The sequence below is a fragment of the Netta rufina genome (assembly GCF_964035555.1).
Source record: "Netta rufina genome assembly, chromosome: 3".
NCBI lineage: Eukaryota > Metazoa > Chordata > Aves > Anseriformes > Anatidae > Netta > Netta rufina.
In genome coordinates this window covers 62,203,158-62,275,246 of record NC_140125.1, presented here as the reverse complement: position 1 = coordinate 62,275,246, position 72,089 = coordinate 62,203,158, and the positions used below count along the sequence as shown (strand labels likewise).

At 41.3% G+C, this 72,089-nt stretch overlaps 1 pseudogene across 1 annotated transcript; it reads right to left on the bottom strand.

The window, feature by feature from the left end:
* Window positions 1-13,226: 13,226 nt before the first annotated feature.
* On the bottom strand, window positions 13,227-35,726 carry LOC311208012 (hormonally up-regulated neu tumor-associated kinase-like; annotated as a pseudogene). The gene is made up of 9 exons: window positions 35,475-35,726; window positions 34,245-34,537; window positions 29,740-29,789; window positions 28,191-28,305; window positions 24,078-24,213; window positions 21,734-21,891; window positions 20,311-20,488; window positions 14,519-14,738; window positions 13,227-13,595 (listed from the first exon to the last, which is right to left on the bottom strand). The product of its transcript is annotated as a hormonally up-regulated neu tumor-associated kinase-like (transcript).
* Between the last annotated feature and the right edge of the window lie 36,363 nt (window positions 35,727-72,089).

Sequence of the window (72,089 nt, the reverse complement as noted above, 5' to 3'; positions counted from 1 at the left end):
TTCTAGGTTCCTTCCTTCATGGATATCAGGGAGAAGAAAGAAAACAGGAAAGCAAGAAAAAAGCTAAAAAAAAAGGAAAAGGGTGAAAACCCCAGATCTTTCAATTTGGAAGACGGGACTCATTTTTAGAAATGTTTTGAATAGAAAATGTTGGGAGCTCTTACCTTGATCACAGGATTGAGGCAATAATTGCTCTCCATGTATGTTAAAAATGTTTCTGGGGAAAAAAAGATTTCCCATTTTATGCTAGATATTCCTAGAAGCATTTTATGTTTTGATGTCTGTGCTCATTAAATAAATTTATGAGCCTGTGCTCCACATTGGCACACTGTCAAAGTTCATGTGGCTGGTACCATCTTTTGACTGCAGGCCCTGTCTTTCCCACTATCCACACAGTGGAGACATTGGTTTATTCCTGGGCTTTTCTTTTCAAATGAGCCAGCTTTGATGTAAGCTCCTTTCTTACACTGCTGAGCAGTTGATTGACTAGCATTAAAGTCAACAACCCTACCTCCTTTACATGGCTGAGCTTGATTCTAAATATTTCCAAAACAGATATATACGTAGAACATGTTTTTGGTGGGGATCATTCCCTGGAGTCTGTCTTGAGTACATTTTTATCTTTTGAACCTTCTAATCCATCTCTAAAACACAGAAGTAAGACTAAGAGGGAATTAGTAAATAACAATATGGATTTGTGCAAGAGTAGTGGGAATATCAAGTTCCTCTTTTGAAAATAAATGGGAATTCCAGCTTTTTAACAGGGAACAAATTTTTCTTGTTATAACGGGAAGGCTGAGCAAAAATATATATTAATATTAATATATGTATTTTAACATATTACACTATATATAATGTAATATATTAATATATGCATTAATTATCATTATATATCAATATATTATTATTATATAACAAAATAACATTTATTGAATCTACAGAAGAAGATGGAAATCCCTGACCTCTGGATTACAACTGCAGTGATTTCATTAGGTAGAGATATGAGGATGATATAGCAGAATACAGTGGTTTTCTGACATTAATTCCAAGTTTGCATGCCTCCTAAACAATGTTTATTTGTTTGTTTGTTTTTTATATGCAGTGCAATGTGTTTTTATTCATGTTGGAAGTATCTGACAGAAAACACCTTCAGGAAGTGTTTCTGAGGAAAGTACACATAAGAGTAGTGCATGGTTTGCTTTACTGGTTTAGACAAGTCAGGCTAAGTGACATAAAGTGACTAATTCAGTTGAATGAGACATCACTTGTCTTTTGCATTTTGATTTATAAATATCATAAATGAAAGAATTACCAAACAATAATAGCTGGCAAGCTCTCTTGCCAGCCAGCCCCAGATAGATCCCTAATTTTTTATTTTTTATTTTTTCCCTCCAGTGATTTGTCTAGTTTGTTCACAAAGATATTAGGAACAATAAGGCTTCTGTTGCTTTCCTTCAAATACTTCTCTCCAGTTAAGAAATCTTGTTGTTAGTCATTTCCCCTAGTATTCTCATTTTATACTTCATGTGGTATTTTAAGTTACACCTTTTTGTTCCAGCCTGGTTATTTATTCCTTTCGTTGGTGTTTACACTGTTCATGTACTTGAAGTGGTTAACATATGGCTGTTGGATGCTGTACAGACAATCAAACAGCATTCCTTTAATCTCTCCTCATAAATCAGCTCCTCCAGCTGTTCAGTCATTTTTACTGCTTTTTTTTTCCACATAGCCATCATTCCGTTCCTCTTTCTCTGATATTGGAGTGCCCAGAGCTCTGCAGAGATTCCTACATATAATCTCCTCAGAGGGAGGCTGAGTCATTTACTCTCTGGTACGGAGTCTGTGACCACATGCACAACTAGCTATGAATTCTGCTTTGGGTTGCTGTCTCACATCTGATAATTTGGTGCTTTCTTACACTTCTGTCATGCTGGTTAATTCTGAAACAGCATCCTGGACTGCTTGAAAACTTGATTTAATAAATTTATGGTATTTAGAAACTTTAGGAAAAATGCTGTCGATCAGTGCTCAGAGATTTGCGTAACAACTAACAACACATAAGGGCTGGATGGGATATTGCAATGTCAGGAAGAGATGTATAAGGAACAAATGTTATACTGTTACATAGGAAGTAGAGGTAATATTTGCATATATTGGAGGATAATTAGTAGTATTACTGGATCAGAAAAATAAGCTGGGAAGGATCTTAAGACATCACCTAGTGCATTATCCTGTCCAGAGGAAGGATCTATTGTAGCTATGTTGCTCATGATGGGATTCTTTTCTGTTATTAAGGGTGTCCACAAGGGAAGTTCTGCAGTTTCTACAGGAAGTCTATTACAGTATTTACAAACAATCCTGCTAGAAGGTTTTTCCTGTTTTCCAACCTGCATGATTTTGATTTTCAGGCTTCTCAGGAGTATTAAGAGTTGCCTTTTTTGCTACTTTAAATGACAACATTGATGAAATATGGAACTGGGACTTGGATGCACCTGTTCCTTGCAACAAAAAGAGGACATAAATGATGAAGGAAATATGGTAACTGTGTGGCCTGTCATTATTAATCTAGTTATCCAGTCACAAAATGTCTGAGCAGCTAACCATCAGTGGTCTTAAGAATGACTGTCTGGGAGGGAGATGATGACAAGAAGTACTATTAATTCAACAAGAAAGGCTTTATCCATGCCAGAGTCCCAGCTGCTGGCAAAGATGATTGCAGTAGTGCTGTGCTGATTTGCACCAGCTGAAGGTCTACAATCTCTGAGTTTGTTTGAAAAAAGACAGAACTGTGGTACAAAACATGCAACTCCTTGCATGTGTACCCACAGTTTCCTCTGAACTAACTAAAACTAACTAAACTTCACATGTAAAATACTATCAGTTCAGAAATGTCCTTTCAGTTAAAAATAGCAGTGCAAGAGGTAAAGCCTGCAGAGCTGCTCTGCTTTTTTTTTTTTTTTTTTTTTTTATGGCTAGAAATACATTGTAATTGACTAGTGGTTTTATTGATGCTTTGATCCCATGTTCTAGCTAATGTCAGGAAATACAGGAAGAGATCATGGAGCAAATGCTACCCAAGTCTAGAAAGTGTTTAGTGGTCTTGGAGATCATCCAGACTGGATATTCAAAGCAAAATATATCACATGTCTTGAATGTCTCAAAAGTATTTCAGTTCCCATTGTAGTATTAGGATTTACTGAAAATGTAGTGCAGACATCCACATGGGCCATGCTTGTCCAAAAAAGGACTTGGTCAACAAGTAAACACACTTTTAAAAGTAAATACTCAATTTCTCAATTTTGAGCTGTTGTTACTGAAGAAATCATGTGTTCAGATAATTGTGTGCCATACTTGGTGCTCATAAATGAACTAATTGTAATATCTTCTGTTACCAGGATGAGCCTGATAATGACAAGAAAATGTTTCCCCAGGTTAAGTATTAGGAAAACATATAAGAAATGCTTGATACCTCAGAAAAGGGTAACACAGGTAAGAGTAGTTCTTTGGATATGCATCTATCAAGACCATCAAATATGTCAAGAGTGTGCCCCAACATCCTCCGCAGTGTTGCCTACAAGGCAATACTGATCATAAGGTCTATCCCTAGTGTTGGTAGAAAAAAAAAAAGGTACTCTATTTACCAACTAAACTAAGATTATAAACCTTAATAGTCTGCTCAGACTGATATTTTCCTCAACCCTCTTCCCCCTCTTGGGGAAACAAATAGTGACATAAGGGACCTCAGAATCAATAAAATCAGACTCTGGGGAGAAAAGGGAAGAAAAAAAAACACACTTCAGAATCAAGAATTTGTCATTTAAAATGACCAGTATCTAATATGATACCTTCTTATGTAACCTGGGATCCAGTCACCTAAATGATGGATTTGCTGTTTTTTAAGATGACACCGAGAAAAACTGTATAGAGGATTATTTTGTACTACTCAACTTGCTTTAAGCCCACAGCTAAGAATGTGTATTTCTGTGTATTATGAATTGTGTATGTAAGTATATGAGTATACAATGTATATGAGTATATAATTATATATTATATTGTATGTGATTGTAATTGCTGATTCAACTGAATTTCAGCTTGCATCTCTTATGTCTTGTTTCATGCCTGTGCATCTCCAAGAAGAGGCTCTGTCTTCTGTGACTCCTCCCATAATGTAGCTACAGCCAGCAGTAAGGCCCCTCCAGCCTTCTCTTCGTTAGGCTGAACATACCCTGTTAATGGAGTCTCTTTTACATCCTTGTGCTTCGGCCTCCTGCCCATCTTGGTGGCCCTCCAACAGACTCACTCCAGCAAAGGCATACCTTTGCTAAATCCCAGTCACCTTCTTGCCCTTCATGAGAACAGAAATGGCTTCCTGGAGGATTTGCTCTGTAGTCTGCCCAGGGATTGAGGTGAGACCGAGTGACCTGTAGGTACCTGGATCATCCTATCTGCCCTTCCTGAAGACGGATGTGATACTTGCCTTTTTTTGGTCACCAGAGACATTACCTGACAGCAGTGACCTTTCAAAGATGATAGCTTCAGACTCAGATTCAGGTCCAGGTAAACCTTTGCTTTGTGATTTACTGTTGCCATTAACGACCTGCACTGGGCTGGATGCAGCCTGGCTCAGTGACACATTTACTCTGGCTGATAGCTGGCTTCAGTAGCCCAGCTGGGTAGTGTCAGCTCCTTCGGATATGGAGCAAAGTCCTTGATCAAACAACGAAATCAAAGTTTTCAGACTTTTATTCTTTGCTGTGCTCTGACTTGTATACTGGTTTTAATTACTTGTAGAGGGGTTCATGGCAGAGAAATGCAGCTCTATGATCAGCATGGTCACAAGTAGGTAGTCCGTGATGTGGACCGTGAGAAACCTTCTTGTTCTTCAGAGGTCACATTCTGCAGTTTTGTAGGACCTAACTTTTGACACGAAATGACATTAAATCTGATACAAATGGAAAAATTACTTTTGTCTAATGAACTATCACTAAAGCTGAGGAAGGAATGAAAGGGGTACAGAAGGCACCTGTGAAGTATTTAGAAATATTTAATGGAAGAGTCACCTGCATGAAGTTCTGCTGCTGCTGCTCTGCAATGCTTTTCTTTTAGGTGCAGCTGTACGCACAAGAGACAAAACTATGAGGGCAGATGTTGCCCCTACAGGTTCTTCCAATGCTCAGTGTCTCTTCAGTGTTAGACTTTGTTGTTGGTTGGCTGATTTGTCTCAGTTTTTATACATCAAGATTGCAGCGAAGGTCAAAATATGTGACTTAATCTAAGCAGAGAAAAACACGTTGGTAAAGCATTTTCCATCCTAAAACTCCTAAAAGGAGTAGTCTATATCATATATTTGAGGGGGTTTCATCATCACACTGAATGGTGTCAGAAGTATCTGTGAGAATGTAAAAATAAATCAGTGAAAAAGAAGAAATAGTTTATCTCGTGAACATCTCTGCCAGTGCAGTCCTTCCTATAATATGTGTTGTAATAACTATTCCAGGTGATTTTTTCCTGCCAACAGAGAGGTGTTTCCATGGAGTGTGCAATCACTGAGGGCCTGAGCAGCTCCCAGCAAGGGCTAGGGATGGATTCCAGGTGACTTTAATGCCTTTTCAATCCAGGTCTAAAGCCTACAGTTAGCCTAAGACTACAGTTAAATAAGACCTTCCTGTGCTTAAATGCCCAGAACCACTATAGCAGGCAGTGCCAGATTAGCAAGGCAGAAATGACTTTATAGATCTTTAGGCTGCTGTAAAACTACTATAAACGAATCTTGGCTACCTGTGAGCTCCAAGAGTATATCTGGTAGCAAAGCAGGAAGGCAGTATCGAAACTGCACCCTCTAGCTAGAGAAGGGAAGGTGGCATTAAGCTGCTATTGCTGCTTTGAATTACCAAAGTTCCCTTTCTATGGAGAACCATCAGGAGAGCGAGACTGATGGGTTTCTGGCTCTTTTGCACCGATGAGGTGGCAAAAAGCAGCTGGAGCAGACTTGAGAACCAAGCTGTACAGCTCATTTCATTTCGCACACTAATATATATATTTTTCCTGTTTCTGAGTTGTACAGAAAATGGCAAAACTTTCAATTGGCTTTAATTACACAAAATGTAACTAATCACTCATCATGCATTAATTAACAACAGATTTTTAAAGACACTTACTGACATTGAATGATTATGTAGGAGATGCATGTCGCTTATAAAATGGATAATCCTCAATCAGTATATTTCTTGCAATCATTCTGTAATTATTTGACACTATCTATATTTAGGTTTGGTAGCATAAATCATAAAATGCTAAATTATTATTTAAAACAATATTTTAAAAGTCAAATCTATGTAAGCTAATCCTATAGAAATATGTCTTCAATAATCAACTGGTATTTTTTTAAAAGTGCAATTAGAATCTTATTAAATCTAAATTAAAAGCTTATATGAAAAACAATTTAAAAATAGATATTGAAACCTAAGAATTCACACTCTTCAGTGTTTGCTCTTATTACAATGCCCACTTAAGAATTTCATAATTTTTTCCAGGTGGACAAAAACAAAAAGGGTTTAAATTTGTAGCTAGTTTCAGATTTTAAAGTAAACAGGCTATTTGAATGGAGGGACGTGGTTTGCCCTGTTATACCCATATGAGAACATTTAATTTTAAATACATCATAAAAATAAAACATTAACATTTCTAAGCAACTTTATGCCATTTGAAAGGAGATTTTATTTTCATTTCAGACACTGAACTTGATTTTTCCAACATGCAAATTCTAGGTCAATGATAGTCACAGGGAAGCAAAACCAAGGACATGGTGGGAAGACATTCATTTTTACAAAAAGAATTAAAGTGAAAAAATCTGCAGAAACCACAGGGTATTAGGGTATAAAGTACAGTGAGTGTGCTCAGTCACTGGAGTGATGCTGAGCTTGATGCCACTGGTTAAGCCTAAAGCCATGGTTTGCCCTCCTTGCTTTAATAGAAGGGCAAAAATCCCAGCTCTTAGTTATTGCTAAGCTAATTTTTGGTCACTGCTTGCAAACTGGGCTATTATGAGGTTCTCTTACTATGTCGTTATGTTTATACATTGATATCTGTGGTTGGCATTTCTTCTATCGTATCCACAGGGCAAAAGCAGAATTAGACATAGAAACAGAAAGACTCCTGCAGAGAAAGCAGCAAGAAAGGGCAGCTTATGAATTCTTTCTGAGATTGCGAAGAGTTATGTGATATATGATTTGTAGTCACAGGCTGTGCCTCTTGAGCTCAGATGTTCATTAGCTGATACTGTTCCATCCTGACATATCTAATGGGATAACATAATATCTATACGCCAGGCATGATTTTACTGACTTTCATTCACTGCTAAGTAATGTTGAGGCTTTCTGAAAAAAATTACCATCTTTACTATATACTCTGTGAGCACAGAAGTCTCTCAAATATCCATTGTTCTCTAAGAATTGTCTTCGGTAACTCAAGGAGTGCTTGCTTGATTTTCTGGAAGATAATGAACTCAATGGAAGAAAATCAGGCTTACTTGAGCAGGGCGTCCTTACAGCATTTCAGACAAGTTGCAGTAGTTTTTCTGAAATGTAAATTCTCTTCACAGCCGCAGGGTCGGGTCATTCACCTGCTTACCCCTGGTGAGAGCAGCTAAGTGACTGGAACACATTTTTCTTCTTCTAGAAGGTTGTCATAACAAAATGGCCAGAGCTGGTACTATATCATCAGGTACATAAGGTCTCCTCCTCTGCTGGGGGAACTCTTGCTTTCCTTACTGGACCTATTGAAATGTACTGTAGAAACTACTGATGTGAGTATCCATCAGCATTGAAAAGTGTTGCAGGAAGCACGGCCGAAAGCACGACAGACACACAGTAGAGTCAGATCATGCTCCATTTTATTGCCCGAATAGCCTAACTTTTATAGAGAACTTAACAGGGGTGGACAGTGTTTCACACAAGATTATTGGTCAAAAGCACTCAGACAAACAGCTACAAGAAAACAACCCCACCTGCAAGAAAACAACCCCCTTGTGATTAGCAGTCACATAGACCTTGTCCTTGAGGCCAGCTACTGGTAACAATATTTTCCTGAATTCCTCAATTGGGCGATGTGGGAACACTGTCATGGGAACTTCTCATAGTTGCCCTGGTAGCTTGGTTTGCTCAGCTACAGCAAGCCATGGGATTTTTGCTGTTTCAAGAAATCCCTCAACAGAAAAGACTTGTGTAACATAATTCCAAATGTTTTTCATTGCATGCTCTAACTGCTCCAATGGGTAGGCTTGACATTTAAATCCTTCTTTGGTCTGTATACCGGAATCCTCATTTTATGTTTTAAAGGACTTACATTATAAGAAAGGGTTTGTAAAAAGTGGCTTTTGGTCTTCTTGATGGCCTCAGAAGTCAGTTATAGTTGCTAAATGCAGATTTTGTGATTGAAGTACGTATTTATGTAGAAAGAGCTGATGTGGTTTAAGTACCTTTTTGATCCTCTTCTGAGGCTTTGGTGTATGTTTCAGGTAAGGGAATAAAAATCTTACCATTGTGCTCATGTGGAGACCAGCAAGGAACTCTGTTGGCTATAGCATTCATAAGATGAAATGCTTGCTCTGTTCTTGTTCCCCCGCTTGTGGAAACTCAAGGCCCAAAAGAGTGGATAAAGTCATCCTTAGGGCAGTGCAGGTGGGCCAATCTTGAAGAACCTGCTCAGGGAGCTATAAAACTGATTTGTTCTTCCTCTTTTCCAGAAGTTCATAGTCTCTATTGACTACAAAGAGACTTTAGGTAACCAGTTAAGTCAGTGTTGTTTTATAGAAAAATAAATGCATTTATATATTTTCAGGCTCAGTTCTATTATTGTACGCACTGACATTCTACTTTTAAAATGGCTTTTGTTTGGTGTGTATCTTCTGAATTTCTTAAACCTTTCATATGCCCTATGATTAAAACCCAGGGAAGTCAAAGGAGTTGATTCATTTCCAGATCAGGTGTTGTTGTTTTAACATTGTTTATAAGGAAGGAACAAAATGCTCCTGTTTCCCTCTTCTTATCCTCTTGCTGGCATAGACAACAGGTGAACATGAGCTGTTGATTTGCAGGGTTTTATTGTTCATAAGCTGTAATGTGAGACGGCTGTGAGAGAGTGGTCAGTCATTTCAATCTCTCTTCAGCATTTTACCCAGTGTGGGTGTGTCAGCATTACAAAGGCTATCTGATGTCAGAACAGATGAATTACTCAGGGATTTTTCAGAGGCTGAACAGAAAATCCTTTACTAGCTAAATTATCAGTATTGTTCATTTACGTATTTAAAGAATGATGAAATTAAAAGTGCAGTATGAATGCAGTAATTTTTTTTTTCATTTTTTTTTTCAACTGTAGATTTGCTTTTGCTTCCTGATATGTTTTTCTATGTGTATGTTTGTACTCCATCCATAGAATTTCCTGTGGTTTGAAATTCTTTTGCTGACATGAAAACAGTTGTGATTTGAAAAGCAGAACAGTGTTGAAACTGGTAATTCATAAAGCAGTTGAACTTATTAATATGGCTCAGAAACAGGATAGTAGTAAAAGGTGCCATTTCCTATGTGTAAATGGAAAACCTATGAAATGGAGGGCTGGGAATCTCTTGTGATTGCAATGACAGTGCATTCAAAAAGCAGGATCCACTCATAAGAACTCATTTGAAGGACCTAGAGGTCCAGCTTTGGTCCCTGCAGGGATTCTATGAGAAGTTTGTTTGTAAAAGGACTGCTGTAGGTGTAATGAAATAGCTAAATGTTCCCTTAGAAGCTGTCTCTTTGGGAGCCTGTTGTGTTTCCTCTGCCAGATTACAGAGAGTGTGAAAGCCTTGCTTCCTGTCTTCACCTTGCCCTGCATTCTATTAACACTGGCTTTTTATCAGAGTTGTAATAAGACTCTACTCCGTGTTAGGTATTTTCAATAACTCTTCCTGAAGTGGGATGCTATGGGACTCCTGGGCAAAGCATTCAGCTTCCCTCCTGTCCCTTCCCCCCCCCCCCTCCCCCCCCAATAAATTGCACTGGTCAAACACTGCTTGATATGACTCAGCGCATTTATGGCCAACTGCATCTTAATGGACATTTCTTTTTGCCAAGCAGCGATGCTTCCTTAGTTAGGAGCATGTTTTTTCTTTACATTGTTTTAAATAAAAGGGTGGATTCCAGAGTCCCTCATTTCTTTCTGCAGACATCGCATCCCTGAAGCGTAAATTTATCACCTGCTGAAGGGAAATGATTTTGTGGGAGCCACTTGTTAAAATATTGGCACCATCTCCCTGGCTGGGCCACCCATGCAGTCTGGCTGCCCGGAGGTGTTTCCATCGGCGAGCGCTCCATTATCAGCTGTAACGCACAGCGCTTCCTGCCCCTTCCAAACTCAACACATGATCGGGGACCAGCGTTTATGGCATTGACCCATTAACCACACTCATCCGTTCTCCTGTTCAGGAACGAAATGGCTTATATTTCAAAGTGTTAATGTACGTGGTGGTAGATGAGGGTTCCTGTTCAGATAGAGCTGCTCTGTACTAGTGGCAGATGTGTTTTTCAGTGCTGTTGGAACAGCTCAGGAGAAGGCCAGGTTGAAACTAGCCCTTGAATCCATGTATAGAAAGGAAAGGTAGAAAATCTTCTTTTTCTCTCCAAATGGTGTCTGTCTATAAAGCAATACTCAGCTGTGGAATGTTGAAGAAAGTTTTATTTATGCACTCTGACCTTTAGAGGGCCAAGCACAGCAAAAGGCATACTCTTAGTATTCCCTGCTTTTTACTAAATCAGTCCTAGAAATAAGAAACCATACTGCCTTGAGGATGGAAAGAATAAGGAAGTGGCAGGGACCCCACAAAAACACTTGCTTAACATGGGTCTTCTGGGCTTTATTTTAGGTAGGCACTGCAGTGAGGAGTGGGTGTTCTCCTGTGGCTGCATCTCCTTGGAACTCCCATGGGGGTGTGTAAAGGAGAAGCACAAACTCATCTTGTCCTCTCTCCGAAGGCTTTTGGAGGAGCTGGAAGATGGTGTTTGGAAAGTGGATTTTTGACTTAGTGGAAAAGTTAGAGTGTTCTGATGTTATTGTCATCTGGAATTAGGGGATAAAGACAAAATATTAAAAAGCGTGAAGGAAAGAAATTTTTCTTGGAAAAAAAGAATGATGCTGAGGAAAAATCTTTCAGACATTTATGGCCAAAATGAAGTAGTTCAGTATCGTGAAAGGAAACAGTAAATTGAAATGTCAACTTACAGTTGAAACCATTTGTTTTCAACTTTTTAAATAGAATATTTTCTATTTCAACATTTTAAATAGAATATTTAAACAAAAAAAACCTTTCTAAGGCAGATGCAAAGTTAAAAATATTCTTGAGACATAAACATCGTATAAATTCTAAGGAAATCAGATTTCCCAATAAAAACATTATCTGGGAATCAATCAGCTACCTGCAGGTTACGTATTTCATAGTCCCACAGTTACATGCACAGTAAATGTCCTCTGCACTGCTCGTTAGCTCAGGTCCACATAAGACAAGAGCTGGGTTTGTGCTTGCTCACCACGTGCCCCCATCCAGAGACCAAGGCTCCTTCCTTCCCCTTGGTGCTCTTTGTATAAGCCAGTGATTAGGAGGCACATAATTCCACAGACCACAGCTGCCTTCTCCCTCAGTTGAAAAAAAGAATCAGAAATAACTGAGCAAAATCTAAGCCATTAAACTGTAATGGACTTAGCAGTGCTTAAAATCTAAGGAGGCAATGAACTTGGATTTGTAAATCTACTCGGCTTATGAAGAAAAACAAGATGCCTATAACTTGTCAAAACATGTGTTTATTTAAGCAATAGCTATGTCATGAATTTAGTTGTAGGGATGACTATCCACATGATATCCAATTATCATCTAGTATTACTTAGAAACCCTTTGCGCATCTGTTACTTCTATGTGTGAGCTTACAAAAACTCCAGAGCAGCAAATATGAAGAGTCCCATTGTATCCTTACCTCCGTTGGAATAAATCAAGCTTAAATCTGTTGAAATTGAGGGATTTAAACTGATATAAAATTGATTTGAGTACAGAATCAGGCTCCAAGCTTAGTGCTATGAAAACATAACTAAGAAGTGTAAATCATTGAAACTGAAAGCAAATGTGTGTTTTCAATAGTACGGGACAAATGTTGCAAAAGCACACAGTTGCAGTCCTAATTAAGCTGTTAAATTTACATGGAAAATGTGTTGATTTGTTCCTTTCAGAGGAGTTAGGTTGCATGGTCTCCATTAATAAGAATACACACAGTTAAAAATAAATAAGTGAAGATCCGTGTCATGATTATTTTATTTATTAAGACAAAAAAAAATCTATTCTTCCATCGTTACTACTGTTTATTTACCTCTTGCATTATATTCACAGCTTAATGAAAATTGCCTGACCAGATTTATTTCTTGAGTGCCATGCTCAAGTACAAGTGAAACAAGTTTGGGATAATACAGGTGTTAATTCAAAGTAGTTAAAAACATATCTTCTGCCTGCAGTATCCACTTTTTCACCTATATACACTTGAGGCTGTTCTTATATAGTAGTGTCGATTCTTCTGCATCTTTGGTGTGCTCTGCAAAATTGGTAACCCAATGTGTGATAGGTATCAGAGGATATGCAGCTGAAATGTTATTATTCTTCTCTGTATTTGGAGATGTCTCATTTTGAGATTTGATTAATGTCTCCTACTTTTCTTTCTTTTTTTTTTTTTCTTTTTTTTTTTTCTTGTTTTGTTTCTGTCCCTCCTTGTTTCTTATCTGTCCCTTCCTCCTGTTTTGTCCTGATGCTCTGTGGGTGTTTTACTTATGTGAAATTTAACCTTAAAATCTCTCTCTCTCTCTTTTTTATTTTTTATTTATTTTATTTTTTTTTCCTGCCTGATTTAGTATGGTGGAGATAAAACTGGAAAATGTAGCTCTGTAGCTTTAGGTGTGTGTCTGAGTTGGATGAAGTTTCTCTTAGTTTTCTTGTTGAAAAAATGAGCTGGGTTTTCTTGAGACTGTCTCATACTTCCTACAGTAAGTGTTTGCTGTTGGGATGTGGGGAATGTTGGTGGTTTTGAACAATTGACCAGGGGGCAGGTATTTGCATGCTCCTGTGATCCCCCCAGCCTGGAAATCTTTCTAGCCATGGTTTCTCTCAGGGCAGCTTGGGAAAAGGGGAGATCTGGGGAAAGTCAGTCATTAGGAGGTTAATCTTCTTTATTATGGTGCCACTGGGTTGACATGGAAATATAGTTATCTATAGCCTTCAGAAGGTCCTTAAATCTCATGTCCTGCTGAGGCAAATGACTCCTGGTAATAATTCTGTTTTCCATTATGAATCGAGGAGGAAGTTTGCTTGTACATGTCATTGCATCTGAAGAGAGAGGTTGGTTATTTGTTACTGTGGATTGTGATTTCTCATGAAGACATGATTTTCTGGCTTCAGAAATGTCCTTGAAATCATTCAGATTCTTCTGGGATTCCAAAAGCAGTTGATATGTGGGTTTACATGGTGTACTTTCACTTGATGACTTAGGAGGTCCAAGGTGAACCAACTCTGTCTGCAAACTTGGAAACTAGGTAGAATATAGAATGTCAGACTGGCTTCTGCTGCAATCAAGAAAAATATCATGTTAATATCAAAACAGCTTCATCCTGTAATAAAAAGTCAGTGTGTTTGTAAACAGAGCACTTGAAAAGTCATAAGTAAGAATGGGTCTTGACATAAGACGTAATTTTGCACTGAGGATTTAAAGTAAACGTTGATCTGGAGGTAGGCAATTGGCATTTTTTGGATGAGGTGAACAGTCTCAAATGAACTCATCATGCATCTCAGCATAAAGCTGGATGGCTTAATTATATGTGGCTATTATTCATTTATGCTTCTGAGGCTATTTGTCACATTAATTTAACCATGTCACATAAGTGAATAGATGTGGTCATACAAAACTGGAGCAGAAATAGATCTAAATTCAGATCTGGAGTTTGATTATCCAGCATCATGCATCATGTATGTTTTTAGAGACTATGGAAAATGATGCCATCGGTGTGAGTGCAGCCCCTTCTTGAGGGTAGAAAAGGTGTGACTCTTATGCCATGTTCACATTCAGCCTGGGAATTTAAAGCACTTCCTTTCTTTCCTCATAAATGTCAATTTTTGGAAGCACCTGAGCAATACCAGCTACTAACCTGTGTAATGACTTGAAATTATTTGTGATCAGTACCTGCATAGCATAAACTGGATCAGGTACTTGCCTGCTAATTTTTCACCTGATCAACATGAAATTAATCACCAGATTTGGGGCTGGGAAAAAAACTGATTGAAATAACTTGTCATTTCAAAGCAAAATGAAAGGTTATTTCTGTAGCATTTTCAGGAAAAATTTTCCTTTTTTTTTTTTTTTTTTTTTTTTTTTTTTTTTTTTTCCCCTTATAGATATCCTAGGACATTTAGGACATTTTCAGACTAAGACAACAAGGCTATGTTGCAGAACAGTACCTTCTGTCAAGTTTACCTGGTTTTCCAATGTAATTGCAATCTCATCTTCTTGAGTAGTATCTGGCACTGACAGGGTTAGTACAGAAGGAAAAGCCTTATTGTCATAATTTCTGAGATTTTCCAGGGTGTACGTTTCAGCCTTTTGGGAAATCAGGATTTCTGACTCCTTATTCAAGTGTTTATCAGGATTAATACTGTGTTTTTCTATGTCATTTTCCCTCTGCAAAATTTTCAAACACCATTCAATCAGTATGGAACAAAAAACACCCTGAACTTCAAAGAAAATCACAGTATAACACATGCAAGGGGAAATCTTGTTTTAACACAAGTCTTACTTCCACACACCAGCTTTTTATCAGAGCATACCCCATGCCATAGGTTCTTTAAACTGAGCTGCTTGTGAACTGGCAGATCCTTCCTCCAACCATACAGGTCAGAGGAAGCAAGTCTTCATGTAAATCTGCTGGAGACTGGAATACCATCTTTGGAGAGTTCATAGCATCTCATTTGAGGCTTATGGCTCAATCCAGGTGGAAGGTTATTGTGGGACTGTCTCTCTGTGCTATGAGGGGAGGCAGTCAGCATGGTGCTGGACTGGTTCTGGAAAGGTTTTGCAGTGGGATTGCACCAAGACGACCTCCAAGGACAACCTGTCTAAAACACAGTACTGCAGTTTTTCCCTACTAAATGCACAGAATTCATCTATATAACTTGAGGTAGCTTATGCATTTGCTGGCCCATGACAAAGGCACTCCTCAAATATCTGGGAGAATCCCATTCCACGGGAGGCCTCCTGTCTGTTGGCAGCATCAATATTTCACACATTCAAAGTGCTACAGCCTTTTGCCTGCTCTGTGGCTGCTGGTACAGATGTGGCTTTACAGGGTAACCTATTACTTGCTGAGCAGATAAAAGTAGCATACAACATCATGGAGCAAGAACGATGCTGCAGCGTGCTGACAGGACCATGCTGCCTCATATGGACAAGAGCTCCAGGACTCCCTCCTGCTGGAGTGCCATCAGCCTTCCCCCTGCATGCAGCTGTGGGTATTTTCATCTGTAGGACACTTGTCTGTCCCATGATCCAAGTTTCCAGAGTCCCACCTCCCCACTGTGGCAACCCCGCAGACTGAGTTTCAGGGATCAAAACTTTGTGCAATAAATTTCTTGCTACACAAGGTCCCGTGTGAGCTATCTGCACCATGTGCTGCTTCTGCCAAGACCCTCTTCCCTTAGGGCTGGAACTCCCAAAAATGAAATTTCTGCAATGCATTGATTGTCCACACGGATATTCTAGTGCCAAGCTTGTTTTGTACATTCTCTGTAGCATCTCTGACAGATCCTCCCTGTTATATAGCTGATGCTTCAAGGATTGTCAGTAGTCAGTTTTGATCTTTTCACTGGCATCCACACCTAACACAATCTTCTTGCTTCCAGAATCAGAAAAATGTACAGCAAAGTACTCCCTGTGTGAAAGATACCTTTTTAATATAATGTGCCATTATAAAAAGCGGGTGTGATTTGTGAAGAAAAGGCACTTTTGAAAACTTGCATGTATATAGTGAGTTAGCAAAAATGTTTGGAAAAATTTGAAGGGCCCCAAACCTCAAGCTTGTGGGGTTACTCCATCCTTCCAACATATTTGCAGCACCCAATCACAATTAAGGAAATTATTTTAAAACTATTTATAAAAAGAAACACAATACGTTTAAGTTGACAACATATTGCTAAAACCACACTAGATCAGTTGGGAATTTGAGATGTCATAAGCATTTTAGGCTATGCAATCAAATAGTCTCCCAGGATTTTACACACTGCTAGTTAAGAAAACAAATTTTCATCTTACATTTTGCAAGCTGTCACCTTATATACAGTATATCAGAAAACTTGCCATGACTGCTTTTACTGCCAGACCTCTTAAGAGCTAATTGGTTAAGCACCTGGGCAGGAAGCTTTTTGGCAGAAATGCTATTTTCTGCAAGGGCTAGCTATAAAGTTCTGGATGGCAAATTGTAATCATTAAGGCTCCCTCTTCTGCAACAGAACACATAAAATGTAAATACATTGCTTGGAGAAATTACAATGCATAAAAGGACAGGCTGTGTTTTAAGTTTATCCGATGACTTATGGCCCAAATTTGAACATGGAAAGGATCTTATGCCTTTTTCAGGGTCAAGCTTTCAGCAGGCTTCTCTAATTGCACCCAGGAAAATGAGAATCCCATCTGTTTGCGTCTACCCAAACTATTATTTGCATGCACAAATGCTAGCTTGTGTATGCAAGGAGGAGTTGCAAATACAATGACTCATACTGTTTTTTTTCAAACACAGGTCTTGTTGTACATGAAAAATAATTTCCATGGGCTTTTTTCCAGTTACAGATTGAAAGTGCTGCTGAAAATTTGTCCCCAGGAAATTGTACGTTTCTTTGGTATTGTGTTAGAAATCACAGCCTAGACTGCTGCCTGGAATGAGTTGAATGCAGCAGTTTGTGAATACGTGTTTGAATTCCAAACATGTTTTGCTCTGATTGTATTGGTAGAGCTTTTTATTACGTGTTATTCATGAGCGCTGTCATGAATGCAAATACTTTTTCATTTGTGTTGATATTTGATATGTTTGTTTCTTTTGGGGCAGAATTTTCAGGAGAGGTGGATGCCAACTTTCTCTGCAATTTGCTGAGGGGAGGGAAACTTTCAGTTTGCTTGTGCTCCTCTGAAAATGTTAGATCTCTGTGAACATCTCTTTTCATTGGCAAACAAGAGCATACAACATCCTTTGCAGAAATCATTTCAATCAACGGCAGTTTGTTTTCAGACCACTTTGTTTTACCTGTGACTTTGTTAGTTGTTACTTCTTTCACTCAGACTTAAATTGGTGAGCATTTAGATGCAAAAGCTAATGTTTATGCTTTAATTTTATGCACACAAACTGTCTTGCTGAGCTTGGTCAGAGTTAAAGCAGATGCATACATTTGCAAGATCTGGGGAGCTGGAACAATGTTGTGTGATTTAATGACGGCTCACACATTGCTAGTAATAAATAGCAAATAGTTGGCACTATTCAGAAAAGAGAGAACATCGATCTATGCATTTTGAAATATCCTTGGCATAATTTGCAGTACAAGTATCAAGTACCCATGCTGTTGTAATTAAGCTCCAGTAACATTAACAGGGTCTCAACAAGAAGACGAAGAACAAGTGGGAAACTCCCTCCTTGCCCTCTGTTGACAATCCTCACACTTCTCCCTCCGTTTGAAACCGTGGCTGGGAGGTCAGAGGCAGGCACAGCAGCCTGCCAAAGAGGTGGTTGCGTTTGGCCTCACTCAGACCAAAGCAGCGAATCCTCCCTGGGGCCGATGCCCTGCCAGCTGCCCCCTGCCAGGGCTGCACCAGCGCAGCAGGGGCTGGCTGAGGGCACCCGTGGGCTGCTCTGGGCTCTGCCTCTGCCCCGAAATGCCGTGCCACCCGTGCGAGCTCTGCCTTTGCAGCCAGGGGATGCATTCTTTTCTTTTCCCTATGTACTCCATGTATGCTTTGGGCTAAGTTTTGCCTTTGTGTAAGCATATGTGTGAAGTAGCTTTTGCTGAAGAGTGGGCTAGAGAATACTGGATAAATAAGTGTCAAACAATAAAGCTCCACTTAATTTCTTAGCCAGCCTTTCCCAGTCTTCTCCCATTTTTTGCCCAAAGCCCAGCCTTTCTGGTCAATAGGAATGTTATTGGAGAAACAGGGAATGGGGTGGCAGCACTGGTAGTCATCATTTAAAAGAGCTCTTTGGGCAAATTGACTACACAGGTTAATTGTGTATAAGGCTTGCATTAAAAGCAACCAACAGGTGATCATTATTAACTATGAATATTTACAGAGCCTGACTACCAGCAAGGGAGAAATACTAATTTTCATAATACAGAAGAAAGTAAGTGGGATTAAAGGGATGAAAGCAAGAAACAAACAATGTAGAGTGTATATCTGGGGAAAAAAATAACTATTTGTTTTACAAAAACTCTTTGATAACAATTATCTCTAAATGGTACTAGTAGCAGGCTTTGAGTTTCTGAGCTTATCTGTAGCATTTACAAACTCAGTGATAACAAACAAGAGGTAACAAACATTTAATGACAGAGAAAGATGGTGTGAGTTGGTCTCTTCTAATTTTCATGATTCTCCTGTAACAGATATTAGAAGGTGTTTAACAGATTATTAGAAGTTGTTACTTATTATAGAGTCCAATCTGTCAGATTTCTGCTTGTAGGTCATGCCTGTATTCTAGGGTCTCAGCAACACCATCCCCTTAAAACCAAGTCATTTCCCTGCTAAGCCATCAAAGAGAGACTCTGTCTGCCTAAAGGCCAATTTCAGAAGTCCCCATAAGACAGAATGCGGAGTGTGTAACTCGTTCACATGGCAGACACATCCCTGTTAGGGTTTGAATGGTAACACAATGTTGAGCTGGTGACTTGGGTAGGTAATTTTGGGTCAATACTATCTGGGATTTTGACTGTTGACTGGAAAAATGTCAACAGAGAGAGAGAAAACCCAAGTCCTGCCTTTTTTAAATTTTCCTACTTTTCACTCTTGCTCTACCAAATGCTGCTTCTTGCCCTGAAGACTCCATCTCCAAGGGCTGTAAATCGGCTTGATATCCAGAGATTCAAGAGAGCTGGTCAACAGCCTCCACAATACTGCACTTTTTGAGTGACTTGTGATTTAGCGGACCTGATTTAAAACTCTAATATGAAAAAAGTCACATATGTGAAGGGGAGCCTCCACCCCTTCTGCATGCACACACTCCCCGACTCATATTTTTGAGTTACGGCTCTGCCTGCAAACACTGCGCAGGCTGCTGCGACCTTGGGGCTGTGTGCTGGGATGGAGATCTGGATCTGCTCAAGCTCATCTGAATAATTTCTGGAGGAGTCAACTGGACCTTCTCAAAATACAGCTTCTCCGGGGCGAAGGCTTTGAATGGGAGGCTAATCGCTGATGTGTGTTGTTTTGTAGCTGAAACTTTTCCCATTGCACTTGTGTGTTAGAAGCTGGAATTTGGCTTCCTGTCTGCTGAGTTTCTGCCTGAAGCAAAATTTTTATGACTGAGCTGTGAACCCCTGAGTGGAGACGGTTGTAAAAGAAAAGCTTACAGCCTTTTTAACTAATTGTGGCCTTACCGGCGATTACCATAAGTTTTTCAATTTATTTTTTAAAGTTTTGTTCCCTCCGATCTCACTCCATGTTCCTGAATGTGTCAGAGCTGGTGGAGTCTGAGTGTAAGAAGGTACACCTGTAAATATGCCCAAAAGATACCAGAAAAAGAAAAAAAAAGTAAAAAAAGTTACAACTCACAGTTCCCCACTCACCTCCCCAGACTTTGGATCAGGCCCTCACAAACCAGTCTGAAAGGGCAGGGATGGCAAGGTCATTGAGATGCTAATGCTCCTTTTCCCAAAGGAAAAATAATCTTTTATATAAAACAAGAATAATTCTCAATCTCATTACTACCAGCAGCCCGTTTTTTAATATTCATTATTCATTATATATACATATATATATGTATATGTATATATATATATATATTTGTTTCTGGAAAAAATATCTCAAAATAATCACCTCTGAGAATGTCAGAATGCAGGTTTTCACAGACTGCACCCAGACCTGCAATTTCTTTACTGTTTTGAGTAAGTGGTTTCTTCATTCCACAGACTGCCACCCTTTCATTTTGCTGCAAGTCTGTAGCAATGATCCTAATAAGAGGAATCCAGGGAGAAAGATGTGTGTTGTGCTTGTGATATCTTACCTCAGCTCTTTTTTGTCCTTTATGGTGCCTGAGCAGTTTCTTCATCAATAAACAATAAGAAGCCATGGCAGAAGACAGTGTGTTATTCATTAAAATGTTGATAACTTCTGAAAGACTAAATTCCATCATTTCTGTCATATACTTTAAAACAACAGGCTTCAATTCATTGAGGCAAAGTCTGAAGCATTAGGGAAAAGGACTTAAGGTGATGCATCCAGACACAATGTCAGGATTTACAGCAAGTAGGCAATGCACTCCTCATGATGTAGCTGGAGGCGGCTGGGAAGATTATACAGGCAAACTGTGACATGCTGTTGCACAAAAATATTCTGGCTATACTAACCTCACTTCTGGGCTGAGGCTCTGTTACTGCATTATTAAATACCCGATTGTTGATATAACTCATTACTCCAAAAGGACACCCACCAGGATTAAACTTAAAAAATAGAAAACAGCATTTTCTATTTTTAAGTAAGTGTGAGCATTTGGGTTCTCAGTACAGTATTCTCAAATGGATTAATGGTGAGAAATAGCATGTGCAGGTTACTATGAAGACAGGTAGAGCTCTAAAAGCAGGAAAACCTCAAAGGACAAAACAACAAGAACAAGATGACAACACCTAAGCCTAAGAAAAGTGCAGGATAATTTTTGGTTTTATAGAAATAAGATTGTGAAATTAAACTGGTTATGTTATAATGATAAATATTTTACTCACAGGCTGCTGTGGGCAGTAAAGTCTACTAGAGGCATTTTAGAAATACCACAGCAGTGGGTTCTATGTCTGCCAAGACATTTCTTTAGACTTTTGTGTCAATGGGCACAGATACATCTGAGCAGTCAGAGGGCAAAGGTAGGAACAGTGGGCAGTTCTCTGAGAAATGAACAATACTGCAGATAGATTTCCAATAGCCCTGTCTGTGCCTGATGGTAGATCACAGGAACCATGTGAGGAAAACCTGCTGTGCTTTCTGTAGACACTATTGCAGACAGTGAAGATTTCAAGCTTTTATAAAATTCATAAACAATACAGAGGCTTGCTAAGAAAAAAATGGAGACTAGTTAACACTAGTTAGAAAGATGGATGAGAATCAAAATCATCAGAATTAAAAGAACTTCAGTGTAAAATAAAAATAACATTCCCTCAGTTGGGAATGTGACACCTTGCTTTGCAGGAAAGGATTAAAAGCAAACTCTAGAAATCAGAGGCACCAGTGATGCATGTCAAGAGAAAAATCATTGATACCATAGATATAAGCAGTTCCATAAGGTTGTTTCCTTTTGTATGAAATTCATCTATGGTTAGAAAAGTTACTGTACCTTCTGAAATAAAATTCGGTCATTTTGGGACAGCCCGGAGCTGGTAACAAATATCTCAAAACAAACAAACCAAACCAAAATGCTAAAAGCCCCAACCCTGTCATACCCAAACACCAAATTACAACCCCTCATGTTTTGTTGCCTGTTCTCACTGGTAGCAGTTTCACTATTCACTATTTTGCTGGCAAAGCCTTCTTTCAACCATTTGTCTTTCATTGCTTCTTTTACTCCAGGCCTCTTAGTAGGGTCAGGCTCAAGTAAGAACTGCATGAAGTGTGTAGTATTTGGATGAAATGACATGATTTTTAGTAATCTCTGATTATTTGGGCAGGTTAAAATTTTTCTACTTCTTCAGAAATGTAACACTTTTCCTGCTTCTCCACATTGTAAGAACGTAAGATAAAATGCACTCTCAAGGACTACCTCCCAAATAAAACAGCTCCACTTCTCCTCTGCGACTACTGTGGGCCCATGTGGTGCCTCTGTGCCCCCAGGGACACCTGAACAACTTGGGTAGTATGAGCCAGACCATGCCAGGAAGCACGCTGTGAACAAATGGATGTTACTATGGACATAGGGCTCACACTTGTTTCCAAATTTGCTTGATTTACCCCAGTGAATGCAGCCTATGGCATCAATCACAATCATGACATTGTGCCCACTCAGTGTTTGGTCAAGGCTGTGAGATGGGGCACATGTCCTTTGCCAGCTGACTGCCCCAGATCTACCTCACTTGCACAAAGAAGCCAATCATATTGACAAAACTGTACCGAGGGAGGGAGATGCACCCCGGTGCCAGATGACATAGTGCACTTGGGCTTCCTGGAGCTGGGACAGCAAGCTCAAACATTCCCATATGTCAGTCGCTCAGTTCCAGTACTGCATAAAGTCCCTCTTTTTTTTTTTTTTTCTTCTTGGGAAAACTCTACTGAAATTTTCCACACTCCTTGGGGATGCTTTGAAATGAGCAAAATGGCAAGTGAGCATTAAACTGGGGGAGTAATGCTCCTTTCACTTGCAATCTCCTTTGGAAGAACTTAGATCAAAAGTATGCAAAACTTGTATACTACTGCTCTCTCACTAAGTTCCCAGTGGGCAAGGGAACAATGGAGTTATCCACAATCTTCCACTAACTGTGTGGGCTTTGTAGAAAAGCAGAGATAATGCATTTATTAGTAGAAGCTATAACAATAGGATAAATAAGAAAAAATCAGAAATATTATAATTGCATCTATGGAGAGCTTGTAGAAAAATGGAGCTGCTATCTGGTAGCCAATCTCCAAAGAAAGATAAATGAGAAATTAATGTACAAATGGTCTGGACAGCTATGGTAGATATCCTCATATCATTTACTTGGGGAGAAAAAGAAATTATATCATCACTTTATCTTAATGTTGTGACTGAGGACTAGATCCAGCTAGCTTGGTCTGGAACTGACAGTTGCTTCCCAGTGCCTGGCTGCAGGCAGCCGCTGCAGCTCATCTTGATGCCTCCAATGATTCTTGCCAACTGCCAGAGCAAAGCTGCTTAGAATGATGGGGAGATCTGAACTTCAGCTGGTTGGCAGCTGGGAGAAACAGGGCTCATTCTCTCTGCCTCCTGGCTTCATCAGTGAAGCTGCAGGATTTGAAAGGGCTGTGAGAAGATGCCAAATCCTGCCTGTGATGGTTGACAGAGATGATGATAGTTGAGGTGTAGAGGAGGAAAGAGTGACTACACTCAGAGGTGTATTGGAAATTTGAGATTTTAAAAAGTAAATTCTGAACACTGACCCAGAATGCATGTACACCAACATTGTTTCTGGGATTTTAGAGCCATGGGCTCTAATCCAGGCTGGAGCTTCTGAGAGCTGTCTCTGCCAGTTGTCCTAGAAGACTCCATAGGCTGTACCTCATTAAAGACTGTCAGTAAAACTCAGTGAAAAATGTATTTCAGTTTTTCTTTTTTTTTTTTTTTTTTTTTTTTTTTTTCTCATGAAAAATATGAAGTCTCTTCACGAAAAGAAAAGTGCCTTCCCATTTCTTTAATTACCTAGACGTTGTGGGTTGTTTGTAGCCAAAAGATAAGTTCTTCAGGAGAAATGATCTAAGGTTTTAATAAATTAATTTTGGGAAAGATAGGCCTGACTATAACCTGCATATGGCACACTGAACCTAAGGATGTTCTTATTTACTGCAAAACTTCTCTGCTTGTGTAAAAGTAATGTATATTTTATTCCACCTGTATATAAGAACCAAGCACAGTGGTCTTGTAAAAAGAGACAAGTGTCATTTTACTGACCTGTGAGACAATGAGATCTTGCCTAAAACACAGAATTTATTTCTAAATTAAAACAAACTCGAAAAGGTACCTATTAACACCAATGAGAAAGTTTATGTTATTGTTAAATTCATTTTATCTCATGGATCAGACCTTATATGCATTAGTATTCTTTATAAAAATTGGAGTACATTACTGAGGGAGATATCTGATGGAATAGGGACGATTTCTCCAATTAGTATCTTTTGGTGTAGTTGCTTGATTACCCTTCACAGCTCCAATGTGAAGGGTAATGTGTCGGCTAGCATAGCAAACATACTAACACCTCTGTCAAAGAAAAAGACAAACATCAGAGCTCTATATAATACTAATAAATATATTTAAAAAATTCAGCAAAACTCTGAGTCAGGTTTTAGGAGTAGATGTTATGCTTTTTCCTTTGTGTAAGTGCCATTTTATTGAGTAAAGAATGCTCTGGGAAGTGTGCATAAAAAAGGCTGTACAGTGAGTGACTGGAAAGCCTGCAGTGTTGAAAGTGGAAACCTGCTGTTTATTTTTAAAATAAACTCATTGGAGTGCTAGTGCAGGGTATCCAGCCCATCAGAATAAAGTATTTCAGTTTGGAGGCTGAGTGACAACACAGAGCTGCAACTGATCTGGTAGAACCTGTTCCAAATACTAATTCAGTTCTCTGTGCTTTGCTCAGATTGTTAAATTAGGTGTGATTTACGCCTACAAGGCATTCGTTTGGTAACAGCTTGCTGTTGGCTGGAGACCTAAAGCTTTAACTCTTGTGAAATAGTAATAGTTTGCTAGCAGTGATGAGTAAGCTTTATGAAGGTTTGCCATTCAGGAGAAGTACCAGTGTTGGGAAAGTCAGTTGGGATGTCCCGAGGCTGCAGCCTGGGTGCTTTCCCTGGACACTCTCCATGGTGCTTCCTTCTCCCAGCTGAGCCGCACCACTGCAGCAGCACTGCTCCTTGCAGTCCCGTGTCACATCTCTGCTGAACTCAGCTGAGCTGGTCATTTTAGGAATTCAGGCAATCCCAGTTTGATTGATCTGGTTCAGACGCTAGCGCAGACGATGATTGTGTTATTTGTGAAACCGAGATCTGCATGTGGAGTGAGTGCAACTACAGCCTTTTTAAAATATCTTCAAAGAGCTGAAAAAACATGAAGAGATGATGTCACTGTTAAAATAAACTATTTGAAAAAGGTGACACCTTTTTCTAATTGTTGAGCTGGATTGCATTTGAACCAGCAATCTATGGATAAATGGATCTATGTTTTTTATTACCAGGACTAGACTAGGACTTACCTTGCCTCACTTTAAGCAACTAAAACCTAGGCATCAATCATTATCAATGGAAAGAGATGGGCCTCCCCAAGAGAGTCATCACAGCTATGTTATACAGCTATTTTATGCTACAGTTAAACATCTTAGGAGATGAAGTTCTTGCACTGACAATAGCAGGACTGCCTGGTATAACCCAGATGCCTGATTGATCAGAACTAGGTGACATCATTCTCTTCTTACTTTACCAAACGTTCTTATAAATCTAGTCTTCAAATGCATTTTTTTTCCAAAACTTTTTTGATGAATCTTTTGAGTAAAGAAGTACTGAGATACAAAGGAAACATTGCAATGAAATGACACCTATATGCTATTTGATTGAATAGCAAGGTTTAGAGTTCTATAATACATAATATTGTGTAGGATAAATGTAGCTGGATTTAAAGTGAGAGGCTCTGTTGAGTGGGAGCAGCATGCAGTACAAATGGATCTGTAATGTCATAACAAGATTAAATACATTTCTCTTTTCAATGCATCAAACACTATCATGCAGTTTAACTTGCTGGTGATGTTATACACAATTGGTGCATTACACTGGCAGTAGCTCATTTCATCAGCCATCTGGATGGGGAAATCTCCATGGCAGAGGAATCTGGGGAATGGATGAAGCTGCTGTCCTAAAGTCTCTTTCAAAATCTCACACACAAAAAGTAGCTAGTTAAGAGTAATGTACGAAGTAGCTGGAATCTGATGCTATGTTAAACTCAAAAGTATTAGCTGTAACAGGCTGCTTCTCCTCTGTCCCACTGATCGCTGTGTATTTGTTTGAATACAGCAGCTGCTTTCTTAACTCATCTGGTGCACAACAGCTAAGCACTTTGCAGTACTCACAAGAATCTTTAAAATCTTATGTACGACAGTCATCAATAGGTGAAACAGGTGTTGCTGTTTACTGTTGTCTCATAGGAGCCTCAGCTGTATTACAGTTGAATTTGGTTGGTTTTCTGAATGTGCTTCTGCCAGAATATAGCTGCCTTCTTCCCCATGTTACCACTCCTTGTCAGCCTTGCTGCATAATGCCAGTATTTCTCCACTACACTGGAATCTTTTGATGGTGGAGTCCAGTTGATCTGAAATCCTTTACATATTTTGTGACAAGTCACAAGAAATATAAATTAAATTATCTAATTATTTTAGTCCATCAGAATTCATTTTTCCACGATGAGAATGTGAACAATTCAGGTTAAATTGTGAATAGGTTTTATACCTAAGTCTCAAAATGTGTCTGTGTTAATACCAAGGGCCTTGTACAAATTTTATGTAGCTCTTAACCTATTATGCGATGTATATCAACAGAGTGAGCTGAATAGGTGGTTCTAAGTTTACTGCTTTGCCTTCATTCAGCCAACTGAAATGTGAAATAAGTATAATCCTATTTAAGTGCTGACAGCATCCTCTAGACTTGATTTGTCTGGGTTATGTCTAGGTAAATTCAGAGTAGCACTTCTGAAATCCAGACATACTGAAGTAGTTCAGTAGAATTTGTCCTTCATCCTTAACATTGTGTACGGTTCATATCCTGTAAATTTAGAGTAAGCTGAAGTATAAGAATCATAGAGTTAGGTCAAAATCCTAATATATATCGTATCTGTCAGAACTAGGTCTTGAGAAGAATAATGTACATTGTTTAGTTATGTATACATACTATTGCAAAGTTGATTGAGAGAGGTAGCCTCTTAACTCAGATACTCTGAATCACTCTCTGGATGATGTAATTTTTCTCTCTTTTGAGCATATAGGGATGGAAAGCTTCTACTTTTAGACATCTGAGTTAGATGCCTGTATGTAGCCGCCAGCACCACTGTAGATCAAGCTAAAACACTTTGCTGTCTCTGGATACATGGTTTAGTAAGGACTACTGAGCACTCCTGAAGGAGACTCGATATACTTGCAGCTGGGTAATGGGGTGGACATCCCTCTTCAGAGGAGTTCTCTACATCCAGGCCTCTTTTTCCTTCCAGCAAGTGTCCAAAAAAAGGTGGTTTGGGTTTGGATCAAGTGCAGCATTTTGTGTTGAACAGCAGCTGAACATTAAGATCTGCTGGATCAATGCAGTTGTGGGGTGGGATGGGAGGAGGCACTTCTAAGCTTCCTCCAGAAAGCACAATTACGCTTACATGCCTTGTGAGCTGTTTGAAATCCACTGGCTTTTATCATTGGCTTCAGTAGCACCCTGAATGTTACCCTACCACTTGGCTTGCTAGTTAAGGTACTGAAGGATTCGTGGTTACAGTCATAAGTAAGTGTGAGGAATCTGGATGAAGGTGCATTTGGCCAGCTACAGAATTTTTTAATCTTAATGTTCTCCATGAAGGTTCGGATTAGTCTGTATTACTCATACATATCTTCTTTGCCCTGAATCATATCTGTTAGAAATGGACCTGATGTGCTAGAATGGTAGGAGTGTGAGGGGTTCATTTGACGGGTTGGTACGTGCAAATTCTTTCTGTTGTTTTAGAACATGCTCCCAGAGCCACATGCCCTACCTTCTGCCAGCTTCCCTTGACACAGGGTTACTCTAGAACAATGTGTTGTTCATTTTATTTTTCTTTTCTATTTTCCTTTCCTTTCCTTTCCTTTCCTTTCCTTTCCTTTCCTTTCCTTTCCTTTCCTTTCCTTTCCTTTCCTTTCCTTTCCTTTCCTTTCCTTTCCTTTCCTTTCCTTTCCTTTCCTTTCCTTTCCTTTCCTTTCCTTTCCTTTCCTTTCCTTTCCTTTCCTTTCCTTTCCTTTCCTTTCCTTTCCTCTAGTGTTTTGCAATGGACACACATTTCAAAATACATTTGTCACACTCTTACGTTATTTTTTCCTGGCAATCCTTCTCTGATGTTTCTCTGCTTTCTCTGCATTGATGCCCCATAGTAGAGTGCCACCAACCCATTTATAGGAGAGTTTTGTCTAAAGAATTCAGTGCTGAGTGTGTTTCGATAAATGTACTTTTAGATCTACTTACATGGACCAGACGTCTACCTTTGGGCCATATTTCCTGTAAGAAAGGAGTTCTGGGGCTGTGTAAACTGGGCTTCCACACTGGGTAAGTAGCAGCCCCCTCAAACTTTGTGGTATTGCTCAGTGCAAAATCTGATGGTCACAAAAAAAAAAGGTGAAGAGATCTGTTCCCAAGATACTTTACTTATTGGCCAAAGACAGCAGAAAGATAAAGAACCAATACATGTGATGAGTCCATGCTACTTCCCTAGTGGGCCTAACATGATGGCTGATAGTGCCTGAAGCAGTGCGGTTGAGGGACTGGGCCGACTGGAGACTCTCCTGCTGTGTGACCACCTCAGGAGACAGCCAGGGGTTTTCATCAAGAGGCGTGGGGCCTGGTGGTCACTGCTGGTGGCCCAGACAAATCCCTATAATTTGCCCAGAGGAGGAGGAGGTGGAGGAGAAGTAGAGCTCTTGTGATCATTTACAAGGAGGAGGCGAACAGAGTAACCGTCCCCTCAGGCGTCATCTCCTCTTGTCTGTATTTGCTGACCAAAGCTGCCCAGCTAGCATTAGCATTTGGCCGCATCTCAGTTGTGGGTGCCTGTCTGGGCTCAAATAAATGTGCCATGGGTAAGTAGAGGAGAAACAGACGAGTTACCCAGCTGTGAGGCTGTAGTCCTGCATTGATTGGGTTTGGTTCTAGCTCTTCTGGTTTGCCTCAGTTGACTGCATGCTAGTACAAGAGCTCAGCACCACAGCTGCATGAGTGTGGCTGAAAGAGTTACAGCATCCAGCTCAGTGTCTGTGCTTTGTGCGTGTTGTAAACGTGGAGTAAAATGTGCTGGCTTAAGCCTTTTTCTCTGTATGTGTGCATGTGTGCAAGGGGAGGGAGGAGAAAGGTGCGATTGTACAGGGCTAGCTGGCTGTCAGCCTGGGGTGAAGAGCTGGTTCCTTTTTTCTCAGAGGTGTTAAGCTCTTAAAAGTTTGGGAAACACTGGGTTAAACATGTGGCGTCTCTAAAAGTGAGCTTCCCTTGCGGGGATTTTTCCGTGCGGTTTCTATAGAATAAAATTAATGTTTCTCTGAGCTGTGTTAACTGCTTGGTGCAAATTCTCTCATTTTTATAAATGTTTCAGAACCCTAGCAAAGTTTGTGTTAGTGACCAAATGGTGAGGTTTCTAGTTGGAGTAATGACTCGACAGAAGGTAATGCACCTATACCTGCATTTCACTCCAAAAGATTTATTTCTTTGTCTACAAATCACTTCTGCTAGGAACAGCTTTCTACACATAATAGCTGTAATTGTTTCTTGCTTCTCAAGCAATACACCAGGGAAAATGCTAGACAAAATTGTTTGCCTTGCTCTCCTAAAAATATGTTTTAATTAAAACTCAAATAAACAAGCTGTGAAGTTATACTTTGTAACTCTGATTTCTACTAAAAGCTAGACTATGTTCATTGAATAATCATAGGTTCAGTCATACCAGCATGCTGCTTAAATAGTAACTGAGTTGTCACTGAAAGCCACCCAAAATACAAAGTTAAAAAGACAGGTAACATGCACCTACCACCAATTTTGTTGTCCTCATAAAGAAGAAAATTTTCAATTTTCAGGTCCCTGAAATGAAGACAGAAAACAAACTTTAAGATGTCTGATGTCCCAGCTAACCATTTGCAGATATTTTTTAGCAAAGCTTAATTGAAATAATAACAATAGTTCTGCACAATTGTAACAAGATCCTGAAGTTTTCAGCTGGGAGAATGGAAACTTTCCGTATTTAATGGAGTATTTTATGAGTATTTTAAAATAGATTGTTCATTTTAGAAATCATCCATTCTACTGGTGTATTATTTTGGAAAAGAAATAGTATTTATTTCTTTGTTTGAGTGAAAAAGGAAGTTGCATCCTGTTTGGACCTGGAGTGTTTTTGTCTTTGCTTGAGGCACTGAGCACTGCTGAGTATTTCTGCTTTCCTGTGGAGTAAATTGTATCCATGGGATTTGGATGACAAGTTGGGAGCTGGGAAGTGAGACCTGCCTTGCCCATGGAGGTGAGCCTGAGCTGGGGCAGGGGCAGATGCCCTGAAGGTGGAGCCATCCTCGCAGTGATGTCCATGTAGCCAGGACCAGCCAGGACCAGCCGCCCTGCTGAAGGAGGACTTAACTCAGAGCTGCAGGAAAAATGCTCCTTGCTGGCTCAGTGGCTTACTTGCTTATTGTGGGAACATTTATATCCTCACAAATTAAAACCAAAAGCCAGAACATTGCTCCACTGTGGGGAGTGCCCAAAGTGGCAGCTGAAATGTTTCACAGTGCAGGGGAATCCTCCACCAGTGTAGGCTGGGTGCTGGGAGCTGGTCCAGCAGCCTGCGATGCTTTGCTGGCTCCCATTGTGGCCCCCCTGTGCCATCGGGTTGGCATGGCAGGGGCAATGGGGAGGTTTCCCTCGGCTCTGCAGGGGCACAGAGGGGAGAGAGCAAATTTGAGAAGTGCCTCTGGTTATGTGGAAGCAAAGACTTGGGAACGTAGATGAGGAGAAACCAGGAGGAGGTATGGGAGGAAGGATAGGAGCACAGAGTGAAGCCTGGGAGGGCCAGCACCATGCCCCAGGCTGAGAGCAGGATGGAGATAGCTTGAATGATTTATTTATTTTATTTTTTAATAGCTTTTCATTTGAATAGATTGTGTTCTGGGCTGGCAAATCAGCCAGTGCCCAAAAGATCTGAGGTAGATTGAAGATAACTTTATGCATAGCCTACCCCTGTGGCTGAACCCTGTGCAATAAACTTGGTGGTTTAAAACCAGCTGGGCTTCAGGCTACTGCAAATCTGACTTTTCTATCAAATCAAATGCCCCATGTGCAGTCTGATGACTTTCACCATTCTACAATTAAAAAATGTTACTTTGGATCCCTGTAACTGCGAGTCTATAGGCAGAGCTGAGTGTTCAGTCAATAAAAACATACACTTTCTTACCTGGTCAACCTGATAGAGAACTATTAACGTTTACAAAGTGTCTGAAGTTATCCTACATCAAAAATAAAATTATTTATTTTTATTTTTATTTTTTATTTTTCCAGAGAAGAACCTTCCCAGACATGGTGCAACTTTAAGCAACGTCATGCAACTTTTCACATTCCCATGGGAACTTCAGAGAGAGTGCCTGGAGTTTAGCCTGTGATGTTTGTCCAGGTCTTCAGCCCAGTCATGATTCAAAAGGATATATGTGATTTTTATATGGGAGAGGGGAAATTTTACAGGAAAAATATCCAGGAAAAATTAGTAATTTTACACAGAGGGAAGTTGCTGACACTTAGCAAGCACCAGCTGCAGGAGTTGGTAGCTGACTGTGTGCATGCGCTAGCCCAATCCAGTTGCAAGGTAGTGTGATTTACCTTATATGCCTTTATTTGAGGTTTTCAGACTAAGATGTATTACCTTACAGCTTGGGCATGTCTGGAGCAGGCACAGGGATAGTTAGCAGAGCTCAGCTGGTGAGTGCGAGCTCATGAAGCTGCTCAGCCTGGTCTTGTGCCTGAACCTTTTTGTATCTGGGACTGTGAAATGCTGTGTGCAGGGTGAATGAGCAAGGGGAACTGTGCTCCGTCTGTTGCTCATTTTGGCTACTCTGGCATCAAAATCTACTTTACTCTTATGTGAATGAGAAAGGTGCTACCTTTGCTTTGAAAAATAGGCTTAGCCTTAATTTAAGCCATAAGCATTTGTTGGATCGGTGCTGATTTTAGTGCTGAATAGGAAAAGGAAAACTCAGGGAAAAAATTAGCTGTCAAAGCATGGCACAAGGTTTCTGAGGAACAATATTAATTTGGACTAAAAATAGTTAAGAAACTGGCTAGCTTTTCATCAAGTATCTTATTAAGACAATGTAAGATACTGTTTTTAAAAGGTATATCCCAGAGTTATAAAGCAGAAAAGCCCATATGAACAAAAGTGTATTAAATTAGCCAATTCCTAAGCTCATCACTTAGGAATGAGATCTTGCAGTCACAAGTATCTCCATTCTAGCAAAATAAAGAGGCTCCAAGTACTGGCAGACCGTTCACCATCTCATGAAGGTGTGAGCATGATGCCTGGTCTTGCCAGCACCTCCCAGCAGAACCCCAACACCCCCGGGGTGCCGGAGCAGCAGCCGCTCCCAACAAACAGCTAGGGATCCCTCCCTTCCTTTGCAGAAAGTAATGCAAGGAGTTGAGCTCTACTGAGTGCTTAGATGAGAAAATCAGACTTACTTTGTGAGGTAACTTTCCTATTCCTGTGCTCATCTTTCTGGAAACATTGATGCCTTCTTTTCAGAAGAGGATACACCCACAATTATCCACATTGGTGTAACTTCTGCAGCGAGTCACTATAAATCATGGCAATTGGAGCTGAGTGGGGAAGCCCTTCCAGATCCACAGGATGTGCTGAGGATGGCAGGCCATCCCTGCAGCAGGACAAATTCCTGTTGATGCTTCATCCCCATGGTCCCATCACCTTGCTCCCTCCCAGCCTGCTTCTGGCATGGGATCAAGGCCATCACTCTGACCCTCAAAGCTAGCAGTGGATCACGAGCTGAGGAACCTATCCCCACCAGCTAGCAAGGCATCCGGGCTCCTGCAGGACCATGCAACTTCATAAACCCTACGACAAGGTGCTTGAGAGCCAGGGATTTCATTTGCTTAGGCGATTTGATAGTGAAAGAAGTATCCTGAGCAGCATTTTGCACCACTTAGCACCTGACTGCTCTCAGGGTGCGCAGTGAATTTCTTCTCTTGCAAAGCTTGCCCAGCAAAACAATAACAACAGTTCAAGAGAGAAGCAGGGAAAGAAGTCAGGCTACTCCCCTGCTCACTGGGAAGAGTTGTTTCCAAGCAAAGAAAAAGGAGGTTTGTGAAATTCATGAGGAATGTTGTCATGGGAAGAATTTAGATGTTATGTTCATGGGCACTGAAGAAATGCTGTAAAATAGATTAGCAAGGGAACCAGAAAGGCAGGCATGTCAGTGGGGACTAAATGGGTGAAGCCCCTTGGGTTTGTTTTCTGGTGTTTTTTGTTTGTTTGCATGTTTAAATTATCTAGGTCAGATAAAGGCTATTTATTTCTTGTCAATTCCTTATTAATTAAAAAATCCTTATTAATCCTTTTTAATTAAAAAACACTGGATTGCAAGTATTTCAAGTTTACCACACAAAGCTCTTGCAAATGCTGAGCCTTCACATTCACAGATTATTTGTTTCATGGTTGCTGTAACGATGCAGTCAACTGGATTACTTGTTAGGTCCTGGGGGTTTTCTTGATGAGAGCATTTATCATTTAAAATGAAGGATCTGTTTGAATTTGAATTATTATAAAAAAAAGAAAAATGGTGGGAAAAACTGCTGCTTGCCTATTCTCCTGCTTAAAATGGAAGTCCTTATTCAGCTGCTTTTGGCATACGCTCTGGGATTCTCAGCGGGGAGAAGAAGAAGATCAGCTCTCCTTGCACAGACTGCTCAGGGTCCTCCAGCAGTGGCTGGAGTCGTGATCTTTCCCCACAATGCAAAAGCCAGCCTGGCAGGTCACTTGATGTGACCTACAGGATGATTTCTTCTCTTTGCAGCCGGTGAGCTGTGATTCTTCAGTCGCAGCTCACTTGATTGCTGGTCTGTCCTGGGTGATGTGTGCTTTCAATATGTTGTGGCTAACCAAGTGAAATCAGTATTTATATGCATAGCCACACTGGAATATTTGAATTTGATACAAATTTGTCATCAGCTAATTCTGAGATAATCGTAAAAGTATTAATTTGTCGTGGTCATCAGCTCTTATCCCTGGACTTTGTTACTTCACTCCCCAAGGACTGCATAACAGCTTATCTTCTACCACCACTGAGAACAAAATGCTTTATTAAGATGGGCTGAGAGAGTGCGGTCTTTGGAAACCCTATTTTTTTGAGAGAAAATTGAAAAAAATTTCTCTGTGGAGAAGAACACTCTATATTCTTGTAGGATCATAGACTCATGCATGTTTTTGCATGCTTGCTTTCTTGAATGCTTGCTGTCCTTGCTGATCTTTGGAAGGGACATACAACTTACCTGTGAACAATCCCATGGTAATATAGGTACCCGACTGCAGACAGAATCTGTCTGGTGTACCTCCTTACTTTCCTTTCCGACAGCCTCTTTTTGTCACAAATTCTGTCCAGGAGGTCCCCGCCGAGGCATAGCTCCATCACCATGTAGTAGGAGCTGTCAGTCCCCAGGGTCTTGTACAGATGGACGACACTGGGGGGCTTAATCAACTGGTGTATCCGCAGCTCCCTCTTCATGTTTTTTAAAATGTAGGAATCCTACTTGGCATTTCTCTTGTCAATGACTTTTATGCCTACCTAAATTATAGAATATGTTTAAATAGACAACAAACCTTGCGACCCGTTTCAAAAGGATGGGTGGTAAGCTGGCACGTGGGAGAAGCTAATGTTGGCATGGTGTTGATAATTGCTATTACTGTGGGAGATGTTCCAATGGAAGAAAACACTTTTATTTCCATTGAAAGCCAAACCAAGAAGGCTGAGATCTGTCTTACCTACTCCTCTGATTGCAGTAATAAGTATATATGTATGTGATGCTCTCAACTGAAACAAACAAACAGACCCATGTTAACTTCATCTGTACTGTTCCACACCTTTTTTTTTTTTTCTAGCATGTTGCCCTCTGACTTGGTGTAAGAGCCATTCACGACATAGTGGCCTGGGCTCAGGACCCTTACAGCTTGGGAAACCAGTAAAACAGTGAAGCTATTGAAGCTATGAGGAAAATAAAAATCAAAAGCCAGTTTAGGTATGATGGTAGTCCACCTTTCCACAGTTACAGTTTGTGGTACATTATGTTAGCCCAACTAAGCTAAAAGCAGTAGGTGTTATCTGTGTCCTGTCATATAAGTGATTGCTGTAGAAGTGTCTGGCTTTGTCCATAGCTTTAAAGGTCAGTTACGTGGCCCTAATTACTCAGCAAGGATTACCAGGAAGCAGATTTGAAACTGTCCTTGTGTTGTATCCTATTCTCTTTTAGTGGGAGGATATCTTGGTTGCCTATATTGTCTCATAATTGTGAAAACAGTTGCACTCAGTACATATTCGCACATGTGACTGATTATACATGAGCAATAAACTCTATTTATGAGGTTAATTTATGAGGATAAGGTTCAGAGGATAATTCACTGAGTAGATTGTGGTTTGCAGATTAAATGGTCTGCAATTCTCTAACAAGCTACTGAGAGGTTACTTGTGATGCCTGGTGTGTGGTACCCTCTCACCAACAGCTTACCTTCTGCCCCATGGGGATGTGCAGCTCCTCCACCACCTTGGCAAAGGAGCCCTTGTTGATCATTTTGCCTACTAGGTAAGTCCCAACTTGTTTGGTGTGAGGGAAGTTCTTCCCAGTCTCTTGGGGCATCTTGTTAAAACAACCAGGTATTTTTATATCCTTGATGTTTTTCTCCCATTCTGGTGGTATCCCATCCAAATTGCCAGTGTCTGTCATTTTGTCTTCCAAGCCTGCTTTCATTGCTGTGGGCATCCCTGGAGAGTCAGATTTCTGTTGCTATTTTCCAGATGTAGCTTCTGATTCACAGCAGATCCAGACATTGTCTGCATGTCTTGTGATGCAAGTGCCATCCTGCTGAGCACAAAGCAGCTAATCCTTTCCCTCTGAGACTCCATTTTTGTCACTGGTCTCTACCCTGGGTGCACGGCTCTGTTCAAGCATAACCAAGAGGTAGATGTTTAACCAAATCTGATATCTGGTGTCAGTGAATGCCCCAGAGCTTCCAAGTCAGACAACACATAATCCTAGCACTAGCCTGCAACACACTGCTCTCTTCCACCTGCAATAGCTCTCTAAACACATCCTCAGTGCAAGTTGCACAAACCATAGTTTTCCTTGCATGCATATTGCTGGTGTGCTGTTCCCCAAGTTCATTCTCAAAACACCATGGCAGTGAGTGCAAAGCTAAGTTCTGTACCTGATGCTGTGCAAGCATCTATGCATTTGCTGTACAGAGCACATAAAAATATGTGCACCTGAAGCAACTTTAAGTCCCAGAGTCCTGTGAGCACAGGTCTCACAGAGATACCTTGCATTTCCTGGGACTTGATTCCTGATCTGTAACAAGTAGCAGAGTGTGTGTGTGCATTTTCCTATTTGCAGAAATGACTGATAGAAACAAGAAAAAAGTTTTGTTTTGTTTTGTTTTGTTTTGTTTTGTTTTTCTTTTTCTTCTACAGCTGTTGTCCATCTACATCTGGCTTCATTACCTCGGTCCTTTCCAAAGTCATGGAGAGAAAAGAGCCTTTCCAGAGTGCTTTCACATACCTGCAATTTGAGCTGGGAGTTACCATCTCTCTCCACTGACTGCAAAGAAATCGTAGGGAACCAAAGCTCTTCCCATAACTTAGCGTGATGACGAATCCTTTCTCCACCCTTCATCACTTGGAGACGAACAATAAGCAATGTTCTGCTTGCCTGATTTTACTCATGAAGCTCGATAGGGGCAAAAATTTGCCAGGATGAGTGAAAATGAGAAGGATTTTTTATGTTTTTAAGTGTTTAAAATTCAGAATGGATTTACTGTACATTTTACAGTTTAAATGATTGTGGGTAAGTTCAATGCATCACCATATGCATGCAGCTGCTGGCAAGCACAGGCACTCCTTGCCTTTTAGTGCCTAAGTAAAAGATAAAGCCCCACGAAGCTTGTCTGTTCACAACAATTTTCATGTTTTGAGCTGTATCAGTGGCTCTGCTGGAATAGGACTTTGCTAAATTATGTGGCTTTTTCTGTTCTGTACAGCAATCCAGAAGCAAAAAGACATATTTTTTCAAGGAAGCAACGAGGGAATTCTCCTTGATTTGTACTTGCTATTTGCTCTGCCTCCTTCCTGTCTTCCCAGACCACTGTTCGTCAACTTTCCCACTAAAAACAAGGGGAAAAAAAAACAAAAACAAACAAAAAACAAACACATAAGTGAGGGGAACCACTGCATGGGACAGAAACCCCATATTTCTGGCACATTTCAGAAGAAAGGAAAAAAACTCTTTAAAAATACAACAAACCTTAAAACATAATATCTAGCTAAGTTAACTATTGCTATTGTTGGGGAAAGGCCCAGCCTGACACCTTCAAAAATGTTGAAGTCGAAAAGCTTCCAAATACCTTCTAAAGTAATTTTTTGGCATATTGAAGGATTAAAAAAGGGAGACAGGGAAGAAGGAGAAAAAGAGAGTCTGCCTCTGTGTGAGGGAGTTCACTATTGCTGATCTCAGGCCAAATGAAGGTTAAATCCATCACGAAGAAGAGAGCCATCAGCCAGTGGCAGTAGTGTCTTTGTTCTGTCATACAACTATTATGTGTCTTGCAGCACTGCAATGTGAAAATAAGAGAATAAATAAAGCAGATCTCTGAGAGAAGAGAGTTGCCAACAAGGGATTATCTCCAGCAAAGAGGAAGGTTTAGCACAGCAGAAGGAACAACCACCTTACTGGCTTCAAAAAACCAAACAGCCCTCTTCCTCAAATAAACCCCATGCCAAACCATCTCGTATTTTTACCGCCTTACATTCATTTGGGTGGCAGTTATGCTGCAGTGAGAAACAAAAAAAAACAAACCAACAAAATCCCAGATGTGAAGGAGGCATATAGTTTTCCTATCAGCAAGTACAAAGGAAGGCTTTCATAAGAATTGGAGACTAAATCCAGGCTTGAGAAGAGAAAATTTGCTTTATCACTCCATATTCTCAGTAGACTTCAAGGGAAACTGAAATGAAAAGTGTTTCTCCTCATAACCGTCCTGCTGATCCAGAAAATTTGAGACCATGTGTGTGCAGGAGTTACTTTACTCGAAGGCCAGGCTAATTAAAAAAACTAATTATGTTCAGCAAAAATAAAGCAGCATGAGCAGGAATTTGTCACTTTGCAGCCACCATCCTGGATTTCCTCCTAAAAAAAAAATAAAAAATACTGCCTGTAGCTGTATCCAAAGCATTTCTTGTCTCAGGTTAGAGATGTGGCAACATGGTCCTAGTTTCTGCTTTTTGCCATTGCAGGGTGAAGCCTTGGCCTAACAAAAGGCTGGCTTTTACTTCTTAGAGTATTTCTTTTTAAAGTCCTAATTTATACCCCTGTGAATATTGCTAGTTATGAAAGTTCTAGTGTGAGATTTTTCAAAAAGGCCAGAGTCAGATTGTTAGAACTGCTAAGTCCCACTGATTTGACTTGAGTTTCCTGAAAACCCATTCCTTTGTGGTTGCAGAGGTTGTGCTATACCTAAAGATGTGCTTTTGAAGGGCATGAAGGGCATGCCAAAATGGTGGGGCTGCAAACAGCATTGCCAAGTAGGAGTGACCCTATTGTGCTCTGGGAGATAAGGCTTGTTAACTGGGATGCAACATCCAACCATTGGGATAAAAGTCAGCATCTTCTCCTTGATGGACATTGTCACGGTGATGTACCATCCAACAGAGAACCAATTCAAAGATCTCTTCTTGAAGTGTTGTCCTTCAATGCATACAAATTCCTGGGTGCCTTGTTGAATCTCCCCACTCTCTTGATGTTGTGTACCCTTCCCACTAACCACTGCTCTGTGCTGTGGGAGGTACTACTGGTGCTGGCTTAGTTCCTGAGCTTGGCCTGCTTTGGAAGGCTTGAAGGCTGTGAACAGTTCATGTTTCCACATGGCTTAGGTTACCTGGGTGTAGGACATAAAGCTCGGTAACTCCTGACTGAAGCTTTTCAACTTTCACACATAGAAGTGGGGATTTCCTTTTCAGAGAAGGAAATCCAAGATGGTGGCATTTATATGTGGTGAATGAAGTGAATAAAGGGAAAAAATGGCTTGAAGAAATACTAGGAGGAATTGCAACTAAATAGCAACCTCACGGTCTGTATTGTAATAATTCTCAGGTCCTGGAACCACTTCAGCCTATATTTTATAACATACCTAAGATGTGCCCTTATTGCACTGTAACACCTGCCATATTGTAAGTTATTTCTGACTTCTCATACTCTTTTTGGCAGCTGTGGAGTTTACTTTAGAAGTTACTATGTGTGCAAGGTCAGCAGCTTTTCTGCAGGATTTACTTACTGCCACATGCTAAGGGGTTAAGAAGGCATGGAGGACTCAAAGGTAGTCCAGACTGTGCTCCCAGAATGGTGCAAATAAAGGCTTAGCAGAGCAAGCAGTGCAGTTACTGTCTTGTGAGAGCTGTAGTACTTCCTTAGTCAAATAGTGACTGCTCTTTGCCACCAAGAGGTTGGTGGAATTGGAAACATATGGGTTGTTATTTTCTCAGCATTGCTCTGGTCCAGCACTCACACAAGTGAATGGGAATGTTTCTTTTGTCTTCATAAGGAATCAGATCTGGCTGTAAAAGTGCTGAAGACGTTTTTGTCCGTAATATATTAAATTTTAATTCATGTAAGTATGCTTCCAAGATGTCACTTATGAACATGTTTCACTCGTACAATCCATATCTGTTCTGGATCTGTCTGATTTTGTTCTGATTCCTTAGTATAGCTGATAAATTAAAAGAAAGAAGAATAGGCTTTCTTTCCAGATAGACTTTGTCTTTCTGCCAGGCAATAGGTGCTTACAAGATTTGCAAAAAGTCTCTCATGCATGTGGATATTCATTTTAATATTATTTTCCATTTCTAGGAAAAAATTCTTGCACCTTTTATTAATCATCTGTGAGTATTGATTCACGGTACATTTTAGATGGAATATTTATGTCAGACGTATTTCCTTCAAATGAGGGTCTTTGTTCCTCAAGCATATTGGCAACTTTGGTCTGGTACCACTTACTCTACTCCTTGAGGTAGAGTTTATAGTTTCTTTCATGTTTCACTATCATGTCTGTTTCTTGAACATATACAAGAACATCAAAACCAAAAAGCATCCGTACTGGGTCAGACTGGAAGTCTATCTAGATGTTGCCAATTTTTTGAGTGTGGTCAAAACCAGATACCTGGAGTTAAGTGTTTTAGGTGAAGCCTATATGATAAGTCCCAGTAATACATCTCAGCTCCAAACTCTCAACGCTCAATGGCTTCATAAGCCAAAAGTGTCTTCTGTGGATGCAGTAAATGTACACTGTTTACAACAAAGTCTTTCAAATTTTATCATCAAAACCAACACAATCTCAAGTGCTGTGCTATAAGGAGAGGAAATAATCTTCCATGGATCTGAACCAGGCACAGGAATGGCAGAAGTTTCTCAGTAACCTACTTCCAATTTGGCTTGAAACATTGATAGGAGAAGCAACAGCCATTTCCAACTCCAAGCCATATTTCGCATCTACCACCAAATGTGCCCACAGATGATACTTACACCCATCTTTTGGAAACCAAAACATTCTGCTTAATTCATGAAGACATTAAGGATTTAGGGTCAGAGACATGAGGTGAATTCTGATGGCTGATAAAAGTGAAGAGTTTCAAAGCCTTTTGTTGAAACTAGAATTCTTTTTTTTTTTTTTTTTAAATCAATTTATTCTTTTCTGATTAAAAACTGTTCTAAATATTTTACATTAAAAACCAACAACAACTAAACTTCCTTGGAAGCAATTCTGTAACTATCTAAACTTGCATTGTCACAGAACCAATGATCTGTTACCACATGTTAAAGGAAGACAGCAACAATCAGGAGAAATTACAAATCTACAGGGGATAGAAAAAGTTATTTCAGAAAAGAACAAAGTGGAATAGATGCATGTATCATCATAGTTCAAAAGGGCATGGAAATTAATGATCTGGTTAGTAGCATACAGAAAGCAGTAAAGAACAGATAAAGAATGGGGAAGAAGGGCAGATGACTGGGAATGCCTCAGTAGAGAATGCCATGCTCATTTCCCGCATTTTTTCTCCAAAAGCTGTAAGTATCCAGTGCAGATTGTGAAGAGCTGCATTATTTATTTATTTATTTATTTATTTATTTATTTATTTATTTATTTATTTAAGTGACTAGGAGAAGATACTCATGTAGGTGACTGCAAACACTATACAGTGTCTGGATTGTTTTACTAGTTTTTGTGTAACTTGCTGAAGAACCAAATTGTTATGCATTCATAAAAGGAGGCATTGCTAGGAGTATTTATTTGTGTTTTTTTTTTTTTTTTTTTTTTTTTTTTTTTTTTTTTAGTTCTTTACATCTTTAGCTGTCATTGGTTGAGTTGGTTAGGTTAAGATCAAAAAAAGGACACTTCACCTTGCCGAATTTATAATTTATAATTCATGGGGACCAGCAAAGGGCCCCCCTAAACTTAGGCACTTAGTGGCATTTGAATTGCCTGTAAGTATCCCTTCAGCTTTCAGCTTATGCTAAAGATGGACACAGGTGTCCTCAGGAACCATATCAGATCTGCCAGCCCCATCAGGCTGTCTTGGATACCACACAGCATCACGAATGACACTACACATCTGTATTTAGTACTTTTAGTACTTTTACATTTACATTTACATCTTCCAACGTGAACCATTCTATGATTCTAAGATGATGTAGTTAATTGTACTAAGTTCTCAGTGACAAACTACAGATGAGATGAATCACTGCCAAAGCTTCCCCAGCTACGCTAGGATTTTTACCAAGTACAGTGAGAGCTTGACCCTTCTCTTGCCCACAGATGCCAGCATATAGATGAATCTATGTGGAATTTTTAATCTCAGACAGAAACCACTCCTCAGTGTACAGAGCACATAGAATCATAGAATCATTAAGGTTGGAAAAGACTTTCAAGATCATCTGGTCCAAGTATGTGCTCTTGATAACCTGTTAGTTTAAAAATTACTTTTGTCACTGCAGCTTCGTAAAGTTTTACATGTAATGCTATGGTTCTCAGCAGCTTGATAACTTCAGAAGACAAAGCTGTATTGCTGAGGCTATTCATTGATTAGATAAAGTCAGATTTCATTATTGCCTTTCTTCATTAATACCTTTTGGAAAAGGAGAGACATTTTTTTTTTTTTTTGGTGAGTTTCTGTTTATTGAACTCAGGGGAAATCAACAGTATCAAATTGTAATTCTTAATAGAATGAACTTAGAATGAACTTACATTTTTATCTTTTTTGTTGTTGTTGTTTATTTTATATCTCCTTTACTGCTCCGAGTGTAAGAAAGTGATATTATTATTGTCTGGAGCCAATTATAATGGGCATTTTTTTCTCTCTTAAAACTCTCAGTATAGGCTTACCACTGTCCTTGCTCAAGTCAATGAAAAACTACTTCTCACTGAAATGGGAGCAGAGTCATGCCAATAAATAGCCTTGAAATCCCACTGCAGGTGGGCGGAGACTGTACCATTTCCTAACACACTTTAATGCAAACATATGTTGGACTTTCAATTAATAATGATCACCAGAGACCAAAAGAAGGGTGGACAATTACAAAAAAAAATTTTTTTTTGAATATTTTGATTGTATTCAGCCTGCTGACAGCAAAGAACTAAGTAGGAGCCTTTAGTTTGTATGATTGTGAGATTTCTCCATATTTACCTTCTCTCTCTTTCAAATCATTGCTTTATACTATACAGTATCCATGTTCTTGGTTGTCTGTCTGCCAGCTGAAGTGATATAGTTCTGCTTTGCATTGCATCTTCTGTTTGGCAAACTATCTTTTGCAAGAAATGCAGTATGCTGCTTAAATGTTGATTTTTTACAGTGGGGTTGTTGTAAGTCCAGTTGGCCACCATGCGCATGGTCACTGACCATGGGGAAAAATTAAGGCTGACGAGATCTTTGTCTTTGCAAGACCCACCATTTCTGAGTTGAACTCCCAGTTGCAAATCTTGCAAATTGATAGCCAGTGCTTTAGTGAGAGCCAGGTTTCTCCAGTGGTAATTTATCAGGCAAGCTGGAGTCTGGCCACTTGAACCTGGCTGAAGTGTATGAAGGAAGGGGAAAGAATGAATCCTTGATCTTACTGACACCTGTTTCATTCAGTGGGAAAGACTGCATGCCTTTTATGTTTTCTTCTTTTTAAGGAGCTAATCAGCGTCTTGAGAAAGACAGCTCTGATTTTGACACTTGTCCATCCTCCCAGCTGACAAAAGGATAGATACCAGTGGTGCCTGGGTAATTTAGTGCAACCGCAATAACCCGACTGAACAGCATGTAACTTTGCCAGAATTGGCAGGCAAAGGAAAAAGTCATCTCATTCACTGAACTTCTCTTTTTTTCTTACACTGTGGAAAAAAGACAGTGAGTCTGTCACACAGATTATAATAGTGGCCAGAGTTTACCTGTTAACCACTTTGCTAGCCAGATCATCAAAGATTAGAGTGCTGCAGTGAGCCCTGTACTCTGTAAGAAAGTTGTGGAGGAATTCATATAACATTTTTTTATCCACCCCTAAAACCTAGAGTTTAATAATCTGCTCTTGAATGTTTTCCATAACTTTCCTGATGACAAGTTTACAGATGTGAGAAAATCTTTGGCACAACCATGCTCCTTCCCTTTGGATACTCAGTGGGGCTTGCCCAAAGCTGCAGTGTCAGATATCTTAAAATCCAGTGTCGTGTTTCACAGAATTGTGAAATAGATTAATTTGGAAAAGATATCTGGAGGTCATCTAATCCTACCCTCCTGTTCAAGGAGGGACACCCAAAGCAGGTTGCTTAGGACCACATCCAGTAAGGTTTTAAAAATCTCCAAAGAAGAAGACTCCACAGGCTCTGTGTGCAAACTGTTCTAGTGCTATGTCACCCCTGTAGTAGAGAAGTGTTGTTCAGAAGGAACCTCCTATACTTCAACATGCACACACTTGCTTCTCTCACTGGACAACACTGGGAAGGTTCTGGGGAGCCCAGAACTGGGCCCCGCACTCCAGATGTGTCTCACCTGTACTCAGTAGGGAGGAAGGATCTCTTCCCTTGATGTGCTGCTGTGACTTGCAGCCCAGGAAGCTGTTGGCTTTCTTTGCCACAAGGATGGCTTGGGGTCAGGAGTACGTCATGGCAGGCTCAAGAGCAGGATCAAGAGGCTCCTTTCTGGCTTTGTCTTTGTTGCTTTTGTGAATAGTTTTTTGGTGTCCTGGAAAGGGATGAGGTAGGCAATGAGAGTAAGAACATCAGAGGAAAAGGATATGAAAGGCATTAAAAATATAAACTCCCACAGCAGGCTTGTGAAGATCAGTAAATAAATTAGGAAACACTGTAGGATGCATGGTCATGACTTTACAGTAACAATAATAAGCTGGAGACTCCAAAGAAGATTCTAGATGGTATATTCAGGAAATGCATCCTTTTGTTTGCATATTTGGGGGATTTTATACATGTGCTTGTGAAGTTTCTTTGCACAATCATGAGATTTGATGTGGTAAATCTGAGAGAAAAATTTCTTTGGTAGGAAACATGATAAACAAATATAATGGGAATCTTTCAGTGGGTCGCAGCATTTAAGAAGTATTTCTACTTTTTAATTACTTAGCCAGCATATTTATTAATGAAGAATTTTGAGCAGTACTGTGGAAAGAAGTTTTAGACCTGTCAGAACAGCAAATGTTTGGCATAATTTATTCAGCCTACATATTAATTTCTCAGCAGCTGCTAAGACAAGGATATCCACAGGATATCTAGACAATGTGAAAGTAGTAAATCTAGGATCAAATGACAAATGGAGCACCAATTAAAAGACTTTGAACTGAGGAAAGAAGCTTCTTGCAGGATAGTGTTGATGGTATCCCACTGTCTTATAGCACGTATTCCTATAGGAACAATTGCTGAAATTTAGGAGGGTGAAATAGGAGTCACAGAGCAAAGAGAACTTCAGTGCAGTGAAATCCTGCACAGCAGATCATGGTTTGGGAGCACCATGTGCCTCCCAAATAAAACCCCAAATCCTGGTCAACCTGAGTAGTCACAATCTACTGGCATTTGTGAGACTGGAACAAGCTGGATTTTTTTCAGGGAAAGAAATTTTCACTGGGCAAATCTTAAATTGATGTTTTATGGGAATGTACCATTTCCAATTAGAATAATTTCTCTGTTCCAGGGTAGAATTTGACCTGAATATGAAAGAGATATTACAGGACCAAGCAAATAACAATTTAGTACTAAAGTTTTCCTGTGGACTGTGGGAGACACTTACCTCCCAAGCCCTGTTGCAAAGTCCTCTGGCACTGAGAGAAATGCTATAACAGGAGTTATAGGGAGACTGCCACGGTTTCGTAAATGAGGGAAGGTTCATTAAACCAGAAAAGACAAAACTGGATTACTGACTCATGGGCTAAAATATTGTCTTAGTTGTAAAAGCAGCTGGAAATAGAAGGATTTGCTCCTCAGTTTTTCTTGTCCTAGCCCAGCTGGTGGCTGGATGGAAGTCTCCATCCTTTACCTGTCTCGGTACATTTTTTTGGGGCTCCTCTGTAACTTACTGTAACCTTTATATGCATAGGTTTGAAGTCCATGAACAGCATTAAAATGGTAAAAAAAAAGCAAAGGGGAAAATATTAACACGTTCTCTATCTATCTTATTTGGGCTGTCTCCTTGCCAATTTTCTATTAAATTGATAATTTTTGAATTTGAAAGGAAGAATTATGATTTTAAAGAGCATGTTTCCATGCAAGTTGCTTTCTTTATTTATTGAAAATGACAGCTGCAGAGTTTGTATCTAGAAACTGGGCAACAGGAAAGAACTGGAGAGTAAGGCCAATGTGCAGCACCCAGGCTGTCACGGTTTAACTCACCTGGAATTTGTTGTACCATGATAATATGCTGAGACCACAGAAGAGGTGCCCATTTTCAGAAATAAGTAGTTACAGGAAGGAAAAAGAGATATCGCTTTATCCTCCCCCCCCCCTCCAAGAATTTATGCAGCATGCAGTTTGTGCTGCCTATGTATTCTCATTCCTCTGTGGATCAATAAATTAAGTAACACATCAATACCAGAGAGTAAATGAATCTCAGCAAAGGAGAGCACCCTGCTGTGGGTTTTCTCTCTTGGCATGAGGTACGTTTGATCTAGGTGTGCCGTCATAAAAGATAAGAGCTACTTCATCATCTTTGGGGAGTGTGATTTACTAACTAAAAGTGACGGCATACCTGTCCTACAGCCTGTATCTGAAAAGGTATGTTTTTATTCATTTATTTCTTCTTTAAAATGTTGGCTTTTGGGGGAAGAATAGCAAACAGAGAAGAAAATATGTGGAGGGTTTTTAGGGACTGCCCATTGAGCAGCTGCTATGCAACAGGCAAAACTTGCAAGAAGGTGCAGCATTACCCCCTGAAAGCCCACTCTGTGTGTATAGTGTTTGCCAGGTCCAAACACTATTAAATCAATTCTGGATGCAGGATTTAGGAATTTGGGAGCTGGTTGATGCTCCTCATGCCTCATCAAACGTCCCCCTGTGCACAGCCTCCAGAAAGAGCCGTGGGGCTCTGCTGCTGTCCACGGAGCAGTCCGTGGACAGTCAGGGAAATCCCTGCTCCAGGGCCTAGGTTTTCCTGTGTGTGGATGTGGTTTTGTCTCCTACAACACTTTTGCTTGGTGTATCTGGAGCTGGTTTTTATTGCCATTTTATTTGCTGGGGATAAATGCCCTGCGCTCCAGGGCAATCCTGGCTTGGATCGGCTTGGGTGCTGCCGCAAGAGGGAGCGCAGCTGCCGGCAGGGCCGGGCAGCTCGCTGGAAAGAGCATCCCTTGACACGCAGAGCAGCTCAGGCAAGGCACTCAGCATTTTTGTCAACAAGCGGAGCTACTGGAGATGAAGAAGGAGTGTTTTTACAGAGGAAACAGAGTTCTTCCCCTATTCACTGACTCAAAGGTGAGACAGGGCTGGGTTAAGCCCACAGCCCCTTCTAGAAGGATAATTTTTCATGCTACATCTGCCTGGAGCCTGCCTGCATACCAGCCTATGTAACACATTCAATAGTGCTGGTAAGGCATTTATAAATCAGATAATTAGAGATGTAGCTTACTGTAGCATCTTGAAGGAGGCTCAGCACTGGGCAGTGACTTTTATTTAAAGTCTGGCAGTTAAATGTATTATACTGCATAAACCTTGAAATGGCTTGATTATAAAATGTGTTTTGGAAATTCCGTGTGCCTTCCCCACAGAGTGCTAAACCTGGTGAAAAATGGGTAGCATCAATAAACACCAAACCTTGTACCAATAAATGTGTTCCCTTCATTACTCAAAGAGCCCGGAGCTATGGAGGTATAAAAGGCCCCATTCTCCGCTACAGGGGAATAACACATGTAGGGTAGAGGAAACTCAATGAATTTCAGCATGCAGTTTCCTGCTCATTTCTGCATGGGAGGGGGATGGGGAAGGACTTAGGGCTTGCTTTCTCCATAGGAAAAAAAACAAAAATGATAAAAAAATAGCTGCCTGCTTAATTTACAGATGCTGGGAAACCAGAAGAGCCAGAAACATCTTTTCTTGTTAACTTTCCTACGGACTCTGCTTTTGCAGTTCTCCTCAGATACCCCTCATCAATGGTTTCCTCTGCTGCATATTTTAAAAAGCCCTGCAAAAGTGTTGTGCAGCCCAGCCCCGTCCTTTGCACTGGAGGGGTGGGAGCTGCGTGCCCATGCAGCACTCCAGGCACCCTGGCAGACCTTTGCAACCAGTGCAGGATTTGCCCGTGAGCTGCAGCCTTTGAGTTCCTGCAGCCCTGACAAGCAGGGAGAGATCAGCTGTGTTTTGGTATCAATACAAATTAATTGTCACTAATTGCATTCTGCAGGATAGTTATAAAGCGACCTATGCTACACATGAAGAGCGGGAATGTGTAATTTCTGTTAAACTTTTAAAGAAACCCTCTTATCTAACACAGGTGAAGTGCAGGAGCATTTAAGGAGTCACTTCACCACTGCAGCAGCTACCTGCATCAACCCAGGAGCTGAACTGCCCCAGACCCAGCTCTGTGAGTGTGAAATCGTCTGATGGCAGGCAAGTGCTAGCCCTGTGGGGGACACAGAACAGACATTGACAAGCTGGTCCACTGATTTCCATCCTGGCTGGGGGGGATCCAGATCCTTTCCACCTTTTCCTCCTTCCTCTTGTGCTCTGCAAAGCTGGATTCCAGTCAGACCAGGGTAAAACTGGGGTATATCGCAGTGCCTGAGTTCTCAAAGCTTCATTTTTTTTGGAGCCAAATTTCTTCCTTTGGCTGGCCCAGATCTTAGTTTGAGTCTAAACTTTTCCCAGACCTTGAAGTAGATCCAGAGATGGTCCTGTAGGCTGTCTATGCGTGAGCGTGTGTATGCTTTTAGGTACCTGCAAAGTTCTGACAATGTGAATCCTTTTAGAGGATTATTCCTATTGCATTGAATGACTTGTTTTCCCTGATTCATAACTTGAGTAAAGATTCTCCCATGCAGCTTTATCCCTGGAAAAACCTGTTGGATTTTAGTTCCACTCTTTGCAGCTGCATGGCAGGGGAGACCTTGAGGAGCTTCCTCCCGGGCTGGAAAAGAAGCTCTGGCAGGAGGGAAGAGCACCCGGCAGGGATTCACACCCCCAGGGCTCGCCGCCTGCTGGAGTTTTTCTCATTACGGCTGCTGAATTTTCTCAGTGAGTTTGTTTTCGAATGAGCTTTCCCTTTCTCACCGTACTTTCCCAAGCAGGATGGGCTGGCACAAGTGCCCCCAGCACGCCCTTGCTGCACAGCCGCCCTGGAAGGGCCCGCAGCACGGCAGTGGTTGCAGATGCATTGCCCCTGTGTGGCAGATGAGAGAATAAACAACATATGGCAGAGGCTGAACGCCGCTCAAACGCCGCCGCAATGAGCACAGGATAGGAGCCCCTGTAAAATAAAAGAGACTTTTTGCCCTAATCTGTTTTAAAGTGCCGTAAAATTGCATTTATTTCAGGCACATTTCCTCAGCCCTTGTTTTCATTACGTCGTTCTCAGAGAACAAGTCGGTGCATCTGAGCGCAGACCCCATGCAGTGCCTCTGATAATCAGAGGGATGCTTATCCTGAAAATTCAGCTGAGCTGCTGAATTTCACGAATCAGCTTTTCCTTTTGCAATCCGGGGGTTGCTTTCCCCACACCACGGTGGCAGCCTGCGGCTCCTAGCGATAACTTGTGCTGGCCCCAGCTTCACAAGGGCCCTCAGGAAAGCTGCTTCTGCATCTAAATATCTGAAAAAGTTATAAGAGTTTATTATTTTGGACTCCTAACCCACCCTGGCAGTGAAAGCAGGAGGCGGGTAGTGTGGTCTATTTGTTATTTGCCCAGTGCTGTAGACAGCTGTAACAGTTACAATAACTTTGATCTTTTGTTATCCCCACTCAGAGAAGCCCTCATTACCAAAACATCACCCCTGACCTTCTTTTATATTTTCAGTGTGCGTTTTATTAACTCCTTTTTCATATGGGACATGTGGTGTCTGCCACTTGGTAAAAAGGAGACGAAGTTTGCACTTCTGATGCAAAGAACAGCAGCGAGGAGTATGGCCCCTTGCCAGCAGTTTATGCAAAAAACATATTCTGGGGAGGGGTGAATTAAATCTGTGCGTACAGAGTCAGGCTCTCTTTGGGCTCACAGCTGGGACAAGCCTATTGCATTTAGTGGGACTTAGCCAGGGAAAGGGGGATGCATCTTTGTCCCTCCCCATGCATGCATTTTACGTGGACATGATAAATCTCAGTCAGTCGCCTGAGGAATTTATTTTCGCAGCACCTCTTTACTTCCCAGGCTAAGAAAGAAGGCATCCGGCCCTCCCCTGCTGGTAACACTGGAGGTTTTACGCGTATTATACGTTCTGTGAAACAGTATGCGACAGTGAAAATTTACTAGATGTTGCAGAAAGAAACAAGGGAAAGCTAAAGCACAGCCTAGCAAAATAAAATAACTGCTGTTTGCATGTGCTTTTATTGATTTCTGACAGCCGTGTTATTTTCAGGGACAACAGAAGGGAAAATAACTTCTCTCTTTGAATGGATGAGTGATACAAACACACACACGCTTTTAACTAGTCTTGTATATATATATATTTTTGTCCTGGTGCGTGCATGTGCAGAAGGGTGTCTACCTAATTGGCCTCGAGAGGGGATTAAACTAAATAAAATCACAGTCCACAGGGGGCCTCTAAATATGGCTTTTTAATTTGAAAATTTTTGTGGGTTACAGTGTAATTCAAGCTTTTCAAGCTTTATTAGTGCATAGCCGCTCGTGCAGCTTGCAGAGCTCCCATCTCAGCCAGCCCAAACAGCCAGAGCTGCTGCGGCAGAAGGCAGAGCGCTCTCCTTGGCTGCGAAGCCTGTTCCACAACAGAACAACCCCCCCCCCCCCCCCCCCCCCGTAAATAAAACACGTGCTAATAACAGTGACAGGAGGTGGCCGAAAGCAGCAAGGCGCATCCGGGCAGCGATGCTGTTTGGAAGTGGTACTGAGCAGAGGTAATGACAGTCAGCAAGCATCCCTCTGCTCGGCCTGCGACAGCGGCGCGGGGAGCAGATACGAGTGGATACCAGCGATTTTGCATGTTCGCTTGTAATAAAAGTCAAAATATGCAGCTTGGTGTAACTAATTGCTGTGGAAGGAGAAAGAACCAATAGTGCTCGTTGCTGTGAAACTGTTAATGGAGAACTTATGGAGAGAAAGTCCAAGTTCTCTCGTCCAAATTGGAATGTGAAAGAAATCTGTTGGAAGGTGATGACAGAAATGAAGTAAAACAGTTGTTTCCTGATCCATGTGCCAGATGTGTCACATACTGTGATAAATAAGATCTGCATCTTACACTCCAGAAATTGGGGAATATTACAAGCGTTTATTATAGTGAGGTACAAAAAATGTACTTGAAATGCTTTGTTTCTCCTGGCACCAAGCAGTGAGAAGTTATTGCACAATGCCTGGAGCTGCTAATTCTTTTGTTTAGGTTCAATCCAACACAGCCTATTAAAAGCTTAAATTCAATTTTATTGTTAAGGTATTTATTAACTGATTATGAAAAGACATTAAAGGGCTCATAATTAAACTACTAAATTGTTCCTTACCTTGACGAATCCCCCCATTTTCCAAGACTGACTTCCCTAGTATAAAATATCAGGGTTTTAATTTAGAGAAGAATGCTGGTCACAGGCGAACCCTAGCTCTTGCTTCAGCTCCCGAGCAAGTCCCAGGCTGCCTTGCTGCTGTTCTTAAGCCCAGAATATCATGGCAGAAAGCCTAATGCATTGGTGGCATTTCTTGGGAAGACAGCTCTGCAGGTTTGTGGCATGTTGTCACACATTTGCAGAAATAGCTGCGTGTTGATGTTGGATAACCCAGGCTTGCTGCTCAGGAAAAAAAAAGTCTCATTGACTTTTGGCCCATGTGCTTTTAAAAATGTGTGTTATGAACAGCCTGCTAGCCCTGCTGAGATTGAAGGCACACGCTTCCAGGCAAAGCTGGCTCCCATAGTAGGATGTGGTTCCTGAAAACCTGCTGCATACATATTTCCTCAAATCCAAAGCCCAGGGAGGCAGGGGGACCTGGGTGACTGGACCTCATGAAAAAGCTCAGAGTAGAACCTCGAAGAGACTGCTGGCTCTCCAAACCAGTGATTGTGTAAAGGCAATTGAGTGGTGCCTTCACACAGGTGGCCATGTCTGGGTGGGGTTGATGGGTGCAGGAGGTGTCCAAGGGGGGTTGAGACTTAGGGGGTTTTCTCCTTGGGATTTGCTCTGGCCATGAAAGAAGTCATCAGAAAGTACACATCTGATTACCACCGTTAAAGATGAAAGTTTGAAAGCCTTGGTAAGAATCATTTATGTGAACCTCTGCAGTCCCAGAAACCTGGTGGTGAACAGCAATAACCTGAAAGTTACCTGTCTTTTAAAAATAAAACCAATCTCATGGTCTCACCATACCCATGATGATCCAAGGCAAGCCTTCTGCAATTTGCCTTTGGGACCTTGCTCTAGGCAGCACTGGTGTTCCCAGAACTGTCTTAGGGATGTGGGGCAACTCACACTTCTCCTGCCTGGTGGTTCAGGTTGTCGACAGTCCCAGGATACTGGTCCAGGCAGGGTGCGTCTGGCTGAAGGAACTGACCCTAAGCACCTCCTGTGGGCTGAGGTGAACTACACCCCTTGGTGATGAAGGGAGCCTAGTGCCTAACTGCATGTAGATGAAGTTCCTCCTGGATATCATCCATTGTATTTTCAAGGGTTTCTTGAGAGAGATTGGTTTGAGATGCATTACACAAAAACTCTGTGGCTTTGGGGAGGTGCCAGCACCCTGTCTTGGTGTGTAAGAGGTGTGGGTGAGCTGGGAGCACCTCCTAAGTCACTTTCCCTTCTGCTGGAAAATGCCCAATTTCCCCACACAGGTCTCCTTAGGGTGGCTTTTAACCTTTTAACCTAACCTGTAAGTTAGTCCGTCCCACCGTGAAAATGTGACATCATCTACAGTCTTCATCTGTATCGCATCAGCCTTTACTCAAATTTCAGAGGGAAATACCTCTGAAAAAGTTCTTAAAGTTCTTGGAAACAACTTTAATGTTAGGCTATGTCTTCATGGCTGGAAGTGAATGTGCTTACCCTGTGGTGGATATCTTGCTCTGAAACCCCAGTTTGGAACAGCACAGGTAGCTTTTACTTTGAGGTAGGCATTTCACTCCTTCTGGGACTTGCCTTCATTAGTCATATAGATGTAAAAGCTTTCTTGCCTTCCTCTCCACTGACATATCTCATTGAGACACCGAATTTAGCAACCCCCTTTTATCCTTTTTTTTTTTTTTAATTATTATTATTATTATTATTATTATTATTATTATTATTATTATTATTATTATTTTGGCAGAGAAGTTGCAGCTGTAAGTGTTTATGGGAAATAAAGATATTTATTATTTTATTTTATTTTATTTTATTTTATTTTATTTTATTTTATTTTATTTTATTTTATTTTATTTTATTTTATTTTATTTTATTTTATTTTATTTTATTTCTACACACTAAGCTGCATACCCTCTGGTAACCTTTCTCGTTACCCCGTTGGAGTCTGTGGAAGAGTGGAAAGGCTGTGGCGTCACAGTGCAGCGTGAACTGGCCCACCCTCTGAAATACAGAGGTATGGCTGCTCAGAGAGATTTTATTGAAGAAAGTGATACTGCTTTTGACAAAACCAGGCACAGCCTTGCAGTAAGGGCTAGTTAGGAGCCTCAGCAAACTGTTATTGTCATACAGAGCCATGTTTACCCTTAAGGGACACATTAGGGAAAACAATGGACAATGGGCTATACTGACAGTTTATGGGGGGAAATTAATGAAAGAAATAAAGCATAGTATGCTTTTGTGAAACTGACATGGAGACAGCTGACAGAGGTCAGTATGTTACGGCTTTGCAAATGGTGAAAATATCAATTGTCCTGGCTTGTCACAGAAAGCGCAAACACCTCCTGTGCACGCCAAGGATATAAAAAGAAATAGGTGATACTTGCTGCAGTGAATAGCCAGTGATGAATGTGGTGCATAACTCGTGATGCACCTCATCCAAGCCACGGAGGGGATCCCCCTGGGGCAGGGAATAGTTTTGTGATGCCTTTTTTATACTGTGTGGGATTTACTTCTCCTAAATTGCGACTCCAGAACCTAAGACCCAAAGTCCAGTCTAGACACTTTCCTAACCTCATAGGCAGATACATTCTTGCTCCTTAGGCTAATGGATCCTGGAGCAATGAATTTTAGGGGCCAAAAGTAGCTGTTCTGGGACCTGGAGGCAGCTGGAGAAGAACATCAGCTCCACCTGGGGCCAGGGCAAGTGGCTGAACCCAACCTGACATGACTGTAGGTCCCTGCAGGAGCCTAGGAGCTGTGCACTCAACAGAGAGAGCATGCCAAAGCTGGGAGGAATGGCTCTCTGCCTGCGCCTTTTCAATTTTGGCAATTATTTTAGAGGGACTGAGACTCACTGGGATAGGGACCAAAAACTGGAGCTAGAAATCACTTGAGTCCAAAGGACCAGGTGGACTGAATCCCTCTCAGTGTTACCAGTGGAACTGGATCCCAGTCAGGTTCTCTCAGCATCAGTGCAGTGGGGGCAGCAGCAACAGCTTGGGGTTATTTACACCACCGCAATTCTGAAAGTTTGTGCCGTGGGTTTCTTGGCCCAGCACAGCTAGGCGTTGCCAAAAATGTACATTCCTAACTCTGGTTAGATAATTGAAGTTTGCTATATCAATCTGAATTCACTGTGAAATCAAGATGACTTGCTTGGGTTTTAGGCTGTTCTGGTATCTTAGCTTCAAGCTTACACAGGAGTCTGTTGCAGCTCACTCAGGCTGCTCCGTCTTTGGGGCTGTTTTCACCTCATCCAGGTAACCTGGGACAGCAAACTCCAGAGTCCAGAAAGCTCTTGAGATCTCCCCAGAGTCCTTCCCTCAGAGCTGCACATTTCTTGGTCAGATGGAGGTCCCAAAGGGGATGTGGTGCTGGGAGCACCCTCATGAGCCCTGCTGAGGACAGTCAGTGAAGAAGGAAAAGCAGCTTCAAGGTCTGTGCCATGGATTGTATGCCTGGGTTTAGAAAAGAAAAGCTTTTTCTCTCCTTATAAACCCAGCCCTAAGTACTGTCTGTGGGAACTGGCAGCGAGAGGAGGGCAATGCATGGTGTAGGGGCAGTATATGAAAAGTCTCCAGTGTCTGAAAGTGTCTACAGTGCAAACCCGGCCCTGCCAACAGCACGACTGAAGAAATGTCCACCGGCAGGCCCCGTCCGTAGGTGTTACTGAGTGGCAGATAGCTGTGGAGGCAGAAAAACGTCAAAGTGTTAGAAAAGTCAATATTATTAAGACCTTGTTCCCCTTGCTTCCCTGTTCAGAGTAGTTTCTTGAGTATGACCAATTACATTCTTTTTTTATGACCAGTCACAAATGCTGTTTTTATGAGCTGGTTTGCTCAATGATTCAAATGTATAGACTTTATTTCAATCTCATTTGAGTTGGAGGAAAGCATACAAGGATTTTTGCTGGCTTAAATTAGTGGAACTGCCCCTTTGGCTGAATGACAGGGCCCTCGCCTCGCGGAGCAGAGCTCCAGCCCCGTCTCTGACTTTTGCCTGTAAATTAGTTTGTGAAGTGGTGTTTATTGCTACATTGGGAGGTTAAGACAGCCTAATTGTATGTTTGTACAGGAGAAAACATCACGCCAGAGCCTTGAGCAATTATTCTTTCCATGTCCTTTCACTGTTTAATCTTGACACTGTTCAGAGGGGAAAGGAGACAATTTGTCTTCACCCCGCAGCCAATTAGCAGTAAAAGTGCAGAATAGCTAATGCAATATCCGCTGGAGTGGCATCGTCCATTCATCAAGATAAGGGCCCTGAAATAGCAGGCATCTAGAACCCCTTCCTGGGAATTGTTCTGAGCGCAGCCAAGGACATTGCTGTGATTTATAGCCCGGTGCCGGGTTCCAACCTATGACAATGTTCAGCACCTCTCCTCCCACTTTTCCTCTCCAGTGGCCATCTTCTCTTTGTGGAGGAGTTGTTCTCCAGCAGATCAGTCTTTTTCACAGGCTGTTAACTCACTGACATGTTTTGACTTTTCTTAATAGCTAAGGTGAATCATGGGGAATAGCCTTTCTTTTCCAAGTGCCAAATATGAGCCAGACAAGAGCAGTGTCTCTCTGAGCTGGCTAAAAGGCGTGGTACAGTAAAGGTAGCCCTTTGATACGACCCCCCTTTGCTAAAAAGAAGAAATCTCTTTCTGACCGTGTCTCATTTATGGAAGTGTCAAATCTCTTCTGTAAAGCCACCCAGGTCTTGTTGCCCCCCATTCACGTGCAATACACCTACAGAGCCAGTCAGACCCGGTGTAAATGAGTGATGACAGCAGAGCTTTGAGCAGTTCCACATGACCTGTATTTGGTTCTGGATGTCCAGGATACAGTTTCCTTGAAAGTGCCTGCAGGCAGGTTCTCTCAGTGTTTTTCTTGTCTGCGAAATAGTTCTTTAATAAGTGCTGGATAGAATCCAGCCATCTTCCATCTTCATTGCACGGTCCTATGGCTAGTACAGATGTTTTTTTCTGGATGCTTTACTGTATGCAGAAAGTACAAGCTCATACTCAGTTTTTGCTTTGAATTGACAGACCAGAAGTTTACTGGGCACCTCTGCTAGAGTGATCTATTCCTGTATGTTTTAAAGATGTTAAATTGAGCCCCAGACTGTTGATGCATGCTATTTTGTTGCACCAGGACTGGGCACAACCCCTAATTTCTATAATAAACAGTACAGGAAAAACCTACCCAGAAATGGTTATTAAATCCATAGCATGCTTCTTTGTCATTCCAGCTCATTTTGGTGGAGTCAATAAAGTTTTCACTTAAAGATACTGAGTTTTGATACAGAACAACTAGACATTTTCAAAAAGACTTTATTTGCTGGATGGAATAAAAGGCAGATGCCAAGAACATTTTAATCAAGTGCTCATTACTGAGGGGATCCAAGAAAAAAAAACACTGGCTCCCCAGTCCCCTTCCAAGCCAACAGACCATTTTGAAGGCTTCAGTATCTATCTAGCTATATATTTGTATAGACACACACACACAAGATGTTCTTACACTTCCAACAAAGGATAAGGTGGAGGAGGACTGGTGGTTAGCAAGATGGGAACAGGGCTGCATGTGAGACTGATCTGGGAAACATGTTAGACAATTCCAAAGCTTCAATTTTGACCTTTCTGCAGGAAAAAAAAAAAAAAAAAGTTCTTTATGTAAAAACCCTCAGATCTTTAGCTTCTCAGAGAAGCTGTCTTTTGCCAAGTAACACAGTCACTTACTTACATTCCATATGTCTCTGCCAGAGGGTATGTCCCAGGCCTGATGTGCTAGTAAAACGGGGAGTGTAAATCTGGATGAGGTGCTCACGCCAAGCTCAGTGATGTGAGAGACAGGAGACAGGCTTTAAAAGTCTCACTGCCCTAAAACACACCTAGGAAGGCGGTCGTAGGGTCTGTGTTGTTTTGGAAGCCCTGCTTCTTCCTAGGTTCCCCGGAGGCAGGAGTGATGACGTCATGATGATGTCACGTTCGCCCTGAGCTCCCTAATGTTATTCACAGCAGCATCTGCCACAGGGAAGCATTTTTGCAAGAAAGGTGTCAAAAACATAACACTTTCCAACCCTGGTCAGAGAGGGGAGTTTCAAGCAGCAGAGCGCTGACGCTGCATCCCCTGGGGCGTGAACCACTTTTCTTCTAGGTGTCTGACTGACAAACCTGGTGCCGAGCGTGTTTTTCCTCTCTTTCATTCAGTTTATTGAGAACGGCATCAGTCACAGCTGTTTAAAAAATATCTGAGCAGGTTATGATGGGAAAGGACAGTAGAAGTTCTTGCCGTGCAAATGCAAAGCTCAGATGGCTTTCCTTGTGAAGATGAAGATGCTTAGTGGTTTTAATTCCTGGGCTGTTTCAGTGAGGAGAGGCATCTTTGGTGTGAAAGAGCTAGCAGAATGGGCAGTCAGGGATTTTGGAGCATTAGCTGCAGCTCTGGCACTGATTCCCACTGAAACTTAGCTAAAAATTTCAAATTGGAGTCTCTGAAAAGTCGATAATAATAAGTAATAGGTCTGGATGGAAAACAAGAATTCTGTTTTGTGAAAAATGTTGTGGTTTCAAAATTTGTTTTCATTCCAGCACAGAAAGAATATGAGATCTTTCTTCCTTTTGTTCTTTTTCAGAGGTCAAGAGAGAAAAAAAACTTGGCAGATAAAAGAAAGCCTTTAGTCTAGTAGTTTAGGGCAATGCTTCAGATGAGGAACTTGACCTGATATCTCCCCTCTACTACGTGAGACTGGGACCAAAGCGGGGTTCCCCACACAGAAATTTTATCCCAGATCTTACAAATTTCCTGGATTTTTTTTTTTTTTTTTTTTATAATTAGTGTTTCTTAAAAAAAAATCAAATACTATAACTTTGTTGTTATTGTTATTGTTATTTAGAAGGAGGATTGGTGGCACCTTTCTTGATCATTTCTAATACACAGCAGCACGTAGTTTTTTATTACTTACAGCAAATGCCAGGTGCAGGGACAGTTCTTCATCTCTTGGACACTCTCCAACTGCTTGCTGATACTGGGTGAGTTACAGAACTGCCACACATCTGAATGTTTGGCCATTTCTGTATAAGATTGTTTAAAATTCTGATTGCGTGTTTTGCTCTGTGACTTCAGGCAGATGTGTTTGCAAAAAAGATCTTAGCATCTCTGACTTCACCTCTGCCACCTCTGAAATGTTGCTGGTTATACTATGGTGCCTTTTCTCAGCTGGTGGGGATGTTGTAAAATTTCGTTCATATTTGCACAGCTCTTGGAACATGACAGTCTCAAGTGCCGGTATGAACAGCTCACGTATGGACAAGGTAGTGGGAGCCTTACCCAAAGGTGCAATGTTTCAGCAACAGCACTGCAGGCTTATCTACACTGAAGCAGCCAAATGAAGGTCTGGTCAACAGGCCGGCTAATGGCAGTTCTTGGTTTTGGCCATGGAACAACAACATGAGATCATTTATAAATAATCAATTTTTGTTTACCCAAGTGTTTTATGTACAAGCTTTGGAGGGTTTTCCTAGGTATAGTGAGCCAACATGAATTACAATGGGGATGAGGTGCAGCTGTAGCTACTACTCCACTTGTAATAGCCAATAGCCAGTGTTATTAGTGGTGCTACAGGAGATAAGATTGCATTTGCAGGGAATTCACACAAGAAACAGACTTCCCCACAGAGCACTGCAGATATTAGGCCTACAGGTGCAGCCTGTGAACTTGTAAAGTCTTTTCAAAATTCAGCTGGGATTTCCAGAGCAAAATACAATTTCTATAGGCAGAATAGATTTAGCACCTATTCGCACATAACTGCGAGTCTCCCTAGCTACCGCTGAAACCAATGAAATTAAAAAATACAATATTGGACTTCTGTTATATATAAGGCCTACAATAGATGTAAGATGACTAGTTCTTGAGTCGCCATCTTTTAGCCAAGCAGAAAATGAAAAACTCAAGCAGGACTATAAAATTCGTCTGTAGCTTTTCATCACCTGCTTACATCAAGCCATGGTAACCCTTTTTCAGCTGATCTGGCTGGAGTGTGACCTTACAGGATTTGTGGAGGACTGCAGGGAGCCTCAGTGGCTGCTTTCACTTCTGCACTGGTGATGTCTCTGGCAAGCCCAGTAACGCTCATCAACAGTGAGAACAAACTGTGAGATCTCACTCTGTATGTTCATAATAAGCATGGACGTATGAGTTAGTCCTTGCATCACAGTCTCTGAGGTGGCTAAATATCTTCACTATGGAATGGATGGGAGTGGGAAACTGGGGTTAAAACAGTCAAATTTGGGTGTCTATTTTAAGGCAGCTAAGCATGAACAACTCTTTTTTTTTTTTTTTTTTTTTTTTTTCCCCAAAAAAAAGGCACAGTGCTTTGGTTGAACTGCTTCACTTGTTAATGCTCAGGTTCAGAACAGCTTTGCAGGTCACAGGATTTACCTTTTGATCTTCCTCAAAGAGGAACCACGTCTTTTTCCTCTAATGTGAACATTTCCCCAGCTGCCTGGGGAGCACTGGGAGTATTTAGCCCTTTTCTTAGACCTGAACACAGGAGCATGCCTTACCTTCCCTGGCTAAGAAAAGCTCCTTGAACCTTTACACTCCAAGACTCAAAACTCAGGTGTGCAGAAGAACCCTTTATACCATGGTGATGGTTGTGGAAAGAGATGGTCAATGTGTGTGAATGCACCAAGGTCTCACTTTTAAGGAGCTCTTGTTTGAGTGTGAATGAGATCTGGGCCCTCCATTTGGTAGACAAACCTCTGCAGACTTCCCAAGGACACTGTGAAATCATGTGCTTGTGCTTTATCAGGACAAAATAACCTAGTGTCCTTCGAAAAGGCCAACCTCAGGTGCCTGCTGTACCATGTGTTCTCAACCCCAACCATTTCTTCCTGTAGAAGTTTGACAGGACATGCTGTGTCAAACTGTCACCACTGTACTTTGCTCCCCACATTTCCCTTCTGTTTTCTCAAATCCCAGCATTTTATAGTAGTGGGACTGCTGGGCTGCCCTTGGTGTTGCACTGAGCCTGGAGCATGCATAGCGGTTGGTTTGGCCCTGTGGGAAGGCATGTCCTCAGCCAGGCCACTGGAGGAGGTAGAAGATGAGGGTGAAGGCAGCTCCTGCTATCTCAAGGGCTGGGTGAGGAGCACTTTGCTCTGCACTGCGACATCCTCTTTGACAACACGGGGTGCCTTCTGATGCTCAATTCAGAAGAAACGAAGGACTCACCAACAAGGTAGCTATGGAACATGAGCCTCCCAACCTGGCAAGTCAAAATGGTCTTGGCCTAGCAAGTCAAAACAAGAGAGTGGGTAGGACTTTGGAGGTAGTTCTGTGCTCAGGACACAAAAATTAGTGTTGTTTTGCTGCAGACTGGCCACTTATTTGATGCTCTAGTCTTTCTAGTAGAGGTGGTGGCAATTTCACATTTTGCATTTGCCAGAATTGCCTCAGGTGGCTGTGCAAGGTTCAATGCTCTGTGCATCCTGAAAGAAGGGAGTGCATCTCCAGGGCAGAAAAAAGGATTTGGATTGCAATTGCAAGCAATTCGTTGATGGGATATAAATTTTCTCTGTGTTTAAGGCCACAAGCCCCAAAATGGTTTGGATGGGTCTGTGTTGCTGGACAGAAGCTGAGCCTAGCCAGAAGAATGGGAGAGAGCTAAAGGGAATGTGAGGCCTCAAGCAAACAGCTCTTGCAAACATCTTAGGTTGTTTTTCCTGCTGTTCTAAGAAATATGGTCCGCAATGTTGGGGAAAGGACTATATATATTTATGTGAGGATAGAGTTATGCCTCCGGCTTAGAGAGATGCAATCAAATAGGTGGTGATTTTTACAAATGCGGGAGAATAACTAAAAGTTCCCTGCATGGGAGGGGATGTACTGAGGAAAGATACTTACCCCAGGAAACAAAGATTTGGATGCTGCCACAGATCCATTTTCCCAAGGTTAAAAATAACACAGGGGAAGCGTTTGTGGAACCAGCTCCTGAGACATCAGGTTTTTGGAATTTGGAATTAAAAATTGATTCTTTTGGCCCATGTTTGGTGAAAACAGTGGAAAGACTAGATTTATTTGAAAGAGAAATCAAAAAAACATGAGTGGTCATAAAAAATAGACTGACTATGACAGTAGGACAATTTATAATTGGGGGGTCAAGTATCCTATTAGTTTGGGGCTATTTCTCTTTAAATAGAAGACCAGTCACAAAGGATTCCTGAGAGATGATATAATCTGAAACTATATTGGAAAAAAGTTTGCTTCTCTCTTAAATTACCAGGGCCTTTTGTATCCTAGTAAAATACTTTATTACTTGATCTGGCTCTAGAGAAACAGTGATTCCATAACAAACCTTTCCCAGGACTTTAATTATTTCCTTTATTATATCCTGAAAAGGGACCAGGTCACTTCTGAAGGCCACAGAAAGAATATGTTCTTTTTTTCTATTTTTTTTTCTTCTTGTTTTTTTTCTTTCTTTTTTTTTTTTTTTTTTCCTGGGCAAACAAACAAAAACCAAAGGAATGTTTCTTTATATCTCATTCCTAAATTAAAGTTGTGTTGCTAAGTTCTGTTGTTTCCAGAATAGTTCTGAATAGTTCTGTTACCAGAAACATCTCAGAATATATTTCAGAGAATTATTTGATAGCCTTCCAGTGAAACCCTTAAAAACCAGCCCTGCCCCAACATGACTGTGAATCTTCTTTGTCACTAGGAATATAAGGAGGGATTTCAAATGAAAGCCCCTGTGGCTTGTGAATCATTTAGTTGCTTCTCCAAAGTCCGTGATGTTTGATGTTGCAGTGACAGACCCAGCTGTGCAGCACAGGGCATGTTCCTGCTTTCAGCAGCCATAAATATCTGACAGTGCTTGACCGCTTGCTTGTGTGATGGCCAATTACGGATATTGTCCCCTCTGAAAAATGCCTGTGTGGGGGAGCACTCTATGTGGAGTATCCAGGGAAAACTAGAAAGAGATGTGCCAATATATTTGCCACTTTGCAAGACAAGCATGCAGCACAGGGCCCTCCTGCATGTAGTTCTGCTGAGATATTTTTTGTAAGAGAAAACTTAGCTTGATTTACAATGAAGTTACTAATCCTTCCTCCCTTCCTCCCTTCCTCCCTTCCTCCCTTCCTCCCTTCCTCCCTTCCTCCCTTCCTCCCTTCCTCCCTTCCTCCCTTCCTCCCTTCCTCCCTTCCTCCCTTCCTCCCTTCCTCCCTTCCTCCCTTCCTCCCTTCCTCCCTTCCTCCCTTCCTCCCTTCCTCCCTTCCTCCCTTCCTCCCTTCCTCCCTTCCTCCCTTCCTCCCTTCCTCCCTTCCTCCCTTCCTTCCTTCCTTCCTTCCTTCCTTCCTTCCTTCCTTCCTTCCTTCCTTCCTTCCTTCCTTCCCCCTCTCCCCCTCTTCCTTTCCTCCCTTTTCTTTTTCTTGGTAGTGAACTGAAAAAAACATCTGATTATCTGCAATATATGTTTTCCTATATGTGCAGGTAGGGATTTACTTCCCCAAGGAATAAAAAAGGAAGAAAGAAAAACCACAAGCCATGCCACCGTCTCATTAAATGCATAAAAAATTAACTGTCCTCATTATAACTAACATCCTGCTTCCTCTAGTATTGCCTTATATTTCAGGGCATTTGAAACCTGCCATTTATAGAAATACCCCAAGTGAATAATATGTGGTCCCTGATTGACTGCAAAGGTATAATTCAATAAAGGGCTCCTACTGACACTGGGAACCACCAGGGTACAACTTGAGGGTTTATGAATGGCAGGAAGGCTCCCAGATTGAATTATAGCTTTGTTAGTCAATCTGAGAACACATTTTGTTACTTATAGACTATAGAAAAATGGCATGGACTTTTTTTCAGGTGAAAAATGGTAAATCAGAGTAATGAAATAATCACTTCTGATTTCAAGTGGAAAGTCTATGAAGTAGGGAGAGAAGATTAATGTGCACACAATGCGAGGTTATGGAGGTGTGATGGGGAAGGCAGAGGATGGATTACAGTGAAATCAAAGGGAGTGTTTCACTGGAAAGCAAGCCCTTTCTGTGGAAGTTATTAGATGACCAATTATTTTAACTAGTCCTAAAACCATAGTAACAAAACCCAAACAGAAAGACAGACTTCACCAATGGCTTCTCCTTCCCAAAACACCACAGGCCTATCTTTAGTTGTGTGTGTTTATATATTTGCCAGTTTCTGTGCCCTTCAGTATCTCCTGTACTTGTTGCTCTGGGAGATTTGACAGATTTGTTTATGCCAACAGGTCAAGCATTGTGATGGAAAACCAAGAAAACACTGTTCTGGCACACAGAAACTCTTGCAGGTTTCTGACAATATGATCTCAAATGTGTTTTTTTCCTTTGTTTCTTTCTGAGTGTTATACAGTGGGGAAAAAAAAAAAAAAAAAGGCAAATGGTCTTTACTGATTTTACTGATTATTACTGGTTAGCTGTGAGTACTTTTATAGCCAGTGGTGATTCTTGGTTATTGATTCTCAGGCACAGGCAGCCTGGTTCTTCAGTGTACCAATTTAAGGTTGTCTATGGTGGTTTTGCAATCCCTTTACCTGATCCTTCTCCCCCACCGTCTTTTCAATACTTTAAGCCTCATTTCCTATATAACAGTTAATAAAAACAAACTGGCAAGAAACCCTCTTTCCAAATTTATGAAACTTTTGTCTTACTGTTATTTCACTTTTTTCTACCTATTTTTTTTTTTTTCTTTTTCTTTTTCTTCCCAGGTTTTACTTGCCTGTCAAACTCATTGAGTTCAAACTTTTTTGAATTTTAGAAACCTACATTCATAGAGTAATTGGAAGAACAGTCCCATAATTTCCAACTCTAGGGGGAAGATATCTTGGAACACAACAGCAAAAAGAAACCCTCAGGTGAAAGAAGAAACCTGGTCAAAATAAAATCACAGATCATTGATTGAAAATGTAGATGTGATTATTTCTAATAACCAATGAAGTAAGGCAATTAGTAGAAACTGTGTACATTTTTGGAGTCTAGCTGAGTAGTCATTTTTAGAGTGATGAAGATTTATGGAAGATCCAGTTTAAAGAAATAAAAACAAATATTATGGTCTTATGCTGGAAGTTATCCTTTAGGCACGTGCTTGACATTGCATTGGTGGGGTTTAAGTGGTGAGTAGACCGGGAAACCTTTACTCCTCCTACAACAACCTGCAAAACTGCATCTTGAAGTGGGAGCTTTGCCTCACAGAGAGCCCCACCAACCTTATCAGCAGGCGATGGGTTTATTGATATCACCAGAGAAGCTGGAAAAGCAAGTGTGGTCCAGTGCTTCCCTGAGCAGAACTGAGCTGTGACTATTGGCATTATTCACAGCCTTAGGCTGCAAGTTCTGCTCTGTGGCACAGGACATGGACTAGCATTGGTGTACCTGAAGTGGCTTCTCAGTCCTCGCTGCTGCAGATTGCCTCTGTCTTAGGAGTGAAGTGGGCATAACTTGATGAACAGAAACTCAGCCATTTGCAGTAAAATCCCTGTCTTACCCTCCACTGATTTCTCTGTTAGTACTGTTACTCTGAAGCTGGGAGAGGTAGCCAGCCCTAAAAACTTTCAGGATTTATTTATCATATCTAACACTCTGGATTCTGCCTAATAGCAACAGCAAGCCAGTGTGGACTTCATAGATGTGGTAGAGTTGACTCATGCCGCTTCTGTACTGGGAGAAGGTCCTATCTCCTTTCCTCTCCACCAGTTCTGGGCACTGCTGCTCAGCACCACTGATGGCATCCTTCTACTTAAGGGTGGTCTCTGCTGCCTAAGGATGCGGTACAAAGGGAAAGGCTTGGTCCCTCTCCACATCCAATGGACAAGCTGGCCAGGTGCTGAGTTTGGCTGGGGAGTGAGCAGCTCAGTGTCTCTGCTCTTGAGGTGTGAGGTGTGGGATTGTACCCATCCTGTCTTTGATTCTTCCCAACCCAGACTGTGGTGTTAGTGGATAGCCAAAGGGGGCAGGAAACTTTAAGGCTTGCCCCATGTCTTCTGTGCTCAGAAAGGCTGGGGACATTTCATCCCACATCACCTCTGCTTTTGCTGTGCACAGTCTCTTGCCCCAGCCCTGGCTCTGCAGAGAGGAGGCACATCCCTGCCATCACACACATTTTATCTGGCAGAAAGAGGCAAGGAAGGAAGCTCCCGGATGCTCTGTTCTGCTCTCCAGTTGTGACTTTGCTGCCAGTGGGCTGGTCCAGCTGCCTGGGGAGCCTCACAGAAATGAAAATAGCAAGAATAATCCACGTTAAAAAAATAAAAAATGTCTTTTCCAGGAGAAGGTCATTTTTGTTTTCAGCCTAGAAGATATGTGGCCTCCCCATCCATACTTGCTTCTCCAGGTAAGGGTTGGTAAACAGGGTGTAGAAATGAAGAGTTACCTATAGAGGGGAGCGGGAAAAAGTGACTTTACTGCCAAGGAAAGAGTATCCTGCATCAGCTTGGCTACCAATGCTAGGCAGAGCCAGTCCTAGCCAGTGTGCTCTCCAGGTCTGACTCCATCCCAAACAAAGGAGGCAGCCCTGGCTGTCCCTGGTCTAGGCTCTGTTTTCATACCCCTGAAAAATAAATAACATAACACATACTTCCTACGGAAAGTAGCCAAGGGCTTGTCCACACTGCATTGCATAATATCATATAATCTTCATGTCCAAGGGAGGTTATTCCTCTTTTTTTCAATACGTGAAATGTATCTAGCATGCTCACAGATGGGGGTGACAATCAGGAGGTGTATTCCTCTTTGTGAATTACCTGGAGATCTAGTCACACAAGCTGTCATATACAAAGTAAAGGTATGGAAATTCAATCATAACCTCTGAGTTTAATCACTGGTGTAACTTCCCTCCTGCTTGGCGGGACCAGGATTTCACCCAAAGCATCGCTAATACCCAATTCATCAGCTGACACAAAGTCAACAAATGCAGAACTTTCCAAGCACAGGAAAACGAAATGCCATAAGAATAAAACTTTACGGTGGCTGAGCTCTCTGTGGAGCAGAGCATGAGGGTGGCTGCAGTCCCCATTGCAATTAGGGTCATGTCACTGTTCCCTGTCAAAGGAAAGGAGCTTGCCACTGCCCTTTCATTTTGTGGAGCTGTTCCTGGGAACGCAGGAGCTGCTGGCAGGCTTTGCTCCAGGTGTTCTCCCCTATTAAGCTGTTCTTAATCTCTGCTCTCTGTCTTGAGCTAAACAGGCAGCTGCAAACTAGAAGAAAGGAAGTGGTTACTCCAATGCCTATGGGAAAGGCATTGATGTTGCAAGAGGACTTATCAACAACTTCTATGTGCACAAAATTCATGGAGCGCCTGCCTCCCCAGGGGATGGCATAAGCAAGTTCCCACTTCTGCTGCTTCTGAGGCTGACCCTGTGCAGAGACTTCTGCTGACAGAGTGGTGTTGGTCTGCAGCATGGCAGCTTTTAGGAAATCTCTCTATTGATAAAACCCTCAGTGGAGGCCCAGCTTGCAACAGCAAAGCAGATATTCATACTATAAAATACCGTGGGCAACATGGACTGCTCCATTATTTCTGTGACCACCTCTGCCCCAGATGGCTACAAGAGCTCCCAAGGAGCTGGGAGCTGAGGTTCAAATGGCCCTGAACATGGAAAGGCCACACAAAGGTAATACTGTCTTCCAGTGGTACCACATCTTAGATAAGGACATCTGTGTCCCCACACACAGATGGGTGGGAAGTCTTTTATTGATCAGGAGAGATTCATGGACTAGTGGCACAAGAGGGACTAGTCTAATTTAGCTCCAGGCACTCCTAGCAGGCACTTGGATGCCCAGAGGTGTTACCTGTGGGAAATATTGGTACACGGAGACTTCGGGGCCTCCGGGGGGATAGGCGGCAGACAAATTCATTTTGGAGGAACTGGATTTGTGTCTCAGACCCACAGGGGCATGGAGGCAGGAGTTGTGTACCTAAGTTATTGCATGGCTCTGGCTTTTGGATGTTCTTGGAGTGTCCTTTGTGTATAAAAACACGTGAGTCAATGACAGAGCATGTCCTTGGGACCATGGGAGATGTGCTTATAAACACTCTGCCCCTAGCAAAGTCATAGAGGTTTAGCTCTGCACACTTAAAGCAGAGGGAATTGTGCAATATGGTCCTGTGGCATCAGGAATAAATCACAGGAGACTCACTACCTGTCCCAATAATATTCCACAGTTTGACCATTTTGCCTATGCCTGTGACTTCTCCTTTCCATCTTATACCAGGATATTTGTTGTCAATGAAGAAAAACAAACAGAAGTTTGAAGGTTACATATCTTTGATAGCAACCAGCCCATTGCAATTCTGGTCTATGGACTTTATTGACATCAACAGGACCCAAGGGAATGGAATGGAACTGGGACAGGGGAAGGTCAGGCTGGGTGTTAGGGAAAGGTTCTGCACCCAGAGGGTGGTCAGGCACCAGGACAGGCTCCCCAAGGTCATGGCACCGAGCCTGCTGGAATTCAAGAAGTGTTTGGACAATGCTCTCAGACACAGGGTCTTGGTTTTGGTGGTGCTGTGTTAGGGGTTGGACTCAGTGATCCTTGTGGGTCCTTTCCAACTTGGGATATTCTGTGTTTCTATGAATTATATCAGCTTTTGCTGGTAATGTATCCATTAACTTACGTTTAGTAGGATTGGCTTTGGTGTAGTAGGATGGTAGAGAATACTCCAGTATTACACATGGAGCCTTTCTTCTGCCAGGGTTGGGTGCATACAGAGCCAAAGAACTGAAAGAGACTGGCAGGTACTGGAGAGACTCCTGACAGAGAACTTAGTTGCTTCTGTCTCCTCTGTTCTAAAGGACATTATGCGACATACCTTTTGTTTTTGGTAAAAATATATTATTTTTTATTTTTTATTTTTATTTTTTATTTTTTATTTTTTATTTATTTATTTATTTATTTTCCTTCAAAAATCCTTTATTCAGAAGAAAAGCTTTCCATGTTTGTCCAATTTGGGAGTATTCTTAAGGCAATGGATGAAATTCTGTCACTCAGGAAGTCAACAGGATTTTCCAAAAAGGGAACTCCAGATTTCGCCAAGGTTCCGTTCTCTGAACTGTTTGATTTATTCTGCAATACATGAATATTTTAAAACGTTTGTCTTTTAATCTTTGACATTTGATTAGAACCTGCTAGAGTAAAATACTTAATCCATTAGAATAATCTAAAACCATGTGCTTTTCAAATCACCCCGAAAAGGGTCAGATCTGCATACAGTTTCCAACAAGTTTAGATTGTGAAATGTTTCTTAATTTATGTTCTTTGGCTTGCATCCAGCAGCTTGAGCCTTCAATATTGTATTGATGCCATCCCCAAGACATCTTGTGCTTTGGTTCCACAGGGACAGCTGTGGTCTGAGGTTGCCAGCTGACATGGCTTTGAGTACACGTAGCTATGCTAAGGTTCAGGAAATCAATCTACGGGTCTACCAATAAAAGCTTCACTTTTATAAGGCAGATTGTACCTTGTGTCTTCACACAAATTCATACATTCATTACTATAAATAATCCTTGAATCTGTTTTAGCTCTATTTTGGGAAACAGGTTCATGGAGCTTTTATCTATTAAGGGTCTTGGGCCTTGTCAGTACATGCAGAATTGACTGGCCTAGCTTATTTAAAATAATGCTTCTGCTAGAGCACTTCCAATATAATTTAACAATACCAGGATAACCTCCTATATTCTCTCACATGATAAAACAAATAGGATAAAACTACTTATTTTGAAGGGTAAAACTAACTTGTTCAAAAATAATGAAATTTCCACCTGTAAAAAGCGTTCCCTTACAAGCCAAGGGGTCAGGAAGGCACAACACCTCAGCCTCTTGTGGCTGGGATTGAGTACAACTGCCAAGATTTTGGAGGCTTGGGAGGTTTTAAAACTTCCATGGAAGACCAATGGGCACAGCTGTCTGCTTGTGACTGTGAATCATAACGAAGAGCTGAGCCCCTCAGGGCTCATCTTGCAGATCAGCACAGACCTATGCCTTTTCTTCAGGCACACTCCTTCGCACCTTTCTCTGTGCCTTATCCGGTTGTGAAGTTGAGCCTATTTACACAGCACTTTTTCTTGGGTCCCATCCTGTTCTCCATGTGCTTTTGCTGAAGATCTGAGGTCTCCGGCTGCTTGCAGTGTGTGAAAGCGTAGGCGCTGCAGTACCGAGCCTAGCCCTGTGCCATTTTACATTCAGCTTACAGTTAGTATCAGCTTGCTCTGCTTTAATATCCGGAAGCTCTGCCCCCAGTGCCCTTTGGGAAGCTGTTCCTCTATCTGAACATCTGCAGCTGCAAGCCTGCCCTCTCGCACAAAACCTAATAACTTGTGGGACAGAGAAGGAAAGAAGTCTAGAGAAGTTTTTCTGCTTCAATACTGAGGACCCCCTGCCCCTGCAGCTGAAGAACAGAGTATAAATGAGCGTTTTTACTTCTCTGCTATATTCAGAGATCAAAAGGATGACTAATTGAGCAAACCTGAATGGCTCTCATTGACCTCAACCCTAGGGTTATTCACTATTCTGCACCTGTTTTGGAGAGATGATTCAGGGTTTGATCCAAAGCTTTCTGGTAACTTTTATTTTCATCAGGACTCACAGAAGAAATGGAGCATTTCTTGCTGATTTTGGCAAATGTCATTGCAGGGTCTCGGTTCTTTCATAGTTTCCTAAGTAACTTCTGAACCTGTATGGTGAAGTTGATACACAAGGTTAATGAGCACATATGAGTGCTGGCAGGACAGAAAAGAATATACTGTAGGCCATATGGAGTACACAGGTACATCAGACAGCACAAGGATAAGCGGATGGACATCTAGTTTGTATTCTACTATACTATTTTATTTGTTTGTTTGTTCAGTACGGGGAAAAACACTGCTTTATTTTTCTATTTGCTTTACAGATGTTCATGTTTCAGTAGTAAAATAATTTTATCAATCTCTCTCTTTTATGTTAGTTATTCAAGCCTTGTAGCCAAAAACAAGGAACCATTTTGGTCTTATGATGATTTCCTAGAAGGTACTGGTGGCCTGAGAGCTTTCATCCACTGTTTCTTCTCTCAGTCTCATTCTGTGTGATGCCTTCCAGTCCAATCTAAACTGAAGGTCCTGTAGAAGACAGAGGGGTTTTGGAGTCTGACCTCACAAGAGCCCTAATATATCTGAGTGATTTTAGGGAAGCTTACAAATTTGTCAGTCTTGCAGTCATGCACTGGAAGCTGCTGTTCCGTACTCTGGGTTCTGGGTGCAACGAGAGATCTGCAGCACTCGTCAGGTGTGCAGTGTCCCTGGTGGGGATGGCTTTTCCCCTCCTACTCTACCATACGAAGCCAAAGAGGTCTTGAGGATCCCATTTAACTCCCAGGGTCAGAGACCTTTGCTCTTACAGGGACAACAGTTTCTGTCAGAGGCAGAAAGTCCTGGGAAATCCTACATTTGCAATGGTGTCAAGCCTCTGCAGATACGGCACATTTCCCCCTGTCCTGTCCTGTCCTGTCCTGTCCTGTCCTGTCCTGTCCTGTCCTGTCCTCTCCTCTCCTCTCCTCTCCTCTCCTCTCCTCTCCTCTCCTCTCCTCTCCTCTCCTCTCCTCTCCTCTTTCTGTTTTTCTTTCTTTTCTTTTCTTTTCTTTTCTTTTCTTTTCTTTTCTTTTCTTTTCTTTTCTTTTCTTTTCTTTTCTTTTCTTTTCTTTTCTTTTCTTTTCTTTTCTTTTCTTTTCTTTTCTTTTCTTTTCTTTTCTTTTCTTTTCTTTTCTTTTCTTTTCTTTTCTTTTCTTTTCTTTTCTTTTCTTTTCTTTTCTTCTTTCCTTTCTTTCTCCCTCCATTTAAATCTTTCTCTTTTTCCATTTCTTTTTCTCCCACCCCTGCAGTATTTTAACACTTCTGTGCACTCAGAAAAACAAGTCACGGTCTGGTCTTTAAGATTTTGTGAGAACTGACAAATTTGGTCAAGGGTGAGATTTTGCAAATGCTGTTAAAAACACAGCTTTTCATGTGGCAACATGTTCTTTTATACTGGAACACATCCTAAATTTTCACACATGTGCAGGAAGTGAAATCACACCTTTTTATGGCAGAAACAGCTTAGCACAGTGAAATGACAGCTTTTCCCTATAAAAAATGCCTTTAGTTTTTGTGAAAACCAGCGAATTACTTGAGGCAAAACCACAAAGTGTTTCATCAGCAACACAATGTCTTTTAATGCAGCTCTGCCTTGAAAAAAGCTGGGGGAAGATGGATATCGGGGGGATGACACCACTGGATGTATCAGACTTATAGCCCAAATATGCTGTACAAGATTTGAGTGCTTTTTCAAAAGATTTTTTAATCTAATGGTGTCTTCTAAGTCTTCCTTTTCCCTCCTTCTCCCTCTTCAAAGTCTTTTATTTCCTCTCCTTTGATCCCAAATTTTCATCCCATGGTATTTTTAACTCTGCCTGCCTCCACCAGGCTGACACCCGTCCCCGCTCCCCTCCACATGTGGCTGCACGCTTCCCGAGTGCCGAGGGAAGCCGAGGGCTGCTCAGGCTCTGGATACAACTGGAGCTTTCCGATGTGCTTTAGTGTTGTGTGCATCATCCAGTGTGTGTGTCCTGGCCAGCAGGACATTTGATCCCCCTGCCGTTGCAATTTTGCTGCTTTCAGTGGGAACAAGCGTGACAGTTTCTGGAGGACCAAGGCAATTGCTTCATTGGTGTGAAATCTCTTCTGTGGAGCTCATAGCAGAATATGCCACCAGGAGAAGGAGATATTTTACTTCCAGGCTGGTTTCCCACAGGTACAGGTATTTGAGTGTAGTGAGATGTTTTCCCAAAAGTACAGGTATTTGAGTGAGGTGAGTTGGTTGCCATGCATTGGCCTGATCTCTTCCAGGATACACCATTCTCAAACATTATTTCCCC